The following is a 72089-nucleotide window of genomic DNA, read 5'->3' as shown; positions in this document are numbered from 1 at the left end:
GAGTAGAGCAAAATGAAGACTCACATGCGTCTCTGACTTCCAAACCTGCACTCTAACCATCACACCCTACTGTCACAGCAGCCAGCTCCTTCCAATTCATTCTGCAGGTTGCTTTTTTTTAAACTGCTGTTTCAATTAATGTTTCTCATTCTCAAGAAACATAATTTTGAAAAGCAATAAAAGGTTTGTATTTGGTAGGCATGACAAATTAGCTGGGTGAGAGAGAACTGGAAGGCAACCACCCTACAATGCCAATCACATGGGTATATGTGTATAATTAATTGTTCTGTAACACACAAAATAGAGAAAAAACAGTGACCATGTACATAGTGCACTGGAATGAGCACTACAACGAGAATCAGAAACTTGGATTTTAGTCCATTTTCTGAAATACCTTCTTAAATATTGAATAGATGGAAAGAGACATTTATAAATATTTGTAGCGTAAAGAGCCACAGTAAAATTAAGACCTATCTATCCAGTTACAGAAATAGAGCATTACCATTCCCAGTGTAGCCTCCCTTTCTACTCCCTGCACAGGTAACCACACTCTGCTCCTGAATTCTTATTTATCATTCCCTTTCTTTCTTCGTATTTTATCACACAATTTGCATACCTAAACAATGTATTGCTGGGTTGTGCAGATTTGGGAACATGACTTTTTCTGTATGCATCTGCAATCTATGTAACTTGCTCTTTTTCACTATACATTTCTGAGATACAGTCATGTTGCTTATAGTTGTAGCCATTCTGTGTAAATGTATATGGACACATTTGTCAAGTGTATGATTATATCATAATGTATTTATCCATGTTAATTGTAATGGGCATTTGCATTCCTTCCAATTTTTTGCTAATATAAAAATTACCACCCTAAAGATTTTTTTTTATCTTTCCTCTTTTTTTTCCCCCTCAGGTGCAAGAATTTCTCAAGAATATATGTCTACAAGTAGACATGATGGCTTATAATATAGGCAGATGGACAAGGACAAGATAATGTCCAATGATGTTTCAGTGTTCCTACAAATGAAGCCTCTTCATGCAGTGTGCAAATGTTACACTTGCCCCACAGACTTACCAGTAATTGTTTTGTTAGCCTCCTAATGTTACCTATTTGCTGAGTGTGAAATGGTATCCCATTGTGGTTTCAATTTGTAGTTCCCTGAAAACTAATGAGATTGAACGTCTTTTCATTTGTTTATGACCAAGTTTCTTCTGTGAAGTACCTGTTCAAGATTTGTGTCCATTTTTATACCAGGCTGTTTGCTTTTTCCATTTCTAATTTGTATAATATTCCTTTATATTAAAAAATGAATCTATTTTTAGCTCTATGTGCTAAATACCTTTTCCCAGTCAGAGGCTTATATTTTCATATTCTGTAGCAGGTCTTTTTATAAACTTAAGTTCCAAATTTTACTGAAGCCATTTTTTTTATGGTTTGTGCTCTTGCTTCTTTTTAAGGCAATCTGTTCCTGCACTAAGATTGTCAAGATCAGCTTCGACATTATCTTCTACACATTTCACAGTTTTGTCTTACACACTTAGGTCTTTAACCAGCTTGAAATAGATATCTTTATATGGTGTAAAATAGAGGCCTAATTTCATTATATTATTATATCGATATGGTTCTACTGCCATTTGTGGAAAATCTGTTTTTCTTGTTGTCCTGCAATGGCTAACCAGGTCGTAAATCAAATTTTCATACACATTAGGCCTCTGTTCAATTCCACTATTTTCTTTATTGGGCAATTTGCCAGCATCATATTGTCTTAATTATTCTGTTCATGTTAATTCTTAGTATCTGGCAAGAAGGTTTCTTCATCTAAGTTTTGTGTTATTAACCAGTAGGTAGCCAGGTTCAACTTAGCTTTTGATTTTTCCATATAAACTTTAGAATCAGCTTGCAAGACAACACAAAGAAAATTATGTTATGATTTTTATTGAAATTGTTTTTAACCTCTACAGAAATTTTGGTATTTAATATTATAGTCTAAAAATATTATATAGTCTTCTATCTATTTAGGGCTTTTTCAATGTGCTTCCATAAAGTTTTAACATTTTCTCTGTAAAATGTTTATAGATATTTTCCCCAAATGCTTAATATTTTTGAGGCTATTATAAATTGTATTCCATTCTTAAATATTTTCTAATACTTTAAAATTATAAATAGATAAATACTGATTTTGTACATTGATTTTATATCTATCTAGCCACCATGTAAATCATCTTGCTAATTCAAATAAAATATCTATATATTGTTTTCCATATAAATTATTATATGCAGATAATAACTATATTTACACATCTTATTTAATTTTTCTTATGTGTCAGCTACAACTTTTAGTACTATATAAAAAAAGAAATAATATAGTATGCAAATCTGTCATATTATTAATCTTAAGGGAGTTAATTCTAATATTTTTCCATGAACTGGATTATTGCACTATAATGATGTATTTTTCTTTTTTTATAATGATGTATATATTTTTTTAAGATTTTATTTATTTACTCATGACAGACACAGAGAGAGAGAGAGAGAGAGAGGGGCAGAGACACAGGCAGAGGGAGAAGCAGACTCCATGCAGGGAGCCCAACATGAGGACTCGATCCCAGGTCACCAGGATCACACCCCGGCTGCAGGCGGCGCTAAACCGCTGCGCCACTGGGGCTTCCCTAATGATAAACTATCTACCTTTAGTTCACTATAAGTTATATAATAGATAAATTCTATATTTCATCAAAAGCTTTTTCTCCATACATTGAGATGATAATATATACTTCTCTTAATTACTAATATGATAAATTAAAGTTAATTTATGTAAAACCAGCCTTGCATTCCTTATAGTTAGAGGAATGCCAGCTTTGTTATGTATTATCTTATTTATGCATTGTGTGATTTATTTTATTTATATTTTGTTTAGGAGAGAGTCATCTCTATCAGCAAGGTGAGATTTTCTTTTTTATTCCCTAGATTAGTTTGTGTGAAATTAGAATAATTTATTACTTGAATATGACATAAAACCTCGTTGACTAAATCATCTGCATTAACATTTTGTTTTTCATTTTGTTTTGTTTTGTTTGTATGTGCGTATGTATGGAGAGGAGAGGTTTTTAATTGATGAATCAATTTCCTTCGTGGTTATAGAATTATTATGATTATCTATTCTTACTCTGTTAATTGTGGTAAATTATATTTTGGGAAATTTTTCTGAATCTAATAAGACTTCAACACGAACAGAATGTTGTTCATTGTTCTTTGAATGTATGCAGACTCTGCAGTACTGTTCTCTTTTATTTCTAAATTATTATTTTTGTGTTCTCTTTTTTCTTAATCAATTTGGCTAGTGGATTCTTTTCAAAGAACAAACTTCTGGCATTATGGATTGTGTTAAGCATTTGCTTTCCATTTCATTGTAATTTCCATTTGATCTACATTTTTATGTGATTTTTTTTTTCTTGTGGTATTATAAGTTAAATCATTAGCTCATTAATGTTCTTTTTTTTGTAATGTAATCATTTAAACTTTCCTCTATCAATTTTGCTATAGGCCATAAGTTATGATAATAAGGTCTTTGGTTTCTTTCTGTTCTAAATATTTTCTACTTTTATTATAATTTTTTGTTTGGCACATGCTTTACATATAAATATGTTTCTTACTCTTCAAATGTTTATTGGTTGTATTTTGTTCTTAATATCTAACTCAACTATTTTGTGTTCAAAAAATCACCTGAATGAACTCAATTCTTTGGAATCTGTTCACTTTTTAATTCTTTTCTTTACATCTGAAATTTCTAACTTTACTGATTTCTTGATTTGCTTGATTAGACAATTACAAAGAAGTTAAGTTTTATTTTTTTTTAAGATTTTTATTTATTTATTCATGAGAGATACAGAGAGAGACAGAGAGAGAGAGAGAGAGAGAGCGACACGGGCAGAGACACAGGCAGAGGGAGAACCAGGCTCCATGCAGGGAGCCCAACGTGGTCCTCGATCCCGGGTCTCCAGGATTACGCCCTGGGCTGAAGACGGCGCTAAACTGCTGAGTCACCCGGGCTAGTTAACTATTTCACTTAATGTCCATTTTATCTGATAGTAATATAACCATCTCACCTTTTTTTTTTTTTTTTTTTTACTCTTACTGGTCTGGCCACTTCTTTATATATGTTCAGTCTTTTTCTACTTTTAGAATTTTCTTTTTGTCTTTGGTGTCATGATTTTGCACTGTAAAGTGTCTAGAGCTACAACTATTTTAAGCATCCTGTGGCATTTGCTTTGGTCTCTGACTCTGAAAACTGTTGACCTTAAACTTCTGGAAAATTCTCAGCCATTATTTTTGTAATGATTGCCTCCCTTTGTTTTCTCTCTCCTTTCCTTAAAAGCCCCAATTCTTTTTAATCTCTTTTTATTTTATATCTGTTTTTCCTTTTCCTAGATTATAAATACTCTTCAAATACATCATGTCAACATATCCTAATGTGTAGAGATGTAATCTTCTGTATCATGTTAAATATTTAATTTTAAATATTGCATTTTTTTCTTTTTTTTCTTTTTTTTTCTTTTTTATTTTTTTTAATTAATTTTTATTGGTGTTCAATTTACCAACATACAGAAAAACACCCAGTGCTCATCCTGTCAAGTGTCCACCTCAGTGCCCGTCACCCATTCCCCTCCACCCCCCGCCCTCCTCCCCTTCCACCACCCCTAGTTCGTTTCCCCGAGTTAGGAGTCTTTATGTTCTGTCTCCCTTCCTGATATTTCCCAACATTTCTTCTCCCTTCCTTTATATTCCCTTTCACTATTATTTATATTCCCCAAATGAATGAGAACATACACTGTTTGTCCTTCTCCGATTGACTTATTTCACTCAGCATAATACCCTCCAGTTCCATCCACGTTGAAGCAAATGGTGGGTATTTGTCGTTTCTAATTGCTGAGTAATATTCCATTGTATACATAAACCACGGGGCTCCAGGAGCATTTTTTTCATTTCAAAAAATTATAGTTGAATTTTTAAAAATTTACTTGACTATTGTTAAGACTCTTGCTCATATTCAATCTCCTTTTTATCTCTTTAAGCCTATTGATAGTATAGATTTTATATTTCCTAATAATTCTAATATTTGAAGTCTTTGGGATTCGGTCGTTGTTTCTGCTCTCATTCATAGTGCCATTTTCCTTGTATGTTGTGCTATGTTTGTAAGCTTATTTTCCTTAGATATTTAGCATATGGGAATTCTTTAAGACCTGGACTCAATGTGAGATTTTTCCCAGGGAATTTGCCTTTGCTTCTCTCAAATGCCTGGTCACATTGTTAACTAAGGTTCACTTTATGTTAAATTAGTGATTTGAGTTTATTGAAACTCAACATATAATTCAGATATGAACTCTTGGGGTGGACTTCCTCCCTTTCCCTCAGCTAACACTAAGGTCTGATATAGGAAATTTGTATTGCTATCAATGCTACTCTCTTCCACATATACAATCCAGAATAGGGGCAAAGTTTAATTCTAGTTACCTAAACAGTGAGGATGTAGCTTTCTGGATTCCAACTCTTATTCAATGGATCTCCTATTAAATTTTCTCTCTCTTCTCTCCTGTGGGAATGGAAAAGTCAAAGGCCAAGGTCATCTGGATTCAGCAAGTATTTTCATTGTGAAATCAGCTTTAGTTCTAGTTTACTTGTCTGGATTCCTGCTTCCACTTAGTTTTTAGCCTCTGAGTAGCTTGTCAGATTTGGCAAATAAAAATACAGGATGCCCAACTAAATTTGAATTTTAGACAAACAGTAAATAATTTTAGCATAAGTCTATCCTATCGATATTTGGCTTATACTCCTACTGAAAAGTTATTTATGGTTTATCTGAAATTCAAAGATAACTAGATTTCCTGTATTTTTATCTTGCAACACTACCAATGGAATTCTCATTTTCTTGCCAGTTCACTGATGCATCTACAGAGCCTTTTAAAAAAACTAAGCAGTGTTCTTCATTGTTTTCTTCAGGAAGATCAGTCAAGTTACCAAGTTTGCCATGTTGCTGGAAGTAAAACTAGTTCCTGTCCTTCTCCTTAACCTTAACCACCCACAATTTTTCTTCTTCATATCTTGGAATTTGTAAAGGATCTGAGAAATCATCTCTTATAATCCCCTTATGTGAAGATAAAGAAAACTGAGACTCAGATAAATAAAACAATAAGGCCAGCATTATACCCAATTTCAAAGTAAAAACCCTGTCTCCTCACCCCTTCAGCCTTCTTGCCACTCCACCATGTTGACTCTAAGGACCAAGTGAACTAATGCCATGAAGGTACTCACTGGGGGAATATAAAGCATTGAAGGTACATCAAGTAGTAGAAGAAAAGTAGATAAAGTATTAAAAAATGATCACAATTACAGAGTCTAATAAATAATTGGGCAGCTTAAAATGTAAGATTGATTGTGGAACAATATTTCCGGAAGGAATCTCATAGCAATATAATAGCATACTTACACTTTCTTTTCTTCCAGCAATCTTAAACATAACAATGAGAAATTTTCTATGAATATTTAAAAAAACAAATAAATTAATATTAAAATAAAATATCTGGCCAGAAATATATTTCATCAAACAAGAATTTCTGACCTAGAATATAATATATTCTCCATAACAAATAAGACAAAAAAACAGAACTTAATTAACAAAAGCACTCTCTTCTTTTTTCCTTCCTCTTTTCTTACAAAGAAATGCTTTCAGAATGCTTAAGACGCTCACCATGCTACTTTCTTTGCTACAATCAGTGCATGATTGCCACTCAAATTGCTATACTGGTCCTTTTTCCTCTAGCTCTGCATAAAAAGAAGATGCAGATGAATGGATTTTCTGTGGGTTAATTTATTAGGAGTGCAAAGCAATTATCAGCAAGGTAAATCATGGAACATGAAGTACACTGTTACACGCTGGTTGCTGTATAATGTAGGTCCCTTGGCCACAAATGCAATTAAAGTGTTATATTTTATTCCTTTTAATTTTATCTCCCACTCTATCCTTTGCTTAACCTCGACAAGTCTGACTGTACATCAATATGTGATCAATAAGTAGAAATGTATAATAACTACCACAAACAATTTTGTATTTTTGATGCTATGAAATACATTTTCATGATACAATAGCATAAATCTTCAAAATGAGGGCTGGGAAATTTAAGTGTAGGACTCCATTCCCAGGGCATCAGGCTGTCAGTTTCTCGTGTGGCTGTGATCGGGTGAAATTATATTACTGTCATGTGACCAGAGACTGATGTGAAGTGAATTAAGCAGTGCTTGCAAATGCCTGTCACATTAATAGTATCTAAATCTTCTGTTTTTAATTTTAAAGGGCAGGTCCTAAGAAAGTCATGTTTACTAGGCTTTCAAGACTCATAAAAGAAATCCTTGACAACAAAAGCAAGCCTTCTCCCTACGTAGACCAGTACAAATGTGGATAATATGGAAGTGATAGAGAGGCAGGGTTTTAACAAAGAGAGCGAGACTAAAATCCCTGCTCCTGCCACTTGCTAGCTAAATTTGGTCAAGTTTCCTAACCCCTGTTTGCCTTGGTTTTCTCTTTGACAATGCAGGGATAATGATAAACTGCCTGGTGCAATTATTAATAATGTATGAAAGATATGTAGCTTGTAGTAAGGGCTCTATGAAAGGAAGCTATCCCAATGATGTTGGCGATTCCTTGTTTACGAAGAACTGCAAAGTAATCACAATATTAAATTTTACACATTGGCAGCAACATATCAGGAAATACCTGGCAATAAGCCATACCATTTAAGAAAGCTATGACACTGTACAGAAATGGTGGGTGATCCAAACGGGCAGATTTAGAAAGAAATGATGGTTGAGAAGAGTGGGTCTGTACTCTGAAACACCAGACACGGATCAGAGGATTGGTGGTGATACGCATGAGAATTTAGGGGACCTGGGGGTAAGTGTCGCTTGGATGGTATAGAGACATGAGGTACCAGAAGGGCTATTCAGAGTAGCTGAAGAAGAATCTTCAACCATCACTAGCTTGAAACATTCAGATTTGTCCTAATGGGCAATTTGAAGCCTCCTGAAGATTTTGGAAGAACAAAGTGGGTAATAATTTGAAAATTCTTCTGACACATGTGCTTGTGGAATTTTTTTAGCCTAACTAGGTCCTGTTTGTTGTAAGGAAAGGCTTGAAAAATGAAATGAGCAACCAGAGGGCTGTTGTCACAGGATAGGTAAGAAGTGAGGAAGGCGATAGGCACAGCAGGTGACTCTGTCCGTGATGTGAGCTCAGGGGTGAAGGAAAGATCAGCATCTGCTAAGATTGCTACTTCCCTGAATGGCTGGAGCCTGGACATCCAAGCCAACCATTTTCCTTTAGCAAAAGGCTCTCGTCTAGTGATAATGTGAATGGTCTGCACAGAGGGACCTAAAACTAAACATGTCACATTTTAGCACCTCAGTGTGAATTGATTTGTTTGTCTTTCCTAGAGCAGGTGTCCAGGAGGGATTGTCAGGGAGGTGGTAACAGCTCTGAGCCCCACGGGGGTGGGCAACCATGACCAAAGCAGAGAAGGATTTGAGAGGAGAGCCTTGGGCTGAGAGCATTGGTCTACTGCAGAGTTTGGCCTGGGGCTGCCCTTGAGGATGGTAATGAGGATGGAGCTAATAATGTTTTAAATAATTAAATGTGGTAGTGGGAGATTATATCAGTTACCTTGGGAATTAAAAACTAATGTTATAAAGTATGCTATAAAAAACAATGGCATTAAAATGTTCCCCAAAGTCACCCCTTTTGCTTTGTTTTGAGAATCCAGTCCTTGTGTGTGTCACACACAAACACACCCAACCCCAGCCCCCTGGAATCCTGTTCTTTTGTGTGAACAAGTTTGGGTTTCAGTCCTGTATTGCACTGCACTCTGTGGCACAAATGTCTTTTTAGCTTCATCTCCCTTCCTTCACTTGAGATAACCCATAATTATTGTCTCAGCTTATCTATGAAACATGTGTTTTGTGTTTAACTTACATGTACAAATTGAAATGAGTTGTCAACATCACTGTGGACAAATACATTCTAAACTAAATACGGGCAGTGATAATCGGCTCAGTGTTGGAAGCACCCTCCTTACATCTGCAACCGTCCCAGCTAATGCACAATTGTGTTTTTTGAATAATCTAATGCTTTTGTTATTTAAAAATGGGATGCATTCACACTTTGATAGTCCAGCTCCAGTGCAAGCTCTTGGAGGCCTTATTCACCTGTGCATCCTTCCCTGTGTGCACCCTACCTACCCCTTTGCCCAGGAGAAGACCGGGATTTTCTGGGTTTAACCATCAACTCCTCACATGGGTGGGATGGCTTGCTCTTTTTTGGAAATGATCACTTTACATTGTGTGACACTTCAAGTAATTATGTTCACAGACAATTAATGGGGAAGGGTGATGAGGGGCGTTTCAAAACCACTTTTGAGAGCATAGTGAAACGTGATTACATCGGATGCCATAACTCTGAAGTTGGTATAAATCTGAACGTGATTCACGTGTGTAGCTGGTGAGTTCCTACCCACCAACTTGTGGTACAAAGCAAGGTCTCATATTCAAAATAAAATTGTTTGGAACACTCGTGCCCTCCCCATCATACTCAAAGCTGAATTCTCTTCTGCCCTTCAGATGCAAGTCTGTAAGGAATCTTGGGGGACCTCGAGGAATTCAGTCACCATTCCTGATTCTGTCCTCTCCACTGCTTATCTTTCGTCTGCTGTCACCATTTCTAGCATGTCCTACTCGTGTGACTGCATGGACCATGACATCAGTAGGTCCTGGTAACACCACCTCTGGTCTTGTCAATGGCTGCAACTACCTCCTCTATTTCTTCTCCCATCACTTCTTACTTCAGGCTTGATGCAGCTTCACATGCCTGCCATGGCATTCAGACATCCACCACTTCATCTAAAGCTGTACCCTCTGCCTAGTGTGTCCCTTATCCTTGGTGGCTCCCTTGTTCACAGGAGCAAACATTTAAATCTCAGCTAAACTACTTTCTCTACCATCACTTATCCCTGAGCCACATCCCCTCCTTTCTACAGTCCTCACAGCGCACCTCCAATATCATATGTATCACACCAGATTATAATTTTTTTTCCTCCTGTTTTTCTTCTTGCTGTATAGATCATGAGAACCATGGTGGCAGTGGATGAAGAGCAGCTCTGTAGAAATAAAATATGTGCTCAGCTAGGCAAACTCATTTAGATATTTTACCAGTTCACCAATAACCAAACCTTTTGTTCATTAGTAAGACAGGTAGGTAGGTAGGTAGGTAGGTAGATTGATAGAACAATAGATAGATAAGAAAGAAAAAAGTGGGAGCACTTGGGTGGCTCAGTGGTCTAGTGTCTGCCTTTGGCTCAGATTGTGGTCCCTGGGTCCTGGGATTGAGTTCCACATCAGGCTTCCTGTAGGGAGCGTGCTTCTCCCTCTGCCTATGTCTCTGCCTCTCTCTGTGTGTCTTTCATGACTAAATAAATAAAAGCTTTTTTAAAAAAAGAAAAAAATTTCTTAAGAGAGAAAAAATTTAGTTCTCAATTAGAATAAGCTTTAAACCATAATTTAGAATTTGACCTTGATTCAGTCCAAACCACATTCTGAGAAAATCTGCTTAAAGTGAAATACTATGTGGCTACTAAATTAGTATATTTGAGAATAGCAGAGAGAATAAGACTCTATGTGTTTAAAGTCAGTTGTATGAAGGATAGGAGAGCTGGATAAAATTAACTTACCTATTTAAATGTTCCAGAAAATTTGAAAAACTGAACTGTCAGAAAAAAAAAAAAAGCAAAGAACCCACACATTGCTACTCAGCATAATTTTGCTTAGAAAATAACATTATTTCTGCTTGATTTGATTTTGTGTGGTTAAGTTTGGAGGAAATGTTATTTATTATATACACAGCTAAGCTTATGTAATTACCCTCAAATGTTCTAGCGTAGTACATACAGCCAAGAACACAATTGCTTGTTGCATCAATTTGGAAAAGAGAGGGAAAAATTAGCCATGTAATAGTTAATTCAATTTATAAAATTAAATGTGTATTGAAAATATGCCTGGTAAATATTATGCCATCTGCACATGCTCAAACAGCAAGCCTGGTTAATATTTTATAGTTTATCTGATAAAGTTAACAAAAGAATTTAGAGTGGAGACATACACTGAATATTTCATCGCCTTCTTAATTGCAGAATACAGACAAGACATTTTTTTCCCTTTGGGAAAAATAAATGTTAAAAGTTATTACAGATGGAATCAGTTTGGCAATTAAGTTGAAATCCAACTGAACCAAGCAGAAATTGACGGCTACAAACATCACAATACCAAAGTATTTTCAGCCAACTCCATCAATTTACATGATGAAGCAGAAATGTTGATAGCAATGCTGTATAACTCAGCTAGCAGAGGTTATATTAACACAGAAGAAAAACTGGCTTTGTGCCTTTTTTTCCCAATAGTTAATTCACAGCCATCAAGAGCTGTCATTCTTATGCACAGCAGACAATATGATATACCTAAGCCTTTTCATTCTGACTTCTGATTTAAAGGTCTTCAGCTTGTGCTGTGGACCTTAACCTTGAAGCCAAGTGCAAATTAGCTTTAAATCAATGAAGCTGATTAAAGCTCCATTGTGGTAGAGCCCTTAATAGAAGAAGGGAGGGGAAGGAACCACTTGAAAACAGCAAAAGATTGGCCTCTCTTAACTTGGAACATATGTAATGCTTTTCAGCTCTTCTCTACCCTGACAGAACCATGAATGGTTTTAAGGCTATTTACCTGCTAAGAGAATGGAACCAAATTTTCCAATTCAGTGGAAAAGGCCAAGTGAGAATCAAAGGTATTTTTTTTTTGCAAGTACTAGAATATAAAAGGTTATTTTAAAAAGAAGTAAAGAGGGGAACATCAAAACATCTCCCCAGTAGAGGCCAAGAGAATCAAGTTTATATCATGTAAAAAAGAAATTCCCATATTTAAAAATACTTTGGGTTTCTATTTATTTTTGTTTTGTTTTGTACTTTATAATATACGTTTCTCAAAAACAAGAGGTTGCGGCCAATTTCTGACCATTGAAAGAAAAATCTTTTCCTCCGTCACAAGTGAATATATCTGCCAACAACATGTCTCAGAAGTTCTTTGCTTTGAAAGTGGCCAGAATGAACTGCAGCCAATAGGCAGGACCATTTGTTTCTCTGCACCCCCTCCACCAGCACCACCCACCTATCACCACAGAAACTGTCTGACAGATTTACCAGTTCTTCCCAATATCCTTGTGGCTGTCAGACTCAGGACAATTTTTTTTTTTTTACCAAAGAATGATTTTTATAGCATTTTCATAAACACTGAAAGTGATAGACTAGAAAGAATATTTTAAATAGAGAAAGACTTATTTCTACGTAATTAAATTCTTTAATGCAGCCATTCAGTTATTCTTCATGGGAACACCATCCCACTGTCACAGTGACCTTCTCCACCAACATGTAGATGAATTCTTATTCTTATAGTTCAGGCATGATGAGTTTGAAATTATGGGAAGGAAATTTCTACCAGGAACCTCAGGGAAAATAAAGCAAATGTAGAAAGGAAGATCACATCAACTTCCTACATTAGTTAATATTTATAAAATACTTTCAACAGTGCTTGGCATACAGTGCTCAACGAAGATGGGGAACTGGCTATTATTCTACTGGGTTTGGATGAACACACTGTCCACAGCCTTCAATCTTTCCTCTTACCTCCCTCTTAAATCATGCACCCCAAAAGCTCTACCTTGAAATCCTCAAGATTTCCTCTCCTACTCCAATTTCTGTAGAATCTTAATGGAGAAAGAACAAGGGAGCTGACCTAGAAAATAAATCTGTCACTCTTGGGTAACAAAAGTGGCTAAAAACATGCTAATAGTCAACCAAAGGTGGATGAATAGAATTTAAAAAAAATTAAGACACAAAACATGTATACTAAAAACATAGCAGAGCACATTCTTCCCTACTTTTGAAAGTTAAAAAGCTGGGGCACCTGGGTGGCTCAGCCGGTTAAGCATCTGCCTTTGGCTCAGGCCCTAATCCCAGGGTCCTGGGATGGAGCCCTGTATCAGGCTCCCTGCTGAGCAGAGCCTGCTTCTCCCTCTTCTTCTGTCTACCACTCCTGCTAATGCTCTCTCTCTCCTGTGCTCTCTCTCTCTTTCAAATAAATTATCTTAAGAAAGAAAAAAATGTTAAAGAGTTGTTCCCTACATGCATCGCTAGGTCTCTAGTTTATCTTGTATAAACTTCCAAGGAAAGGCAGACTAAGGGACAGGAGAGATCTGAACTGACCAGTGGTAGTAGAAAAGGAGCAGAGAATGGAGGTGGGAGAGGCAGTAGAATGCTAGGAAGGAGAGAGAAAGAGAAGACAGATAGCTGAGGGAAAAAAGGACAAGATGGCAGAGAATGAGCTGAGATCTACCATAATGTTCCCCAAGGTGGGAGTGAGCGACAAGCGATGGAGGACTCCAAGTCAGGAGGAAAGGCAAGGAGAGAAGGTTGGGGCATCATCGTGACTAGACAGCCAGAATCCAGAGAGTGATAACCAGGACTTCTAAAACCACAACTGCCCTCTGTCATCAACAGGATGTTGTGAAAGCAATCAGCTGACATCTCTGGAAAAAGGTACCATTGAAATGTAAACTGTTATTATTGATGGTGATGGTGGTGGTGAGAGAACACAATGCTTGCTTTCATTTAGGATCTCCTTAGCTAGAACTGTCTGCCTGGATGGGGCCTAGACTGTTTTCAAATCTCATTAAAGCTTACCTGTAATTAATGGTCATTTAAAATAACCCCTGTAAAGTATTTTAGAGGTTGCTGATAAAATGAAAAGCATAATTAAATGATTAGGAGCAACTCTCATCTGGCCGCAGGATTTTGATCACCTTATTCTGTTTACTAACAACACCATTCATTGGAAGACACTGCATCTATGACTTAGACTAACCTTTTTTTTTTATATAGCCCCCCCCCCCAGATTAACCTTATAAGCAGATAAAAACAGTGGTATAATCCAGTGCCAAAGTGGTATAATCCAGGAAACTTTCCTTCCCTCAAACTATCTCCTTTGCCTCGATATCAAAAATGCCCAAAAATCTGTCCTTAAAGGTCTATTCCTCTGGATTTCTGAGCAACCAGATCTCCTTCCTTCAAATGCAAACGCTTCTGAATTTTATCAAGAAATTCAGCTATCTTTGCACCCCAAAAATAGCTGTGGTTTTGTTGGCTCAGGTTTTCATCTTCTTTGAGGAGGGATCCCTGGCTACATGGAATGATCAGTCATCTGAAAAATTGGGGTGGCACCAAACAAAGTAAAAGATATTTTAAAAATTAAAACATAAATAAAAGGAAGCAGCATGCCCCTAAAACAAAGTCATTCATTTCAAGAGTTTGCTTAGTTTCACCGTGGGTTGTTCTAAAGATCCAGCACGAGAATAGGCAAAACTGCAGATTCAAAGAGGACTCAAAATAAAACCTCTTCTGTAGCTCTAAGAAAAACAGCATCCAGTGAGCGCTGGTAGTCAGGCTCAGCTTTGTCCTGCTACAATTCAAAGCAGAGGGATGAGTGATTTGTCTCCTCCCATTATTTCTGGCTCTCAGCTTTGCAGCAAAGGGAGGAGGGAAACAGTTCTGGAACTGCCAGCAGGGAGACCAGGACCCACGGCAGAGGGACCAGGACACATACCCTGCATCTAGTCATTGCACCCTCATTGCCAAAATGCTCCTCAGCAGGACTGGGGTCCTCATACCTCACAGAGGGCACAGACAGGATGAGCATCTTTCAGAGGACTTACTGTACTTCCTTCCCAACGAAGGTGCCAAGAGGCTTTCAGAAAATTTTTTTTAGCCCTCTATGCATCATAGAAAGCAGAGAGAAACTTGTTTGAGACTTGAACTCCTGGAGGGGAAATAGGCTAGCCTTCCCCAGACTTGGATAGAGTTCAACACTTGGTTAGGAGAAAATTAGTTATTAATCAGGTGCACAGGCTGAGATGGCTCACCAGTCAACCTCAGCTTGTCGCCTCAGACAGATCCTCCAAAGTTCATTTTTTAGGTGTAGAGGCATGCTGCCACAGACAACTATGACAAATAGGATGTGTACTCTGCTCACTTTTCATTAGCATCTTGAAAGTCCCTATGTGTCACCACCAAGGGGCTGCTGAGTGTGTGTATGTGCGTATGCCTGCACACGTGTGTGTGTGCATGCTTGGTATGTAACTAAATGTAAATATGTTTCCCAACAAGTTGATTTCCTGCATTACAAGGAATGTACCCATCTCATGAGCACTGTGAGGTTGTGTGTGTTCCTGTATAAGAGGCTCTATCACCCACACCAGTGGACACACACTGTCAGGAGAAATCCGACTGAATCATAGCACAAGATCCATCATTTCAAGCATCCTTAAACTCTTTATGTTAGCAGGGTTAGATCATGCCCTTCGGAGTCTATTTCTCATCTCCCTAGATTGTCTACATCCCCAACACTCACCACTGTCCCTGGCCCACAGATATCTCAACATCTCCCAGGGTCTGTTGTTAACTCAATTCAAGGCTTATGTTCTCATAGGTTTCAGAAATAGTTCAACGGATGTTGAAAGCAAAGTGAATCCTCCCAGATCTTGCCTCCTTCCTCAGATGTCTCAGAATTTACTATGAGTGGTCCGCATTTTATCCTCCATGTTTTCGCTGAGGTCACAGTGTCAGTAAGCACTGAGCTTCTGACTTTGAAACATCTTGATGAATCCAGGATGAACTATAGCCCGATGCTGATGGCAGACCACCTGTCTTCCCTCCACAGTCAGACATGTTTACAGATGACAAAGGCCAACATCTAAGCAGGCAGCTTTTTTACAACAACAGCAGGACCACGGGAAGTTGGTCACTCTGTGTCCTCTTCGACCAGATGGCAAAAGTGTGGATTGCTCTTGGCAGCCACTGTCAGGTTTCATAGCATTTTACTCAGACTCCCCAGCTACATGAAGAATGTACCTACTCCTACCTATTCTCCAAATAAGAATCTCAACAAATCCCTTGTGAGATAGTTTTTTTCCCTGGTACCAACGTGCCACCATTCTGCTCACAAGACTGTTTTCACTCAGTATGGGTTCTTATCTATATGATTCTTCGGGAACAAGGACCCATTTTTCAATGTAGGATGACTGACTCAATCTCTTTCCAAGTAGCTTATGAAAAGAAAAGAAACCAAGAGGATATTGTTTTTGTAAGTTGGCCTTAGGGAAAACAAAACAAAACAAAAACTATTTTCTAAGATAAAGTTTCTCCTGGAACAAACTCAGTATGTAGCTATTGGGATAGTGTGCTCTGTGGCATGCTCTTAAAATAAAAATACAGATGAAACATTGGAACAGGAAACCTTCCTTCTCAGATGCTACTTAAGAACCTTGAACCCCAGAATTAAAATTTAAACATTTTAATGCCTTTTTACATCACTTCTGCCCCATTCCAGTCTTCAAAAACAGATGTTGCCCTAAGACAGAAAAATATACCATCTCACAACAAAATGTTTCATAATTTACTACGAGGGATATATTATTGTTCATTAGTTGATTAGATTTGGTAAAAGACTTCTTGTATGTATTTGGCTTTTGTGTTGACGTTCATTACCACCGAGTAGGAACTTTCCAATACCCTTTAAGTATCTTCCAAATATTTAATATAAGTTCAAATCAACTACAAATGTAAAGGTTGTTTATATGATCAAACAGCATACATGATGGAAAATAAAATTACTTACATCTTAGCCTACATAAAATACAGAGGAACTTCAGAAAACATAAAGAGCAATGTAATCACTTGCCCCTGATTTAGGAAACTATTATTTGCTCTCCCCACAGTCCATCTCCAACCCCCACATCCCTGACTCAAAATACCATTTAAAATAAAGCAAACCTCCTGGAAATGTGACACAGTGTGGAAAATTGTTTTGGATAACTTTTTTTTTCTAAGAGATTCTTCAAAGCGCGGGTCAGATTTGATCACCACTCCATTTCATTGTCTTAAAAATTATAAGTAATTTAAGAATTTCACGAGATCCTAAACCTACTCGGTTGCAATTTGATAGTTTTAATGAGAAAAATCATCGTGTTCGTGTACAAGTCAACCCATAGGAAACATTCATTATGGGAAAAAAAAAAAAACTAAGACAAGAAAAATCTATTTTTAGGAAACGTATGACCACTAAATTTTAAAATTAAGAAAAATAAAATATCCCTCCCGCTACCTGGAATTAGTGAACCATCTCTATACAAAGTGTCTCAAAAGTTTCCTTTATTTTCTAGAGTGGACATTCTTAGGACTTAATTAAATACAAGTCAGTCAAGGAATTGTGTGCCAACAGTAAGAGAAATGTGAAGAAATTAACCTTTCTGTTAGTAGAAAGTCCCACCTCCATGGAGGGAAAATAAAAGTGCTGGGGGGGAGGAAGAGGGAAGAAAGCCCCAGTGTGTTTAATAAGTGCCATTATTGCTGAGAAATCTAAAAGGGTGATAATATGAATCACAAGAGAAGTGCAATAGGGCAGCTATTTGAAATTTGTTTTTCACACATTTCGTGCAAAAATGACTCTTGTAAGAAAGGTCAATCTACCCACACGTTAATCTCCAATCAAGCAGCACTTTGAGAATCCAAATGTGATTGCAAATCTCTCACATGCCAAGATAAAGAGATTTTTCATTTCAACCTATTACTACCAGCATTTTACATTCATTATGGTCAGAGGTTGAAGTGCACACTGGGTATTTGGCTGGTGCTGAATTCCAGCACTCCCCTCATTATATGAGAATAGAATTAACATATGAACACATACACACACACACACACACACACACACAACTACGAGATAGGAGCGTAGAAGCATATGACTTACCCTCACCCAAGTAATGAGATTCAGACTGAGGTTTCCTCTTCAACCTTATTTCACCCCCCCTGAAATTAGGGCAGGGGCTCTCCTCAGCGTGCCCCAGCCTGCTGCATGTGCCGTAATAACAAGGCGCAGCAGGATGAGTGAAGAGCAACATGCAATTAGCAGAGGCTGTTCTTGTTTTTGTGAATTCAAGTCAGACCCTGAAACTTTCTTTATATCAACACCTGTGATCGGGCCTTAATTTCCTTTTTAAAAATAGTTCAAGAACTTTATTTTAAAATATCAAATACAGGGGTGCCCGGGTGGCTCAATCAGTTGAGCATCTGTCTTCGTTTCAGGTCATGGTCCCAGGGTCTTGGGATGGAGCCCAGCATCGGGCTCCCTGCTCTCGGGAAGCCTGCTCCTCCCTCTGCCCCCACCACCGCTCATGTGCATGTGCTCTCTCTCTTGCTCTCTCTGTTGAATAAATAAAATATTTTAAAAAATAAAATGTCAAACACAATACACAGACAAAAGTGCAGGAAACAAATGTACACCTAACATAACCCACACTCATGGCAAGACAGAACAGACTCCCAGGCTTGTCCCTTCTTGAGTATAAATACCTCTCTCTCTGAAGCTCTAACCAGTATTCCTGAAATGCATTATATTTACTTCCTTGACTTTCTTTGAGGTTATATTATATAATTTTATATGCCTAAGATACAAATTGCTCCTGTTTTTAATGATGTAATTCAATTCATATAGGATATATGCCATCATGTCTGCCTTATTTTGTTCAGTATCATACCTTTAAGATTGATCTACCTTCTTTTGTGTATTTGTAGTTCCTTTTCTATTTTTGCATACTATTCCAATGTATGGATATGTCATTAAAAACTTACTTGTTTATGAATGGGTATTTAGACTCATATATATTCAATGTAGCTTTGAAAAGTCCCCTATATCAGACATATTCCAGTACCCATTTGCAGGAATTTATGGGGGATGTATGCATGCGAGTGAAATTACTGAATCACAGGGTATATGTATGTTTAACTATTAGACAGAGGCAAAAATTTTCCAAAGTTTCCATCCCACCAGCAAAGCATAGAGTTCTTGTTGCTTTACCTTCCCAACAACACTTAGTTGCATTTTGTTTTTTGTTTTCTTGCTTGTCTGAAGGGTAGTCCTTACTTTTTTAAGTAGAATTTTGAGGAAGAAGCCTTCATTGGACTTTCTGAGACTCTTACAATTCTCAATCATTGACCCACTCCAAAGGTCATCAAAACATCCTGGATCTTGTCAGCATCCACTATGGGAAAGCCCCTTAATTTAGAACTTCTTCAGATGATATACTGTATTAGTTCTAAAAGAGCTATTGCATTTTATAAAATCTGGAGAAAAGTCCAGAGAAAAGTCTAGATCAAAGATCCAGTAGATCTGTAACTAAAATGAGAGTGGAACAGTTCTGGGCTATCTGTAAATCAAATAAATAAAGACCAGATTCTGTAGGAAAAAAAAAATCAGATCTTATTAATGCATCTGAGAAAGTTCATCACAAAAAAATAAATAAATAAATCTGGGAAAAGCAGTGTGGGAACATGGGAATTAAATAAAGAAAAAGCCTGCTCTTTCTTAATTTCTGTCTCCTCCTACACTCTCACACAACACACACACACACACACACACACACACACATTATTTCACTCACCACCTCCAGCACTAATTAGTGAGTGACTTCTTTCCCTTGAAATGCTGACAAGTTCCAGTTGAATACATTAAAAAGAGAAGATTGAAAATTATTTGCATATGAGTATTTTTCCAAGAACGTATTTCTCTCATGACTGAGTTCCATATATACAGAGCTCTACCCAAATTGGTCTCTTTCTTCACACGGCTCCTACTGAAGATCCCAAATATGCTTCCTAAATAGCTTTTTTTTTATTTTCCACTTAGAAAACTGACAAGAACAATAAATGTTCATGTGAAGTTGTAGAAACTTGATACAGTCAATGAGTACCTCTTAATCCTCGATGAAGAATTTGCTTTCCAAGTTTCCAAAATCAGAACTATGATTTTTCCTACCTAGATGTATTTAGACACCAGAATTCATCAAAGAGTCAATGTAGTCTGTATTTGGAAGATTACTTATTATTGTATATTTCATCATTCCGGCAAGATCCTACAATGTGTAGACCAGATCAATAGTTCACTGGGAGATACAATACTGATAACTGATTGCCCTTCTGAGATGAACTCATTTCCAAACACAAGCAAAAGATTTGAGGTGGTATTATCAGAAGGGATAGTGGTTCACTCACCACATTTATCACATTTTTCTAAGGGAGTTTTGAAAATTCAGATATCGTAAAAATTCTGATTTAAAGGTACGGAGGTATCATATTTTTTTTTATATTTTTTAAGGATTTTATTCATTTACTCATGAGAGAGAGAGAGAGAGAGAAGCAGAGACACAGGCAGAGGGAGAAGCAGGCTCCATGCAGGGAGCCCGATGTGGGACTCAATCCTGGGTCTCCAAAGTCAGGCCCTGGGCTGAAGGTGGTGCCAAACCGCTGAGCCACCTGGGCTGCCCTCATATTTATTTTTTTTTAATTACCCTGGTTCCTTTGAAACCTATTCAATGTTAAAAAATCAATGAAATAAGGTGGGAGAAGAAGCCTAGGAAAATCAAATGCCAAAGGACCAATCCCTTAACTTTGAGACTTTTTAACATTCGAGTTAGTAGATCAAATTTATGGTGACATAGGCTCATTATACTCCTCCCACTATCTTCCATCCCCTCTCAGCCACCATAATAAAGAAATATGACCATGAGTTTGTCAGTCTGAACTCTATTTCTATTCACAAGGCCTATATATCAGTTGAGTTCATTTCCCCCTTTTTCCACAATGTGCAAAGACCGCATTTCCAAGGGATCATTGTACTTTACCATGTTCTGGGTTATGATAACTTTCTTCTGCATACCCCCAATACATGCAGACATTTGCGCTTTTTTCAAATGTGAAAGAACTAAGGAGCCAAATAGGTCAAATGTTAGTTTCTTTTAAAGTCACAACAGGGATCCCTGGGTGGCGCAGCGGTTTGGCGCCTGCCTTTGGCCCAGGGCGTGATCCTGGAGATCCGGGATCGAATCCCACGTCGGGCTCCCGGTGCATGGAGCCTGCTTCTCCCTCTGCCTGTGTCTCTGCCTCTCTCTCACACTGTGTGCCTATCATAAATAAATAAAAATTAAAAAAAAATAAATAAATAAAGTCACAACAATGTTGATGTACCACTTTCTTTGAAGAAAATATGACTGTGTGTGCTCTTAAAAATGGGACAGTTTGCAAAAGAAACAAAGAATAACTGAGATTAAAAACCTGTGTATGGGCAGCCCTGGTGACCCAGTGGTTTAGCGCTGCTTGCAGCCCAGGGTGTGATCCTGGAAACCCAGAATCAAGTCCCACGCTGGATTCCCTGCATGGAGCCTGCTTCTCCCTCTGCCTGTGTCTCTGCCTCTCTCTCTCTCTCTCTCTCTCTCTCTCTCTCTCTCTGTGTGTCTCATGAATAAATAAATAAAATATTTTAAAAATAAATAAAAAATAAAATAAAAACCTGTGTATTTTATCAGTCTTGCAGATTTTCAAAATTTTACTAGGATAATATGTATATTTACCAAGGGAAGTAAACCCAATATCCAAGTTATACTTTATTCGAAACAACCAAAACTCCATGACTCCTCAGACATATACACTGGCCAAGCTGCAACCAAGACCAAAAGCAATGCATCTGGCCACTCCTATCAACCCCAGCCAACCCTCTCTAAGAGAAACTGATGTTTCCAATGTCAAAATTATAGTAACAAGAAAAAATAAGCCACTAAACTCAAGCTATAAGATAATTCATTATTATTTTGCATTTTACCTTTTAAAATAATAAATAATAGTATTTTGTCTTCTGGACCAAATCTCATAGTTTCTTTTAAACTAATACAAGCTACAAATATCATCAATCTAAAAGACTACAAAGAACAAAGCCCTAAATGATTCCCATATAGCCAAACTAGAATTTTATGATGGGTTCTATAAAGATAATAATTAATCTTCTGAGTTCTAAATGGCAGACACTAGTCAGAATAAGAGAAAACAAGGACCGCAATGATAACAGAGCATTAAGAGGCAATATGCTTTTCTTGAATAATAACAAAATGTTGTTTTCTTCTCGCTAAAAACAACAAAACTATTAGCTAAAGCATTATCTGAATGGCCTATTAAAGCCAAGGAATAAAAACTATTAGATTATCTTCAATGATTAAAAATCACCACCCATTATAAACATATCTAGTCATCTGAAATTGCTTAAAATGAAAATCAGAAATACACCCCATTTTACTAGGATGAAGGCAGAGTTCTTCTTCTTCACTATGAAAGTACTTTCTCTTTCACAAGCAATCGTTTCCCCCCACAAATAAAGAAATAAACTCATTCATAATACTTAGAGGCCAGTGCAATGATAACCAGTCTTCATTGTAAACAGTGTCAATTTTAAAGAAACAAGATGTTCAAGTTTACCAGGTAAAGTCATTCTCATCCCCTTTCTGTGTTCTATACACTAAATATACCAAAGTGAAGACACTTTAAGTGAAATATGGTCAAGAAACACTCAAGATAAAAATTTGATTCTCAGAATTAAAATATGGACTTTGTTTCCCCGGCCAGATAATAGTGCAGGGGGCATTGCTCTCCTTGTGGTCAGCAAATGGGATAAAGTTTAGTATAGCTTTTCCCCCCAGCTACATGTGAGATTCTAAAGAGCCCTCTCTATAACACTTGAAAACAAAGTATTCCCTTATAGCCCTAAATGGAAGCAACAGCTATATGTTGAGAAAATAGAATGCTGAAGTTATTTTTTTAAAACGTTTTTGTTATCATAAATGTGACTATATAAACCAGGAGCTAAGAGCTAGTGAATTTCTCTGAACCATATAAGATAAATTCAAGTCTTAGTATTGGCTTTTCACTTTGTGACTTTTTCTTTTTTTAAAAAAAAGTGTATCATAAAACTATATAGCATGAAAAAAATCATTTCAGATGCAGAAGTATAATATATGCTTCACATTATTTTATTTTTAAGATTTTTTATCTTTAGGTAATCTCTACACCTAACATGGGGCTCAAACTTAGAATTCTAAGATCAAGAGTTGTATGTTCCATTGATTGAGCTAACCAGGCACCCCAGAAGTATAATATATGTTTTAAATATTTAAATACGTAATTGAACTTACAAAAAAAAATAAATAACCCATAGGTATTGCCAAAGGCTGAAAACATCTAGAATCTTGAATCTGTAGTTAACTAAGCACTGAAATTAGCCATAACCTTAGGACCATCTACCAAATCATGATGTCATGTAGCTCTACTCCTTCATGGAAAGTAAGAGACCAAGCTACAGTTATCCCAAAATAGAATCTAAATCAGATTCTCCTGTGAACAGATAGCCAAGAGTAAACTAGAAGACCACAACAAAAACAAACAAACAAAAAAACAACCCACAAAGGAAGACGGTGTGGAACTTTGCTTATCAGTTTCTGGACTTGGGATAAAGAGGGCCAAGTCTCCATTAAGATTTCATAATCATAAACCAGACTTCATGTGGTATTTGGGCTAGAATTCATACTATTTGCATAAGTCTAAAAACCTCAAGTTGAAAATTATTTTTAAGTCATGCTTAATTGGTAGGGATTCCAAGAGGTCAGCATAAACAAAGGTAAATTCTCAGAGGAACCATTTTCAGCCTAGGCCTCTTAGAACACCCATGCTCAAGTTAAATTCCCACGATTAAAAAGAAAATACACATTGTATGAGCCATGAACTAGCCCTCAGAGAAAGAGAAATAACAAATAACAATTCAGGCCTACAAACACTACAGATATTGCAGATATAGAATATAATGTAAATAAATTATTTTTAACATGTTTCAATAATAAGAAGCTATTGGGATTCTTTCACAAGAACATGAGACTATCAAAGTGAGACATATTTGAAAAATAAACCACTTAAAGGAATGAAATATATAGTAACCAAAATTAAAAACTTAATAAACAAGTTAAACAACTGAAAAGAGGGCAGCCCAGGGGGCTTAGCGGTTTAGCGCCTGCCTTCTGCCCAGGACGTGATCCTGGAGACCCAGGATCGAGTCCCATGTCGGGCTCCCTGCATGGAACCTGCTTCTCCCTCTGCCTGTGTCTCTGCCTCTTTCTCTCTCTCTCTCCCTCTCTCTGTCTCTCATGAATAAATAAAAAATAACATCTTTAAAAAAATTTTAAAGAAACAACTGAAAAGAGAAAGCTAAAGACAAAATCAATGCACTGTGAGATAAATCTGGAGAAATTATGCAGAATAAAGTCCTAAAGGTAAAGAGAGAGAAAATAGAAGAGGTTAAAGGAATGGGTAATAAAAAGATAATCTAATATTTATTGATTGACATACTAAAAAGAAATAGCAGAAGAATGTGGGTGAGACAATATTTAAAGAAATATTGTATAAAGTTTGTTTCAGAATTTTAAACAAATGTAAATTCTCAGATTCCCAGTATATCCAAAGCAGAATAAATAAAAAGAAATCCATTCTGGACATATTGCAAAAGACTAAATATCTTAAAACAAACCGAGGGTTAAAGGTGAATTAACAAAAATAAGAATCAGACAGGTGGCTGACTTTTCAATAGCAATAATAGGGCATCTGGGTGGCTCAGTGGTTGAGCATCTGCCTTTGGTTCAGGTCATGATCCTGGGGTGCTGGGATCAAGTCCTCCATCGGGCTCTCTGCAAGGAGCCTGCTTTTCCCTCTGCCTATGTCTCTGCCTCTCTCTGCGTGTCTCTCATGAATGAATGGGTAAAATCTTTTTAAAAATTGTAATAACAAAGTCAGAAAATAACAAAATGATATCCACACATAAGGGAAAATAAATGCCAAGACAGAATTCTATATTCTCTAAAATTATAATTTAAAAGCATGAATAGAACAAACGCATCAAACAAACTCTGAGTATGTACTATTAACAGAGCTTTACTAAAGACATACCAATAAGATTTAACTTAGGAAAGATAAAACTGAATTAAAAAGAAAGTATGAAAGACAGAAAAGAATGGTCAGAAATCCAAGATGAGAAATGTAAGTATAAACCTGGGTTAACCTAAAGAAAAAAGAAAAGACATTACATACATAAAACTGTAGTATCTATTTTGTGGTATTTGGGGGGAAAGCCACTGGAAAATAATAGCAAATAAGATAGTAAAAAAGTAATGAGACTTCACGTATTCTAAAATCACTACATTGTTGAGTGAGAGAGTGATTAAGATTCTTAAGTTAGAAGAAATGGATAATTTCCTAGAAACATGTAATCTACCAAAACTGAAGCAGGAAGAAATAGAAAATTTGAACAGACTGATTACCAGCAATGAAATTGAATCAGTAATCAAAAACTACCAACAAACAAAAGTCCAGGACCAGATGGCTTCACAGGTGAACTTTACCAAACAAAGAAGACTTAAGACCTATTCTTCTCAAACTGTTCCAAAAAATAGAGGAGGAAGGAAACCTTCCAAGTTCATTCTATGAAGCCAGCTTTACCCTGATACCAAAACCAGATAAAGAGACCAAAAGAGAGAGAGAGAGCGAGAGCGAGAGAGAGAGAGAGAGAACTACGCCAATATCGCTGATGAGCATAGAAACAAAAATCCTCAACAAAATATTCCAAACAGAATCTAATAATACATTTTTTAAAAATCATTCAACACAATCAAGTCAGATTTATTCCTGGAAAGGAAGGGTGGTTCAATATTCTCAAATCAGTCAACAAGAGAAAAGATAAAAATCATATGTTCATTTCAATAGATACAGAAAAAGCATTCTACAAAGTTCAACACCCATTCCTGATAAACCCTCAACAAAACAGGTTTAAAGCGAACATACCTCAACATAGTAAAGGTCACATATGAAAAACTCATAGCAAACATCACACTCAATGGGGAAAAACTGAGAGCTTTTTACCTAAGATCAGGAACAAGACAAGGATGCCCACTCTTACCATTTTTATTCAACATAGTACCAGCAGTGCTAGCCATGGCATTCAGATAACAAAAAGAAATAAAAGGATTCCAAACTGATAAGAAAGAAGTAAAACTTACACTACTTACAGGTGACATGATACTATATATAGAAAACACAAAAACAGAAACAGAAAACTACTAGAACTACTAAATGAATTCAGTAAAGTTGCAGGATTCAATATCAATGTACAGAAATCTATTGCATTTCTATACACTAATGATGAAGCATCAGAAAGAGAATTTACAATTTACAATTGCACCAAAAATAATAAAATATCTAGTAATAAATTCAACCAAAGAGGCGAGAGACTTGTAATCTGTAAATAAAACACTGATCAAAGAAATTAAAGATGACACAAAGAAATGGAAAGACATACCATGTTCATAAATTAGAAGAACAATTATTGTTAAAATGTCTATACTACCCAAAGCACTCTATGCATTTAATGTGATCTTTATCAAAATATCAATAGCAGTTTTCACAGAACTAGAGCAAACAATCCTAAATTTATATGGAACCACAAAAAGACCCCAAATAGCTAAAGCAATCCTGAAAAAGAAAAACAAAGCTGGAGGCATCACAATTCCAGACTTCAAGTTACATTACAGAGTTGTAGTGATTAGAAAAGTATGGTACTGGCACAAAAATAGACATGTAGATCAATAGAGCAGAAGTGAAAACTCAGAAATGAACCCACAATTAAATGGTTAATTAATCTGAAACAAAGAAGGAAAGAATATACAATGGGAAAAAGTCTCTTCAACAAATAGTGCTGGGAAAACTGGACAGCAACATGCAAAAGAATGAAAGTGGACCACTTTTTTACACCATCCACAAAAATAAATTCAAAATGGATGAAACATTTAAATGTGAGACCTAAAGCTATAAAAATCCTTGAAAAATGCACAGGCTAGTAATTTCTCTGACATCAGTCATTGCAACATTCTTATAGATATGTCTCCTGATGCAAGGAAAATAAATTATATGGATAACATCAAAAAACTTCTGTACAGGAAAGGAAACAGTCAACAACACTAAAGGGCAACCTACTGAATAGAAGAAGATATTTGCAAATGACATATCTGATAAAGGGTTAGTATCCAAAATATATAAAGAACTGATATAACTCAACACCCCAAAACCAAATAATTCAATTAAAAATGGACAGAAGACATGAACAGACATTTTTGCAAAGAAGAGATACACATGGCCAACAGGCACATGAAAGACGCTGAACATCACTCATTATCAGGGAAATGCAAATCAAAACCACAATGACATATCACCTCCCACCTGTAATAATGGCTAAAATCAAAACTAAAAGAAACAACAAGTGTTGGAGAGGATGTAGAGAAAGGGGGACCCTCTTGCACTATTGGTGGAAATGCAAACTAATGCAGCCACTGTGGAAAACAATGTGGAGTTTTCTCAAAAAGTTAAAAACGTAACTACCCTACTATCCAGTAATCACACTACAGGGTATTTACCCCCAAATTATAAAAATACTAATTCAAAGGGATACATGCATCCCTGTGTTTATTGCAGCATTATTTACAATAGCCAAATTATGGAAGTAGCTCAGGAGGTCATGGATAGAAGAATGGATAAAGAAGATGTAGTAAATATACTCGATGGAATATTGCTCAGCCATACAAAAGAGTGAACAATCTTGCCATATTTTAGACAGTAAATATATGCTCTAAGTAACTCAGGAATATTGGTAAAATGAAATGTAGAAAGAAAATTAATGCACTAACTGTCTATATCAAAATGAAGGAAAGACTAAAAAATACTGGGCTTAGCAGATAACTTAAGTTTTAAAAAATAGAATGGGAAGTATATGGGATGAAAAATACAAATAAGTCAGCAATTAATAAAATAAGGGGAAAAAACAAACAGTAGATGATCACAGACGTAAGTTGAGCTTTCAGAGAAGACCAATTAAATTGACAAAGCTCAGGAAGGCCTGATTAATAAAAGAGAGCAGACAAATAAACAGTATACGAATAGAAAGGTGTATAACTACTGGTGTTGCAAACATCAAAAAAAAAGTTAAAAAAATATTATTAACTTTCTGCTACCAAATATGTTGAAATCGATTCTTATGGGGGAAAGATATATATATTTATATACCTTGCCAAATGGACTCAAGAAGAAATAGACCACATGAATAGTTTTAAAACCATTAAATAAATTTAATCAGCAGTTTAAAACATTCCCACAAAGGAAACACCAGGCCCAGACAAGTACTATTCATTATTCACAGACAGATAATTCCAGTCTTACACATAATATTTCAGAAAATATAAAAGGAAGGAGCATTCCTCAACTCATTTTATGTGGCAAGGATAACTTTGATACAAAACCAGGAAAGGAAAGTATAAAAAAAGGAAAGTTAGTTACCAGCCAATTTCACTCATGAATACAGATACACAATATCCCTTAACAAAATATTAACAAAACAAATCCAGCACTTTAAAAAATACCAATTTTACATCAAAAGCATAGTCAAGAAAGTAAATATAGCCAAACTGGACAACATCAAAGTAAAAACTTCTTTATCAAAGAAAACAATCAACAGAGTAAAAAAGGTACCCTACAAAATGAAAAAAAAAATTTGCAGATCATATATCTGATAAGAAGTGAATGTCCAGATTATATAAAGAATTCCTCCAACTAAACAACAATAAAAATAAAACAAATAACTTGATTTAAAAATGTGGGAAAACCTCAAATAAATGATACATAAATGTCCAAAAGCATATGAAAAGATGCTTAACGTCACTAATCATTAGAGACATAGAAGTCAAAAACAAGATATTATCTCATACACCTTAGAATTGCAACTATCGATAAACCAGAAAATAACAAATGTTGGCAAGGATGGAGATAAAAAGGAACCCTTATGAACTGTTGGCAGAAATGTAAAATGGTACAGCTGCTATGGAAAACAGTATAGTTGTTCCTCAAAAATTAAAAATAGAATTACCATATGATCCAGCAATTCTACTTCTGGTTATATATCCAAAAGATTTGAAAGCAGGATCTCAAGAGATGTGTGCACAACCATATTCACAGCAGTACTATTCACAATGGCCAAGAGGTGGATGCAGTCCAAGGATAGATGAATGCATAAACAAAATGTGATTTATGCATACAATGGAATATTATTCCATCTTTAAAAGGAAGGAAATTTTGACACATGCTACAACATGGGTGAACCTTAACGACATTATGCTGAGTGAAATAAACTAGTCACAAAAGACAAGCACTGTGGTTCCATCTCTTTGGGGTATCTAAAGTAGACAAATTCGTGGAAACAGAAAGTAAAATGGTAGTCGCCAACTGCTTGGAGATGGGGAACATGGGGACTTGTTTGATGGGAACAGAACTTCAGTTTTGTAAGATGAAAAAGTTCTGGAGATCTGTTTCACAATAATGTGGAACATACTTTTCACTACTGAATTGTACATTTAAAAATGGTTAAGAAAGCAAATTTTATAGGTTTTTGAACACAATTTAAAATGTCTAAATGCCAATATAATTTAACCCAGGAATATATAGTTGGTTCAATTTTAGAAATTCTATTAATATAATTTGCCACATTAACAAATTAAAGGAAATGGTATTATCTCAAAAGATGAAAAAGTTGATAAAATCAAAACTCATTTTTTTAAAAGATTTTATTTATTTATTCATGAGAGAGAAGCAGAGACAAAGCAGAGGGAGAAGCAAGCTCCCCGTGAGGAGCCTGATGTGGCACTCGATCCCAGGAGCCCAGTATCATGACCTGAGCCAAAGGTAGACACTCAACCACTGAGCCACCCAGGTGTCCCAAAATTCATTCGTCATTCACTCTGCAAAAAGGCCTAATGATCCTCTTTTCAAAGGCTATCTCCTACACATGCACACACTTGAAGCTTACAACTAACATATTTAGTGATGATATTCAAAATGATTCCTGTTGTAATCACAGATAAGGCATATTTACCTGTTGTCAGTACTTCTCTATGATGCCATTCCCGAGCTCCTCACTGGTGCAATAAAAATGGTGGGATGGAGTATGGGAGGCACGGGAAGGATAGGGGAGAGGAAGGAAAGAATGAAGGGTGAAAGAAAGGGAGAGATAGATGCACACAGGGAGTGAAGAAGAAAAGCAAAAGGAAAGAAAGAGAAAGAAGAAAGAAAAAAAGAAAGAAAGAGAAAGAAGAAAGAAAGAAAGATGTTATAGCTATAAGGAAAGGAGGGAAAAACTATTATTTTCTCATAACAATGATTTTTGTATGGCATGTAAATAACCAAAATGAGTCTACAAATAAATTAACAACTTTAGTAAGGCAGTTCTGCAAAGTAGCTAGATGTAGTTGTTACATAAAAGTCAACTGCATTTCTGTACAATAGCAACAATTAGAGCCTTTTGTTATTTCAAATATACTATTTTTAAAAGATTTGATTGATTTTAGAGATAGAGAGTGCACGCACACACAAGAGGCAGGGGGAGGGACTCTTTCACAGAGTAAAAGTGTTTAATTGTAATGAGATGGGAGAAGGAGAGAGAATCCCAAGCAGGCTCCCCACTGAGAGCAGAACCCAACTTGGGGCTTAATCTCACAACCTTGGGATCCTGACCTGAACCAAAATCAAGAACCAGAAAGATGTTCAACCTACTGAGCCACCCAAGTGCCCCTCAAATATGCCACTTTTAATAGCATTGAACATTAAGTATCCAGAACAAAAGTCATGTGAGACCTTTTAGAAAAAAGTATCAACTCTCATCTACAGACATTAAGGAAGGCACAGATACATGGAGATTTCTCATATTCACAGATTAGAAAATTCAATAGTGTAACACTGTGAGCATGTCAATTTTCCTGAAGCTGAGCTATAGAGTCAAGGAAAATTTCAAACAAAATTCAGAAGAAACTTTATATAGAAAATAACACATGAATTCTAATGTGTACTTGAAAGAGCAAAAGACCAAACAAGGTCAAGTCTTTTCCTGAAGAAAAGTCTAGTGAGAATTCATCCTTTGTCTGATGTGAAGACTAAAAAGCCATTTTTAATTAAAATAGTGTAGACTGAGGGCATATATAGTCAAATAAACTAACAGAATACAAGTGGGAGTCATGAAAGAGATCCAGGTGAACATGCAGGCTGAAAATATAAAAGTGACGTCACACCAATAGAAAAACAGGCACTATTTAATAAACTGTGCTGGGATAGCCCCTGTAGGGAAAAAAATGGAACTGGATCTCTTCTTCACACCTTATAAAAAAACGATTTCAGGTTGATAGAGGGCTTAATACTTTTATAAAAAGAACGTGATGATGTCTTTTTGATAAAAAGGATTTCTTCAACAAAACAAAAAGTAAAACATAAAGAAAATGATCAGTAAGTTATTTAAACCTAAGAAATTGTTTATCAAAAGATACCTAAAAAAAGAGAATGAAAAATCTCGGCTACAAAGTAAGAATAAGCATTTGCAATGCATATAATCATCACAGGATTAGTATGAGAAAGTTCCTAATAACTTAGAGAATAGAAGGGTAGGAAATTATATGGGAAATAAAACAAAACATGAATGGACAACAAACATGGAAAAGGATCAGCCCCATTAATAATTAAGGAGAAAAAAATTGAAAACCAAAATAAGGTGAAATTTCACGTCCTGAAGGTTGATAAAATTTATAATTTTGATAGTGCAGTGCATTAGGAAAGATACAGAGCAACAGGAACTCTTATACACTGTGGTAGGAGTATGTACTATTTGGAAAACAGTTTTGCTTGCGAAATTGAAGAGCTACACATCCCTCAATTAACAATTCTATTGTGCAAATACATGGTACCAGTTTAGGGATTACTAATTTGTTAATAAAAAATACAGGTTAGACAGATAATGCATCACAAAAGGAAGATATCCTAGAGAGAATACGGCATCTTTGCACCAGGAAACAAGCATAATAATGATTATTGCAGCATTATTTATAATAGCAAAAATAAATGAAAACAACCAAGATGTCTGCCATCAGGAAAACTGGTAAATAAAACAGACATACAATGAAATAAATGCATTCAAGTCTTACCATTCTTATCTAATGGAGTACCCCTGTTCCAGAGGCTTCTGCTGTGGTCAATTCTCTCTTTCCTTCTGGAGATTAAAATCTGCTATTTCTGGAGCCACCTGGGTGGCTCAGTGGTTGAGCATCTGCCTTTGGCTCAGGTCATGATCCCAGGGCCCTGAGATCAAGTCCCACATCAGGCTCCCAGCAGGGAACCTGCTTCTCCCTCTCCCTATGTCTCTACTTTTCTCTGTGTGTCTCTCATGAATAAATAAATAAAATATTTTTTAAAAATCTGTTTTTTCTGGATATCTGCCCTCTATACTATATTTATATATAATTGGCCCATTGGATTTAAACCATGGTTTTATTTCAAAACAAGAAAATATTCTAGAGCCCTATTTATACTATCATTTCTCACTTTGTCTCATCTGATTTCCCACTTCCATTTCATTGCCACACAATACAGACACACACACACCTTATTTGTCACACTCTGCATTTGACCTCCCCAAAATTCAAGTCTCTTAGATACCTTAGAAATACCCACTGCCTCTCTGTGATGACATCTTAAACATTTTAAAATCCTAACTCTACATTTAAGACCAAGAAAACAATTTTTCAACACCTGAACCAAGCAAGAGCACAGGATGATTAAGATACAAATTTTATATGCCAGTTTATTTTATTTCTAATTATATTCTTAGTAAATGATGTTAATATTTAATAGGAATGACTTTGCCACTCAGTGCTTTGCCCAGTAAAAACCAGAGCCCTTAGCATTTTATTGGCACTAAAGCAGTCAGCTGTAACACAGGATAACGACAAGGGTAAAGAAATTCTGCTCCGACCCTAAATGAAATGTCTCCTCAATGACTTGAATGCTTAGGTCGAAATAGCAGTTGCTCAAAGAAATTGGCTCCTTTACAATGAAAAACAATCAACATGGCATTTTCTCCAAATCCAAGGAGACTGTAACATATGTAGAGGAGGTGACAATAATTTTAAAAGGTGTCGACAATATTGTTTAAACCAGTGCTCGCCCTCTTGTTATGTGGTTTAAGTAAACCCAAGCAGACCCTATACATGTAATCCAGAAAGAACCACCAGGATCATCCATCCCTCATGACTGTCATTGAAAGAAAGTGAACATTACTTACTCAACAAAGCATACTCAACATCGTCATCCTCCATCCTGAACACACAACGTCGCAGAACTAGTTACCGGTGAAGCTCTCCAGTCTCCTAGAACAGTTTTCCTCAGCATGTTAAGATGCCTCTTCAACCAAAGATTAATTTTAGGTGTTTATTTCACAAAATTATTTACATATGATTTCTTGGGCTACATATTTCCTTAATGCATATAAAAATATAATTTGAGAAAAATCCCTCCTGGATTTAAGTTTACTATTTGTCTTACAATTACCATAGCATGTGTCCATAGTCAACTGGCTGATACAATTATGATTTTACACAGAAGGTATATTTTCATCCATATATTTTAGTAGCATGCAAACAGAACCTAACTTAATGTCATGTCACTTAATGAGACAGGATCATCATCACCATCGAAAGATTTTGCTTTTCTGTGTCTTTTTCCATGTGATTCTATACCAGCTATTATGGAAAGTCAGAATTAAAAAGTCTCTCTCTCATAGGATATGCAATTTAAAGTAAAACGAGAAAATGTACATATTAAAGACGCTAAGATGAAATACAGACACCACACAGAAGCCTATAAGTATGTTTAATTACATTAAGTGGCTAGATGAATAAGGGAGTTTTAGTATTTTTTTTTCTTAATGGTTAAGGTTTCATAAAAATCTCTACCTTTCTGTCTTGAAGCAACCGAGTTTGAAGAGAGATCTTAACAAAGGAGAAAGAGCCTGTGGAGGATTTCAGGGAAAGAGAAGAACCAAAATGTAGGCTAACAAAAGAAGCACAAACGCTAAGATGGCCAAGGGGCAAGTTCAGTGCAGGGGACCTTGAGTGTCTCAATATCAGAAAATAAATATATTTCATTAATATACCAACCATCTCTTGAGAACCCCTTCATCCAGCTAGCAGGCCTGAATAGTATTTTTCTAATGCTCATTTTTCCTTGGAAAGACATTACTTACTTTGAGTTCCTAAATAAGTCCAGCCAACAATCTTTAAAAACTTATATTAGAGAAATATTTAAATTTAATAATAGTTCTTCAATCTTAATTCCTAGTGTGGATAGTTCATCAGTTGCTGATGAACCGTTTTTCTCTAAGCTATTCTTGTAAAAAAGGAAACTCTTTTATTATATTGAGTTCTCTCAAAAGTATACACTTCTATGATTCTCTTAGGCTGGTGCTTCTCCAAGTCTGGTCCTGGAAAGAGGGCATCACAGCATCACCTGGCAGTTTGTGAGAAATGGAAATTCTCAGGCTTCACATTAGACCTGCCGGATCAGAGACTCTGGAGGGGAAGCTCCACCATCTATATTTTTAACAAGACTTTCAGGCAATTCCAGGATCACACTTAGGTTGCAAACCGCTGCTTTGTACCTGTCAGATAATAGCACATACATGCTTGCCTGGGTCCCACTGTTAGGGCAGGTATTTCAGTTCCCCTGTAGAAATACTGTAGGGAAAAAAAAAAAAGATTTTTTTTTTAGCTTAATCTTAACATTTAAAATGGCACATTTTTGTCAGTCAAGAAATGCTCCTTGAATGGCATAATATTGTTAAATACCAGGCACTCATGAACTCCCAGAGTTATAGGCATTGTAGATTGTACTGTCACAAAACATGTGCCAATCCATCGTCCATGAATCCGATAGATTCAATGAGCTCTCAGGGGTCTCCATTCTCTCATGGGTCTCAAGTGAGCAGGACCCTAACAGGCTGAGACCTCACAGCATCTTATGTGAGAACTCTCCCTTCTGTGTGTGACAGGTGGAGGATGGCCCCAGGAGGAAGGTCTGGAGAAGTCTCCGGGAACATCTAAGGGTAAAAAAGACAAAGAAAGAAAGAGAAAGAAAGAAAGAAAGAAAGAAAGAAAGAAAGAAAGAAAGAAAGAAAGAAAAAAGAAAAAAGAGAGAGAGAGAGGAGGGAGGGAGGGAGGGAGGGAGGAAGGAAGGAAGGAAGGAAGGAAGGAAGGAAGGAAGAGAGAGAGAGGGAGAGAGAGAGAGGGAGAGAGAAAGAAAGAAAGACCTGAGATTTCCTTCTTGCTCATCAGCAGGCCTTCCCTCCTGGTAGATCTGGGTCACCTCTAATGGGCCCAGGCTCATCCTCACTGTCAATGTCTGGAAATTAATGGATTTATAGTGAGAGAATGTCATCCCCCTAAATCTTAGTCTGGTACCCAGACTAATCAATGGTGTTTAACACCCAGAACTCCTTATTGAAATACCAAAGAGTAGGGATCCCTGGGTGGCGCAGCGGTTTGGCGCCTGCCTTTGGCCCGGGGCGCGATCCTGGAGACCGGGGATCGAATCCCATGTCGGGCTCCCGGTGCATGGAGCCTGCTTCTCCCTCTGCCTATGTCTCTGCTTCTCTCCCTCTCTCACTGTGTGCCTATCATAAATAAATAAAATTTTAAAAAAAAATGAAATACCAAAAAGTAAATAAATACAAAAGAAAAAAGAAAAAAAGGAAAGTAAAACAAGAGGTCTAGGCCGAGTCCAAAAAAGAAAAACCTAAAAAAAAAAAAAAAAAAAGAAAAACCTTTTTATTTATTTATTTTTTTTTTTAAAGAAAATGAACTTCTAAACGAAAGCAAACTAAAGGATATTTTCATGCATGCCAGGCCCACACCTCACCGCGCCCCTGGAAAGGCCTGTACCTGCAGCAACCCCACCCCCGTTCCCATCGTCCGCGTGATAAAGACCTTCCTCCCCATCACCAACATCAATTACCTCACCCAAACTTCACGATGAAAAAGGGGGGGGGGGGGATCACTATGTTAGCGGCGGTCATTTAAGAAAGAAAGAAAAAGTAGGGGAAAAAAGAAAGGAGAAAGAAAAAAAGAAAGGAAAGAAAGAAAGAAGAAAGAAAGAAAAGAAAGAAAGAAAAAAAGAAAGAAAGAAAGAAGAAGAAAGAAAGAAAGAAAGAAAGAAAGAAAGAAAGAAAGAAAGAAAGAAGAAAGAAAGAGAGAGAGAGAGAAAGAAAGAAAGAGAGAGAGAGAAAGGAAGGAAGGAAGGAAGGAAGGAAGGAAGGAAGGAAGGAAGGAAGGAAGGAAGAAAGAAAGAGAGAGAGAGAGAAAGAAAGAAAAAGAAAGGGAGAGAAAGGAAGGAAGGAAGAGAAACCCCGCGCACCGGCCGCAGGGTCGAACTCCCTCCAAAATCAGCCCACGCCGTCACATAAATTGGTTTTCTTTGTGATCTCAAATTGACTTGCAGCTCACTAGTGAGAAAATAGTCGCTGAGAAGCGGGGGCCTCCAGCTCCCGGATCCTGCCCGCCTTTCATCGTGTAAACAAACGCATCAGATTTAAAGCTTTCCCATAATTGTTATGCTAACCTTGGAGCGAAACCTCTCCATTTGCATTTGAAGGAGCTAAATATTAGGCAGGAAAGAAAGTGCCCTTTTTGAAAGCCTGAGAAAGTGTCCCCGCGCGGGGCTGGCCGGCCATCTGGGCCGCAGGCCGGGCGCGCACCCCCGCCCCGCACCCCGCACCCCGCCCCGCACCCCGCCCCGCACCCCGCCCCGCACCCCGCCCCGCCCCGCGGCCGCCCAGGCCCGCGCCCCACCGGCCGGGCCCCCCGCGCGGACACCGGGCCCGGGGCGTCGGAGCACCGCGGAGCGCCCGCTGCGGCCCGTCCGGGCAAGGGGAGCAGCGCGAGCCCACGGATGCACGTTCATTGCGGAGTAATTAAAAATAAAAACACTGCACCGTGGGGGTTGTTTCAAGAGAGGAAGGCGGGCTCCGACTTCCCATCAGCCTATTCTGGGCGAATAAAGAAAAGCCAGGCATCCCTCCACCTCTTCGTGCAACCTGAACACAAAGCATGTCTACACGGACTCACGGGGAAATCAGTCCTGGGGGAGTTATCTAGGGCGTCGTAAACCCGATGAACAGAGCTGGGGGTGGGAGGCTGGGCGGCTGGGGGTGCAGTGGGGGTGGCGGGGTTAAGATGCTGAGAGAATCCAAGAACGTAATTATTTCCTTACGACGCTTCTCATTTTTAATTTCATTTCTGATATAATTCAAAGGTGCTTTGGTTTTTAGATGATTTTACTGCTGTCAGAATTAGCATTTTTTCCCCACTAGTCCTAGGAGACATTCCAGAGGAGAACGGTATTTTTATTTTCCTTCTCCCCCTGCCTAGGGTTTGACAAAGGCTTCTCATGCATCGCTGGGCTGTGTTACAAAGTTAGGGGATTTTTCCCTCTCTCAAAAGAAGATCATTGAGGCTGCAAGTAACCCTGGTAGCTGCTAGGAGATGGAATTCTTTAGGCTAGAACTGCATGTTGCACAAATAACTAGCAAAAAGAGGAATGTGGGACAGCACTGGAGTCCCCCACTGGGCAAAAAAGGAGGCAGCAGTGACCCCACGGGTATCACGATGGAACACGAAGGTTTTTGTTTTCCCTGGTCACAAACTAAATATCAGTGTTTGACAACTTCCCAACATGTGCCAGTTACCATGTGTTCTATTTACTTCATAAGTATTTATTAAATGGCTGCAAGTTTGTTTGTTTGTGTGTTTGTTTGTGGAGTCAGGACCTTGGCCTCAGACAGACCCAGGTTCCAGTTCTGTATTTCCACACTTACTACCTTGATGGTCCTAATCGAGTTAGTTTTTTTGAAATCCCAATGTTCTTATCTGTAAAATGGGTGTATTATCTCCACCTCAGAGGGCTATTGTCAGGATTGAATAAGCACAGCCTGGCACATAGTAAGCTCTCTATAAATTAGAGCCGTTCCTAGGTACAGTATCATCATATTCATCATCATCGTAGCTCTCATTGTCTTTTCTCTGAAGACCCTAAAATGGATCTTTAAAAATATGCATTAAATGAGGCAAATGCAGGGGACACTCAAAAACCTTAATTCGTTGCCAGGTTCTGTTCTAAGTGCCAGAGGTAACAGGTAAAAGACAGTAAAGTTCCTTGCTCTCATGGAGCTTGTGTTCTAGTTATGGAGATAGACAACAGATCAGGGAAGTAATAAATACGATCACTGTAGACAGCAATACATTCCATCAAGACAAGAAGCCAGGGAATTGGGAAGGAGAGTGATTGGGACAGGTGCTGGCGGAAGAGCAAAGGGCCCGCTATCATGAAGTGGACAGAGCACATCTCAGAGGAAATAACAATGGGGGTCAGCCCGACAAAAGCAGGCTGGAGAAACAAGCAGGGCCAGATTTCGTAGGGTCTGGAGCTTCCAGTTCTTCTCAGAGCAATGAGAAACCATGAGAAAGTTTCAAGTGAGGGAACGACATGATCTGATTTATTGTTTAGAAAGGTCACTCTGGCTCTTCTGTGCAAGAATGGACAATGGAAAGTGGTGGAGGAGGATGGGGTGAAAGTGGAGCCTTAGCCTGGCTGCACCTGCGAAGCTTTAACAAAGCCAAGCCCCACCTGTGGGCATGGAGTAGCGCCCAGGCATTTTTTTTCCCTTGCTTTGTTCTGATCTTAAACTCCCACATGATTCTAATGCAGAGTAAGACTTGAAAAACATTAATTTTGAAGATATTTTAATTGTCCAGCAAAGAATGATATGATAAAAGTAGAGATGCTAAGAGGTGGTCATAGTCAGGATAGGTCTTGGAGGAGAAGCAGATTAACCTGTTAATGGATTGAAAGTGACAGAGTTGGTGGGGAGAGAAAGATAGGAATGGGGAATGACCTCAAAGTGGGGACAGTAGTATAGAAGGTGATTCCATTTACTTGGAGGACAATAATGAAGTCAGAACAGGCTGGGATAAATGGGAAGCCAGGTTGCTGAAGACTGGACTCGAGAACACTCACCGTGTTTTGTATACAACACTTACTTGGTATATATTAATAAAATAATAATCCAGTTTTTCTGTGGAGGCATCTAGCAGGCAGTTGATTTGAGAGACTAGTAGGACAGAACTCTAAATGTGTCAGTGTGGCCCAATAAAACTTTCTGCAACTATGGAAATGGTCTGTGTGGGCACTGTCCAAAGCAGTAGCCGCTCAGCACCTGTGGATATCAAGCACTTGAAATAAGGCTAAGCTAGTGCAACTGGGGCATCAATTTCTTATTTTGTTTTAATTAATTTAAATTTAAATAGCTCTAGGTGGCAAGTGGCTGCTCCCCTAATGGAAAAATGTAGGTATGTGTGGATGATTCCCGTATCTGTCCATCTGGCCTGAACCTCTTCTTTCAGGCTCAGATACCTTCTCATCCCTAGCCCTGGAAAAGATCAAAGCCTGTCATCTTCAGCTTGGGTTATTCAACATTAGATTACCGGCCACATTGTTTCTCTCCGATCTTCTACCATATATTCTCAAAACAGCAGCCAAAACCATCTTCACAATTTGAGCCATATCCTGTATTCTTCGGTTTAAAGCCTTCTAGTGGCTCCCTATCTCAACATAGTAGAGCCAAGCTCATTTGACTAGTACACCAACACCCCTGCATCATTGGGCCCCTTCTCTGCTTCTCCAACTCCACCTCCCATCTTTTTGCACTCCTCTTCTGTGCCCCAGCACTTCTACCTCCTATTGGGCAATGAAATTAACACAGCTATTTTGTTTATTGTCTGCTCTCTCTTTCTCAGAAACAGGCTCTATTAGGTGGGGATTTATGACAGCTTTGTACACTATTGGAAACTTTAGTCAAAGAATACAGTAGCTTATCAGATATTAGGTACCCAATAAATACTTACTAATGATTAAATCAGAATAGAGATAATATATGCTCACCTGGGTCACCTAGAAGAACTGACACAGAGGACAGAAATGCCTCCAGGACTGAGCCCTGGGCTTCTCCAACACATATACTGTTGCCTTGGCCAATATGGTAGCTATATGTGGCTTTTGAGCCTAGTCCATATTTTTTTTAAGATTTTATTTATTTATTCATTAGAGACATAGAGAGATAGAGAGAGAAAGAGAGAGAGAGAGAGGCAGAGACACAGGCAAAGGGAGAAGCAGGCTCCATGCAGGGAGCCCGACATGGAACTCGATTCGGGTCTCCAGGATCACACCCTGGGCTGAAGGTGGCACTAAACTGCTGAGCCACCCGGGCTGCCCAAGACTAGTCCATATTAAGTATAAAATACCAAATTGTGAAGAATGCAAAGCATCTCATTAATTATTTATATAGATTATTTACTGAAATAATATTTTGGGTATACTAGGTTAAACAAAATATATTCTTAAAATTGATTTCACCTGTTTATTTTTACTTTCTTTAATGGGAAAATTAAATATTAGGAACTTTAAAATCATCTGTGTGGCTCCTGTTGTATTTCTCTTAGACACATTACTTCAGAGACTGAGAGGAGAACAAAAACCAGCAGGGGATGTGTCCAGCAAGCAAGGGAAGATATTAAGCAAGTATGGTGCATGGGAGATTAGATAAATAGTTGTGTTCAGAAGGAGAGAACAGTTAACTAGATCACATGAGTAATGTGAAGATGGAGAATTGGCCAAAGGATTTGGCAAGGTGAAGAGTACCGCTGACCTTAAGAAGGGTGAATTCAGAGAAACGTGTGGACAGATGCTCAAGTGGAGAGAGTCAGAATATAAAATGATGAGGTAGAGACAACCCTCTCAAGAATGATTGCTTTGGGAAATGGGATGATTGCTGATCACAGAGAGAAAAAAATTAATGATGGAAGATATTTTGATAGCTGAAGGAAATACTCAAAGATAGCCCCAAACTGGAAAATATAGGCTCAACACAAAAAGTATACAAGCAGGGCAGCCTGGGTGGCTCAGCGGTTTAGCACCACCTTCAGCCTGGGGTGTGATCCTGGAGACCTGGATCAAGTCCACATCGGGCTCCCTGCATGGAGCCTATGTCTCTGCCTCTCTCTCTCTCTCTCTCTCTCTCTCTCTCTCTCTCTCTGTGTGTGTGTGTGTGTGTGTGTGTGTGTGCCTCTCATGAATAAATAAATAAAATCTTTTTTTTAAAGTACACAAGTATAGCATTTCAAATCTGAAAGTGCCCTTAAAGTTCATCATAGATATTATAGGTAAGAACTTTGAGGTCCAACCAGATTAAGGACTTGTCAACATCATACAACAGGTAGGAAACCAGAACGAGAAACACGGTCTATGAACGATAACTTGCAAAATTCCATTTCCACAGAGAAAAACATATCCAAATTCTAATATATTTGACCCAAAATATTATTCCTCTTGTAAATCAGAAAGTTTTTGTGATTGTGAATGGTCCATTGAGAGCTAACTCAACACCCCAAAAACAAATAATCTAGTCAAGAAATGGGCCAAAGACATGAACAGACATTTCCTCAAAGAAGATATACAAATGGCCAACAGACACATGAAAAAGAATGCTCCATATCCCTTGGCATCAGGGAGATACAAATCAAAATCACAATGAGATACCACCTTACACCAGTCAGAATGGCCAAAATTAACAAGACAGAAAACAACAAATATCCCCGAAGATGCAGAGAAAGGTGAACCCACCTACACTGTTGGTGGCAATGCAAACTGGTACAGCCACTGTGGAATGAGTATGGAGGTTCCTCAAGAGTTAAAAATAGAGCTACCCTACAATCCAGCAATTGTGCTACTAGGTATTTACCCTAAAGATACAAATGTAGTTAAATGAAGGGGCACCTGCACCCCAATGTTCATAGCAACAATGTCCACAATAGCCAAACTGTGAAAAGAACCAAGATATCCATTGACAGATGAATGGATAAAGAAAATGTGATATATATAATATAATATAATATTTAATATTTCATTATATATATGTAATATAACTCAGCAATCAGAAAGGATGAAAACTTACCATTTACATCAACATGGTTGGAACTGGAGGGTATTATGCTGAGTGAAATAAGTCAATCAGAGAAATACAATTATCATATGGTTTCACTCATATGTGGAATACAAGAAACAGTACAGAGGATCACAGGGTAAGGTAGGGAAAACTGAATGTAAGTCATCAGGGAGGGAGAAAAACCATGAGAGACTCTTAACTATAGGAAACAAACAGGGTTGATAGTGGGGAGGTGGGGGGGGGAGGGTAATTGGTTGATGGGCATTAAGGAGGGCATGTGACGTGATGAGCACTGGGTGTTATATGCAACTGATAGGTCGTTGCACACTATATCTGAAATGAAGTATGTACTTTATGTTGGCTAACTGAATTTAAATTGTTAAAAAAGAGCTAACATATAAAAATAATATCTAACATTTATTAAATATTGTGTGCTATGTGGCTGGTATTTTACATATAATTAATAGCAATCCATGGAATAATCCCATGATGTAGATAACGTATTATACCAGTTTTACAAATTAGGAAGACAAAATTTCAAGAGGTTTAGCTACTCGTACACATAACTGCTTGGAGCCAAAGCTTACAGTCTTTTCAATATATTATATGGCCTCAAGATCATACATTTTTTTTAACCTGGAAATCATCCCCCAATAGAGCAAAATACCCAAATTTGCCAACTGATATAAGTGAAAAGTAATATCCAAATTAATAAAATAATACTCACTTGCAAGTTGAGTATTTTTTCTCCAAATTATTTGTTTGCCACGATGCATCCAAGGTCTGAACTTAAAATTTTCAACCAGACCAATCTTACAACTCTGAGCAAAAACAGTGGCACAATCATGGCAGGATTTGCTTTCTGGAATTAAGCACACTGGTTTCCTAAGGAAAAGTCCCATCAGGTGAAAATGACGTATGTGCCACTGGTATAGAATGACTGAATGCCTCCACTGGAATAGCTTCAATAATTCTCTGTAAATTGGATAAGACAAAAAGATTCATGTTCAGGAATGAAAACTCATCTGCACTTTATACTTAAGACATTTCTTACCAGTGACCATGTATAACTCCTCTATAATAGAATAGTAGAATAAAAAACAACTCTGGGGACACCTGGGTGGCTCAGCTGGTTAAGCGCTGCCTTCAGCTCAGGTCATGATCTCAAGGTCCTGGGATCGAGCCCCATGTCAGGATCTCTGCTCAGCAGGGAGTCTGCTTCTCCCTCTCTCTCTGCCTCCTCCCCTCTGCTCATGTTCTCTCTCAAATAAATAAATAAGATTAAATTTTAAAACTCTGGGTAATCACTGTTTCCATGTACAAAATTTAAATTAACTGGAGTGCTCAGAGAAGGGGAGAAATGAGAGGTTCTGGTAAATTTTATTTTCTGCTTAACCTGAGGTCAACAAAATAAATATTTTTGTATTCCAGCTTTGCAGAAAATCTTTAAATGCCTACGTCTTCTTTCCTTACTATGTAGGAAATTAAACACAATTTGATCTTTTCTTAATGATTCAGTATTTTTCAGTGCTTCAGGAAATGTTCAATAACATCTCACAATATCTTTCTATAGGACTTATGTATACAGAGTGGGAATGTAGGAAAGGAAATTTTACAAGGTATATTTCCATGAACTTGGTAGGAGCATGTTTATTTATGATTTCCTTCTTTTCGCTAAAATTTGGGTAGAATAAGCTACAAGTAATGAGGTTATCTGCTGATTCAACTTTTACCACCCAGTTTTTATCTCTTGTACACTAAGATGATACAATACTGCTAACTCACAATATGGTATACATTAAAGGATTTTGGTTTTGGATTTGTTATTGTTGTTATTGCCGGTGGGTTTGTACTAATCTTGCCATTGTCCTCACTTAGGAATTGTTATGAACAATGATGATATAGATGATTAGTCTGGGGTGATAAGTCTGTGGCCACAAAGACTTTCACATATAAGCGGATTGAACTAACAACCAACTTTCATATATAAGCAGATTGAATGACTAGCCTGGTCTCACAGAGAGGAAAGATACGTTCCATGTGTGAACCCCATCAGGTACCTCCTCTCCACTTTACCTCCACATCAGGACCTATCCTTCTCCAACTCCAAGGTCAATGCCTATATTACACATTCTCTGCACTCGTTGCTCTTTATCAGTATACAAACTAGCTCAGTTCTTGCCACTTACGAACTTTGCTCACCTCGATTCTACCTCTTACCACCCTTTTGCCTACCAATCCACTTTCTCTGGTTCCTCTCAAACGCTCGTCTTGAGGACTTTCCATCTTTACTTTTCTTTACTTCCTATGGGCCTCTGACATAGTGGGATCCTTCCATCTGGAAACTCTCTTCCCCAGTCTACCACTTTACCTTTTCTTCCTCTCTCTCTTCCTCCTGCTCTGACCACAGCTTAGTCTCCCTCCCTAGTTCTTCCCCTTGTGCCCTAGAGATTAGTGTTCCCAGAGCTTCATCCTCAGCTCTCTTGTTTTTTTTTGTCTATTTCTTCCTTCAGTTATTTCTCTCATTCCCCAAACATTAACTGCCACAGATCCACTGATAACTCAGAAGTTCAGTAGCATTCCTGAGCTCCAAAGGCATATATCTGAGCAGCCTCCTGAGCAAGTTCAGCTGGATATTCTGGAAGTGATCTTGAAAGTAATCCAGCCAAAGGACATCCATGAGCCCAAGATTTTCCTTTATCAGTTAACGAGGCCAATTAATTATGTAGTTACTCAGGTCAGTCCCCTGGAATCCCATTTTTCCCTGACACACTCAACTGATTTTAGTTCAGACATATAGCAAATCTGTCTGCCTCAAAGCTGGTATATAACCTTAGTTCAGATTTGCAAACTTCCCCTCTGCTTTTCCTCTTTCCACCTGTTCATTGTTTCCGTCCATCCTATACATGGGGTCACAGGAGCATCTCTCCAAAACTCAAATTTGATTTACTACTGCTCTTCCTTTTTGGACCACCTCCCTCATCTTTGGGGACCACTTCTTCAATCCAACCCATGGAATAAAGTCCAGAATATTTTTCAGAGCATGTCATATCCTTCACATCTGGCTTTAACCTGTCACCCCACCACCACCTCCCAGTGCCTTTGCACACACACCTATCAAGCACCACCTTCTGCTCAACACACTCCTGACTGTCTCATCCCCCTGGAACTCCTGTTCAACCTTCAAGACACCTTGTCAATATCTCTTTTATAGCACTTGTAATATTGCATTGTAATTATTAATTTACACAACGCTCCTTATGTTGTGTTGTAATTATTAAAATATACACACTGCTTAATGATAGGGATGATGGTGTTTTCCCCATTGTATCCATTATCTATCATGGTACTTGATAGTACTTAGTAGGTACTTGATAGTACTTGGTAGGTACTCAACAAATATATTGGAATTAAATGGCTTGGTGGTGAACTCAGTCTAAATGATGTAAGTCTGGTCCAATGAGCTAATCGTCATCGTCTACTCCTTCATTGTTTATGACAGGTATTTTCCTGGACATAAGGGAAAGGTGTTTTCTAATTTCAGACACTGTGTGTCTTCCCGACTTGTGAGAAAAAAAAAAAAAAAGCCCCTGTTTGCTTCACTTTCTTGGGGGAATAAATTGCATTATGTAACTGTGTAGCCAACCTGCTTTTTAGGGGCATACTTTGTTGACCTGTTCAAATCTTTCTTGTCTCTCCTGTTATTCTTTCTGTGAGCCTATCTGCCCTTTTTCAAAAAAGAAAACATCACAGAGCATTTCTGTAATAATATGGTGTATATTATCACGTTAGCCACAGTTATAATAAAAGTAGCTACATAATCAGATTATACTTTGCCTCATAGCCATAGAAATAATGGGGCTTTATCAGGAAATTTTTATAACCAAATGGAAATTCACTAATGCAATAGGAAGTTATCAAATGTAATATAATTCAGGAGTCCCAAACTGCTAATGTCTCGGTAGGTGAAGGGGAAAAAGAAAGTTACTTTATTATAATGAATCTCTTAACAGAGACATGCTTATTATTTTTGTAAAAATGCTCAGCATATGTCTTTTTTTTCTCTTATATAATCATTTCTGGTCTTGTTTCATTTTGTTTTCATTTGGATGCTTTTTTATGAAGAGTTTTTTTTTGAGTATCAAAAGCAAATTAAAGTGATCAGTGTTCAGGGTATTATTAAGTAGAAGAAATCATACCAATTTTGAAAATATGGACATGTGCTTTCAAACTGCTGAGAGCTTTATTTTTTAATTTTTTTAAAAAAAGACTTTATGTATTTATTCATGAGAGACACAAAGAGAGAGGCAGATACACAGGCAGAGGGAGAAGCAGGCTCCATGCAGGGAGCCCAATGTGGGACTCGATCCTGGGTCTCCAGGATCACGCCCTGGGCCGAAGGCAGGCACTGAACCGCTGAGCCACCCGGACTGCCCTGCTGAGAGTTTTAAAAAGGCTTCCACAAGTGTAATATACACAATGGAATATCAGTGTGACCACATGTTGTGGAAAGTGACTAGCTTTCTATTCACATGCATGAACTAATGAGCAAGAAAACACAGTATGTTGAATAGCCAATGTTCAAATCCCATTCAAACTTCTACCTCAGTTTCCATCTAAAGACAATGAACAAATATGCAAAATCAAAGTAGGTAGAATTTTTGCATTTACTAAACAGTGGCTTCATGACAATCATATCAAATTCAAAGAAAAATATTAAATGGCTTTCCTGCTTCATATTAAATCAAATTCTTGCTGGAATTCAAAGGAATTTTTCTTTGAATTCCTTTTCCTTTCTCTAAAAACATTTCTTCCTGAGTCCAGGACTGGAAAAAGAGGGTAAGTGATTACACATAATACACGCATACGCATACATATATATACATACATAATAGATAGCTGGTGATCTGTTATTCTGGAAATTTTGAAAGGGAATATAGTTACTTCTAACCTGAAATCCAACCACTTCGGAACACACAAAAATTAGATAACAGTTGTAAGCCATGAAAATATACTTAAGATAGACTAGAAATACACATTTGTAATTTTGTCATTTTGATCAATGTTTTCTCTCCAATTTTGGGTCCAACCAGAATATTCCTACTGCTCAGGTTCAGGATCTGATTTGTGCTAGGGGTCTACAGCTGTACATATCAGCTCTTCCTCTCTAGATGACACACATTCTCCCCTCCAACATCTAAGTGTCACACAAAAGGAGGATGTGACCTGGTAACAACACAATCAGATGTAATTAAAATTTTTAGGATAATGCTTTCCAAATAGAGCACAAACCTATTTTTAGTATGTCATTCTACATGGTGGGATATATTGGTGGAGGTGTTTAGAGGATCCAGGGAAAAACGGAAACCAATTTGGGGTGGGGACAGGTGGTGTTAATTCAAAATTACATATCTAAGAAAAAAATCATCTTCACCTGCAAATTGAGGAGAAAGTGAAAGGAGTAAACACACTCTTCAGGAAGTGTCTTTGTATATGCAGAATCAAAAAGAAAGCCAGTTTTCTGTTCTTCAAAACAATCCCTTCCTCCAAGCAAATAGGAATTTTAAGATTCCAGAATGTGTTCAATGTCTCCAAACATATTCTCACTTCTCAGGTTCTTTTCCTTTGCCACCTGATATTGTTGCTTTAGTCACCTACGTGTACTTCTGCCCTGGTTTGGATTCCCTGCCCTCTTCTACATATACATTTCATGATCTGCTTCTCAGAGCACTATGGCCCAGTGTGGGGCGGAGTGATCACGTGGCAGTTCATGTAAATGACATTATATTCTCATTCAAGTGACACTGTACTTAAATATCCCGATATGATGAGGAGTGAAGATTTGTTGTTGTTGTTTTTTAACATTTTATTTATTCATGAGAGACACAGAGGCAGAAACACAGGCAGAGGGAGAAGCAAGCTCCATGCAGGAAGCCCGATGCGGGACTAGATCCCAGGTCTCCAGGATCACGCCCTGAGCCAAAGGCAGGCACTAAACCGCTGAGCCACCCAAGGATCCCCAGGAGTAGAGATTTGTAATGAATCATTCCTTCAGTAATATGGACTTCTCAACCCCAGAGTTCTGAAACTCCTGTATGAGTAAAAGAAAATTGAAAACCATAAAATTCCTATAAGAACAGATAGGTGGTAAGCTCCTTGGAGATGACTTTGTGGATTTGACACCCAAAGCAAAAGATGACAAAAGTAAAAATAAACAAGAGGGACTACATCAAACTAAAAAGCTTCTGCACGGCAAAGGAAATCGTCAACAAGATGAAAAGGAAATCTACCAGATGAAAGCAAATATTTGCAAATCATGTAACTGATAAGGTGTAGGGAGTTAATATTCAAAATATATAAAGAATTCATACAACTCCATAGTAAAAAAAAATCTATTAAAACATGGGATGGGTATCTAAATAGACATTTTTTCCAAAGAAGACATACTTTTTTTTTTTCAAAGAAGACATCCTAATACCCAACAGATACATGAAAATGGGCTCACATCCTAATTATCAAGGGAATACAAATCAAAATCACCGAGAGATATCACTTCACACCTGTTAGAACGGCCATTATCAAAATATAAGTGATAATAAGTATTGGCAAGGATGTGGATAAAAGGGAACAATTGTGCACGTTGGTGTAATGTAAATTGGTGCAGCCGCTCTGAAAAACAGTATGGAATTTCCTCAAAAAAAAAAACTAAAATTAGAAATACCATATGATCCACCAATTCCTCTTCTAGGAATACACCCAAAGGAGATGAAATCACTCTTTCAAAGAGATATCTGCATCACCATGTTCATTTCAACATCATTTACAATAGCCGAAACATGGAAATAGTAGGTTTCAATTGATGGATAAATGAATAAAGAAAATGTGATATACATATACTATATACTCATATATACATATGTATATAAATACCACTTATTCTCATATATATAAGAATATTACTCAGCTATAGAAGAAAATGCTGAAAATGGTACTATTTGGGACAACATGTGGTCATTATGCTAAGTGAGATAAGTCTGAGAAAGACAAATACTGTAATATCTTATTTATATGTGAAATCTAAGAAAACTAAATTCATAGAAACAGAGGGTAAATTGGTGGTTGCCAGAGGTGGAGGTTTTGGGGTGGGGGAAAGCGGTGAAGATAGTCAGAAAGTACAAGCTTTCAGTTGTAAGATAAATAAGTTCTAGACTTATTAATTACAGCTTAATTAATGTACAGCATGGACTATAGTTACAATGCTGTTTAGTGTATTTGAAAGCTGCTAAAAGAGTAGGACTTCAAATTTCTTATCACAAGAAAAAAAATGCAATGGTGTGAGATGATAGATATGAATCAAACTTATCGTGGTAGTCATTTTGCAATGTATACTTTATTTCACAATAATCATTGTGCATATGTCAAATCATGATGTTGTACACATGTTATATGTCAACTATATCTCAGTAAAACCATGGGAGGAAAGATTATAGGCACACGAGTCACAAAGGCATAGACTTCCTTTTTCCCATCTCTCTGTATTTTGTGTGGTATAAATTTCTTTATTTTTTTAAAGATTTTATTTATTTACTTATTCATGAGAGACACAGAGAGAGAGAGAGAGAGGCAGAGACACAGAGGGAGGGAGAAGCAGGCTCCATGCAGGGAGCCCGACATGGGACTCGATCCTGGATCTTCAGGATCAGGCTCTGGGCTGAAGGCAGGCACTAAACTGCTGAGACACCCGAGCTGCCCTATAAATTTCCTTAGTACAGAAATCACTCTTTTGGAATTGCTGCCTGCTTATCAGTCACCCAGAGATTCAGAGGACAGTCTCTGGAATTGTAATGCCTCAATTTGGTACCCTGCTCGTGAACTTTCATGGGGGCAAGATCTTGGTCATTTTGTTTAAACTGTATACACTTCGGTTTCCTAATCTGGAAAAGAAAGATGTAAAAATAATAGCCACAAGGGCTTATTATGAATATTAAATGAGTTACTGTGTGTGATGTTCTTACTACAGTACAAGGCAAGCAAGTGGCAAATGTTAATTATTATAAGAAATTAAAAGATGTATTGCTAGTTAATAGTGAGTCCTGTTGTTAGTTAATTGATATTAAGAATACATTTATTATATTTATTTTTTAAAATTTTAGTATTATCGCTAAAATATGTAGCAGTTTCATGTTATTTCAGCTATCTCAAAAGATATACTTTGCATAATCATTCAAAGGAAATGAAAAGATCAATAATTACCAGGCATAAAGCTCAGGATGCCAAACAACTTCACAGAATCACAAACTGCCGTAATGATTCCCCATCATTTCTCTTGTGGCTGCTACCTTATAAAAATCTTGCCAATGGGGACGCCTGGGTGGCTCAGCAGTTTGGCGCTTGCCTTCAGCCCAGGGTGCCATCTTGGAGACCCGAGATCGAGACCCACGTCAGGCTCCCTGCATGGAGCCTGCCTCTCTCTCTCTTTGCCTGTGTCTCTGCCTCTCTCTCTGTATCTCTCATTAATAAATACATAAAATCTAAAAAAAAAATCTTGCCAATGGACTCATGTCATACCCAGATGCAGGTTTTCCCTGGCCTCCCAAGAACTTCAATCACTTGGCTTCTAGTAGATGTAGGCCTCTGGGGTAGAGGAGGGAATACCAGCATTTTCAAAATTGGAAGTATGTTTCTCTGCACCCAAAGAGAAATAGACCCAAGTCTAGCAGGAGGACCATGCACTTGCTGCAAGAATATAGAGAGGTTTCCCCTAGAAGAAGACAAACTAGCCATGAGAATGGGAGGCTGGAACATAGGAAGTATCCTAAAGTCAGAGGCTCTCAGTAGGACCTGTCCTTGGCTGATGAGGCCATATAAGGCAGACAGGTTAAGAAACTAGAGAAGATCTTATGCAGAATTTGAAATAGGAAAAGAAATAAAAAAGAAAGAAAGAAAAGACATTCTTAGACATTAGACACTTCGGCTGAGAAGATTCTACAATTGACAGAGGCTCTGATGAAAAAAATAAACAGATCAGGGCATTCATTGGGTAGTTAAGCTAGTTTTAAAAGGTGATCAAATAGAGACAGTTAGTACTTGGATCCTGGCTTCAAAGTTGGGACACTATGCCCTATAGGTCCTCTGACTTCCCTTTAGGGTACTCTGTTCTTCCCTAAGTGAGTATGGAAGCAACGGCCTGTACAACTGTTTTAATCACACACCATTGATCATTCTGAGAAGAATGCTAACCATTCACTGAGAGTAAGTTTTGGTTCTATTTAAAGATGGTGAGAATGATTGCGGTATCATAATGCTAGAAGATTCCACTTGGAATCAAATGCTCTGCATTGATGGTTCTCCTTTTCTCCATTAATCTGACTACCTTAATGACCTATCCAAAACTCAAACCAAGGTCTATAGTGTTCAGATCACAGCAGGCATCATATATTCCCATTATTCTTCTACTGCAGTTTTTACTAAGGACAATTGTGGTTCTCTATTGAAGGGATTCCTGAGATTTTACAAGTATTTTGTTTGGAGAAGGGAAAATAGAAGCCAAAGGTCAGAGAAGCTTTATGAAGTCAGTTGGGCAATGGGGCATATATGAGCATGCATGCTTTTCACATAACCTTCACATCTCATTCTCTATTCCACACTTTCTACCCACAAAGTGAGCTCTACCACTGTGATTCCACTTTTGTCTCTTTATGCTTCATATGAAAATTTGGAGAAAATGTGTTGATTACTTTGCAAAAGACTTTGATGGATTTACCTCCACCAGTTTCCATGAATTTTAAGAATGAGCTCTCCAAAACTCTAAAGCGGGGATTCCTGTTTTACAAGACCAATCTTGAGACAGTCCTAAGTCTTATGAAATTTATGGAATCTCCAAATTTGTACCCTCTTTCTTGAATGGTGTTAGAAGGACCATGCTTTTAGAGGAAGGATTTGGTGCTTATTGAATGGTGGATGGTGAGTCCAGTGCTGGGATTATGTAAACAAACTTGAGCTTAGCCTACGTCAGATGTTTATTTCAGATGGCGCTGCAGTCAATGCCATTGAGTGTGGGTGTTTTGTTTTCCTCACGACCAACACTTACTTGGCATTTTCAGAGTTCTCACTGCTGCTTCTTAGTTTTCCAGTCCCAAGAGACACAGTGGCTTTCTCCTCCATGTCTGCTTCACTGGTGCCAGGCTTGTTGAAGTCTTCAGTAAAAACTAGATTGTCAAATCTAGAGTGTCCATGGAGTCAGTAAAGCTAGAAGCCATGGTGCAGTCAAAGAGCAACAGCAAACGTCTTACCATGGTAGTCCTTTCTTAACTAAGAGATGAATACTATCATTGTACAGATGGGGATCACTAGAAGTCACCACCACTCTTTGATTTAACAAACATTTATGGAGTTTCCGCATGATTGAGGTGCTGAGGAAGATAGAAATATGATGCTGCTTTCAAGAAAAAGTTGATATTATTAAATGACAAAGGTACTATATTTTACACACTTTATTCCAACTAATTCTTACAACAGCATTTTGAGTCTGGGAATATTATTTCTGTTTCACAGATAAAGAAACAGGCTCAAGGTATTTAAGTAATTTGCTCAAGATCCTTCAGCTGGCAAGTAATAGAGACAGAACTGTCTGACTCCATAATATAAAGTCAGTTTAATGTAGATGAAAAGGCAGTTGCTTAGACAACTAGAATTTAAGGAAATGTGTGATAAGTGTAGTAAGAAGGGAACATTTTAAAATGCCATGAGAGGGATGCCTGGCTGGCTCAGTTGGAAGAACATGCAAGTCTTTATCTTGGGGTCATGAGTTTGAGCCCCTCACTGGCTGTCAAGATTATTTAAATAAACTTTTAAAAATGCCATAAGAATTTTCAGTTAAGAGATAAGAACTTTATTCGCCCCCCCCCCCACACACACACAAATGAGCCCCTTCATACATACCAGTTGGCATAGAGCAGAACAACCTAGAAATACATTAGAATACAGTGTTGAGTCTACTTAGGTTAAAAGTTTAGGGATAAGATTGTTCACTTTCTATGCATGGATGCTGTCACATACTGGGGTATCCATTTCTCAAGTTGCCCTGATCAGAAGACCAGTTGGGGCTTAATGGGGTCAGGCCAATAAGAGCACTTCTTACCCCCAGATGGTTTTCTGTTCTCAGGAGCCAATTCTGTTTTCCTCTTATGGAAAGTAAACATCTACAAATCTGAAGGATATTAATTTTCCATCCTAGATGAAGCAATTATTGGTAACTAGGTATGGAACAATCTGTAAGCTATGTGAGAAAAAAAATGCAAATCAGGGACACCTGGGTGGCTCGGTGGCTGAGCGTCTGCCTTCAGCTCAGGGTGTGATCCTGGAGTCCCGGGATCGAGACCCATATCGGACTCCCTGCATGGAGTCTGCTTCTCTCTCTCTGCCTATGTCTCTGCCTTTCTCTGTGTGTGTGTCTCTCATGAATGAATAAATAAAATATTTTTTAAAATATGCAAATCTATAAAATATACTGGAATAAAATCATTTTTCCATATTTGATAGCAAACATTAATTACCTTGCACCTTTTGGTACCTACTTCTCATGTTTGAATCCAAAATCATATAGTAATGGTAATACATTTTATACAGTACATCATAGTACAATATGGCACATTTATTCCCCCAATCCCTTTGAGATAAATAGGATTTTCCCCAAGTGAGAGATGGGGAAAATAAAGGATAGCACTTCAAATAAAGTATATTTCCAAGGTTCAAAAAGTATCTTTCCAGGATTACAGAGCCAGTGAGTGCAAAGCTATAACTGTAGGCCAGAGCACTCTATTGCAAGTTACATGGTCTTTTCTACACAAGGTGTGGTTTTGCAGTAGGTATGATATTATCTCTTTACTACTCTCTACCATCAAAAGGGATGCTCTAAGAAGGTGATAGCCTTTGCCAACTTTGCCCGTGGCAAAACTCACATTAATTCACATATACCTCAGCATGTCTTCTTTGAATATGGAAACCTTCCATTATAACTGACTCTATCTATATTGCTGAATTTCCGTTATTATGACTTTTCATTGTTTTCTAGAATCTGTTACTCTGAATTTGTTAATTCCCAGCTTTTTCTTCTGTCTACACCAAATAATCATACATAGAAAATGACGCTGGAAGAACTGGATCCACATCTAGACACAGGAATGGGTTATTATTTCAGTAGTAATCTTAGAAAGCTAATCCAAAAAAAATCACTTAAGCAAAACTTAGCTCATTTGGGTAAAACATGAATTAAGTGGTGAGTTTTCCAAACAAACATTTGAAATATTAATATCTCCACAGTTCTTAGAGGAAGCAAATGGGCAGATAGAGACCATGTTTATATATTTGCATCTGCAAATAAGGACAACTGGGTACAGAAAATCTCAGAGTTTTAAAAGATTTCTTGTATCTGACCAGTTTTCAAATAAAAATTGTATTTTTGGACAATTGTATTTATTGGACATCTATGATGTCCAGCATGATGATTTGATATACATGGTGAAGCTTTTACTAGAGTTAAGCTAATTACCATATCTTCTCCTCACATAGTTACCTTATTGTGAGTGTAATGAGAGTACATGAAATCTACATTGAAATTTTATGGAATTCTCTCCTCTGACCCCCACCATGCCATGCTTTGGGAAAGTATTTTTCTTCTAAAGATATTGGGTATATATTCACATCTTCTGATGATATCTATTGGGTTTGTAATGTCTTACCAGGCCAAGAATGTATCAACTGGAGACAGTCTAGAGAGGCAATTAAAATGGCCAGTTTACGCCAAGCTGCAGAAAAGAGAAATGGAGTTAAGGGGAAAGAAATTCAAAGAAATGGTCTTTCCAATCCCACTCCTATTGACTACAGGATTCGTCAAGGGTGGCTAGAATTCTGCTCTCAGTTTTCCAATCCTGGGCCTTAGCAGATTCAGAATGGAAAGAGAATCCGAAATTGTGCTAGTAAGACACATGAAGACCATATTTAACACTTCCTATTCATCAGGCACAGTGTGATCTCTTCACATACAGCCTCTCATATAGCAAATAACATAAAAATCAGTTTGTGAGGGCATATCCAAGGAACAGTGATATTTCCTAGAAATTAGTATAGACAGAACTCCTGCTGAATGTAATTCATCAGTACTGCCCACAAAGTGACCATTCATGAGACATTTAGCACCTGTGAGATACAACATACAATATGAATGTATTGGGTTATTCAAACCCAAACATCTGTTGGCTTTTAATAACTAATAACGTGACTATTTACTCTAAAGATTTTTGACTTGTCACTCTTCCTACCATCTTGTCACAATTTTTTAAATGGAAAATCTAAAACCAGATATGTAAAAATAACCTAGTTTTCCCCTTAATTCATGGAAAAAACTCTGAAAAAAAAATTGTTGTTTAAGAAACCAACTAAAATAATTATGAGGACCTAAAATATTGGATGCAACTTCCTAACTTCTGTACCTCAGTCTACCTATCCCTAAAATAGGATTAACAATATCGCACTACACCTGCAAAGGAATATAAATTTAATAAGCCTTTTAAACTTCCACTTTGTAATCCTCAGAGGAAAAGGCACTATGTAAATATCAAGTAATCTTATCTTTGTGCCTCATTATCTGAGCTAACATTAACTGTAGAAAAGTTATGTCAAATAACATAAAATGGATATTAGAATAAAACTGCAGTTTGATTTTGTTGTTTTACCATTCATATTGGCAAGTGAGGATAAAATATGCACAAAGGAGGACTAAATGGCAAACACTCATTATATTATCTCACCAAAATTCCAACAGAGAAATAATATCTAATAATAACATAGCACAGTTCCTGGTTCTGCCAACTTCTAAAATAAAAACCAACTTGGATTAAGCATGCCAGCTGAAAATAAAGTAATACCTTAAAAAAAAACTCACACCTACTTCTAAAAATCAGAAGGCAATCCTGATAATTGGCCAGTAGCATCATTTCCCACTATTTAATGGCACATCATTAGCAAAAAATAAAATTATCAAGAATCTCATATTGATACTGTTTTCACTTTTATGATTTGGCCAAGTGATCCTCATGCCGGGACAGCTTACTCTGTATTTCAGATCTGTGGTCTTTATGATGCAGCAGGAAGGTTCCATGACTGACCCAAAACATTAGGCAGCTCAGGAATGGCGCCCATGTCTCATGACCTTCTTGTTAACATTGCAATCCTTGCACGTTCATTTTGGACAAGCTTCAAGTCTCTTAGTCCATGGATGAGTGTCAGAGTATTTGCAAGATGATCTGCAAAATCCAATCTGAAGCTCATCCTAATACAAAACGAGGAGCTAATCCTCTGTGTTGGTACAGTGCTGTGCAATTTTTACTGCTTTACGAACCTTCATTTACCTCCCTCAGAGTAGGGAGGACTAACTTATTTATCTTATTTATCTCTATTTTTCTTGTGGTAATGCAGTGGCTAGGAATCAGCAATTATTACTGTTATTTAGTTGGGACCCTAATTCATTAATCTTATTATAACCAGATTTTACCTCAGCTTTGCATTACTATTTTCCTAGTTCAACTTGTCTTTTTCTTTCTCTTTTCCTTTCTTTCTTTCTTTCTTTCTTTCTTGGCATTTTTCCCCCATTTGTATCTTATCCATAGTTACATAATTCCCTTGGCAGCTTCCAAAGTTGTCCAAACTCCTGCAGCTTTTTTCTTCATTGGGGATTTAACAGCCCAGGCAAGGGTGTTTACCCCTGGGACTGCTTTCTGCTAACTCAGCAAAGACTTTAGATCAAATTTCCCAGGGCTCTTGATTGTTCACAGAGCACCAAGGTTATTTTCATTTCTACAGCCAGAAGTAGGGAAGATAAAGTAATAATGGTCATTTGCAGGGTGTACTTCCCAGTAGGGTAGCTTCCAAACTTTCCTTTTGCAATTATAACATTTTCCTCCTTAACCACCCTACCTGTTAGTTCCTTAGCCATTGAAACCAAAGGTCCTATTATTTATATACTGCATTGAATCTTTAAGGGTTGTTGTTGTTGTTGTTTATTTTTTTTTAATGAATCACTAATGCTCAGGTGCCCTTAATAATAACCTCTAACCACTTTCTAGCTTAAAATCCTGTTTTGGAGTCTAAAGGAATACAGTAAGTAAAACTGTTTATAAGGCATTTTTTTTCTTACCATCGTCATAAAGAATTTATTAGAGATTGTGTGAAACTGTGCTAAGTATTTTAAGATGATATCAGAATCATAGATGGCCAACGTGACCAAAGACCAGACTGTCTTCAAGAGTAAGGGCAATGCAGGGGTACGAGACCAAACGCCAGGAGATCTGGTTTTAAGTGTAACACATTCTCAAAGCTTGGTTTCCTCACTTTTCTGCCTTTAAGGATTGGTGTGAAGAGGTGGGTGAAATTAATTTATAAATGGTAACACTCATGTAAGATTTTTATACCTTCCCATCCATATATGTTTACATTGAACAAGAGAAATTGAAGTAAGATTTTCAAAGGGAAGTTGAGGAATGTTACAGGTATGCCAATAAATCTCTACAAGATTTCCTTTGACATAGTTCTTTAGCAATATATTCTACTGTCTAACAAACATTTCTTTCAGGAAAATTCTATCTCTAACCAAAAGCCCTCATCATGAAATAATGCCCAAACATCATAAATAATTTGTTTAGACCACTACATAGGCTACTTCATGGTTCCTACAATAAGCCCCAAATTATATTACAACCCTAATTAATACTTGCAGTGATGGGCAGACTCTACCTTGGTATATGATGATCAAGCATTCCAACCCTTAATTGGCAATTTTGCTATACTCACCAGTATTTGTTGCCCTCCGTCATCCAAATTACTTTGCTCAAACGCTGTCATCCCATTTGGCTTTAATGCCTATAGAGTCAGAACAATCCAGCCTAATGCTTTCTTGGTGACTAGCTGAGGTTCAAAGGTCAGCATATCCCCCAGGACATAGAGGACCTCAGCTCTACCAAAAAGGCACCACCACGTACTACATAGTTTATAAGAGAAACTGATTGGTGACTTAAATATGAAGTTCTTTTTCTCAGGGATGGGGGTGTAGCAAGGAGCACCCAGCTTTTCTGAAGCAAGTTCACAGCCTCAAAGCTTTGGCCTTATAAACAATCTATCTTTTGACTTGCTTTTTTTTTCCCCTCAAAGGTGTTCTGAAAAGCAGAACATGTGGGAGCATAATAAAAATGAGTCATATGGGGGTGGAGGACACCCCCCCCCAGGGGACTGACATTTAGAGATAAATACAGCATGAGAAGGTTACTGAAATTGCATTTCCACTGACCAAGTCCTTTTTCCGTGGAGTAGAAATGTAAAATAAAAATGCAACACAATGACCACGCAGGATTGTTTGCAGGGATAAACAGGACAGGAGACAGACTCCCCTGTGCTGCATTTTTCCCACTGCAGATGAATGAAAGAGGCAATTATCTAATAAAAAATTTACTGTTAATTGCTACCAGTTAAGCAGTACTACTGTCAGCACTATTAAGTACTATTTGGACTGAAGAGATTTATTTCACCTTCTTCTGCTTGGAAATTTGACATCATTCCTGGCTTCTACCTCACCCCCCAATTATAATCCACTGGAAATGGGAAAGCGACAAGAGCCATTTAATGTGTCACAACAAGAGTGAGGGGGAAGAAGTGCTGGAAGTGGAGGCTTTTCAAAGAGACTGGGGGAAATAGTATGGCATGATGATTACAGAATCTGGGTTGGTTTTTGTTTTTTTTTTTCTTCTTCTTCTTCTTTCTCCCTCCTTTTCTGTATGGACTTTTGTTTTTGTTTTTGTTTTTGTTTTCTCATTTATGCCCAAAGCCTTATTCCCAAAGGGTGTGTTCTTTCAGGTTTATGGCTCTGACTAATGGAATTGCTCTAAATAACATTTTGATCTCGCAAGGTCACCCAGAGTGCTATACCTTTCCTTTAATGATTCAGGTCTGGACCAGGCATTTCCCAGAATTGAGATGGTAATGAAGTCATTAGTTTCTTCCTACTTGAAGCCCTGGCTAGAAAGCAGAATTCTATGGGCAAAGTCTGAGTGGGCTTTTTTCATAAATCTCACACCCAGCTGAGCTGTAACACCTGTTACATTTTCCCAGGAGCCTGAGCCATAAGACCATTTCCAATCTATTTGCTCTTCTTCTTCTACAGGACACTGACAAAGGCAGGGGTCCCTGCTTTCTAAGGCACTGCTAATTGAAAATCTCTGGCTGGTGCAAATGTGAACTCAAACCCACAAGAGTTCCAAATAAGGCTCCAATGATTATTTCCTCCTCTTTTTAAAAATAGCCTTTATAATGCAGGTTATGCAAGATTAATTTGTTGGAGAGAAAAATTGTCATTGAGCCTCTTGCCCCCAATAAACTTTTACTTTCCATGCATTTTTTTTTAGAGAAAGAAAAGAAAGGGGAAAATAATAAAACCCAGAGATCAGCTAACCCTACAGGACCTGTACTTGTGAGAATTGGAGGGTGGGGGTAGGTTAGCATTAAAGTGTATTTGCTTTTGTTGGTGTGCTTTTAAAATCTTCTCTATGTACTAATTTTGAACATAAAAATGGAGAACAAAGTTGAGTCAGATGATTGAGCAAATGTAAAGTGATTACAACGGCAGAGCAGGTTTAAAAAACTGTGCTCGAAAACTGAATAATTAAAAGAAGAGGAAATTTTCTTGTAGGATTCTTGAAAGGAAAAAGAAAATGCATTCATTCTATAGAAAAGATGGGCATTTCTGGCCCTCATCACAGTCTGTGGGGAAAAAAAAAAACAACCTAAATAACAAGGAGAGGCTTAGGAGATGCAGCTATCAGGCTTCAGGTGGCATTTGACAGAAAAATAAATGTTCGAAATAAAGTAGTTGTAAACAAATGAACACTTATGTATTCCTCTGGGAGTCTGAACACCCTAAGAATTCGAGTCTTAAAGACAAAACATAGGAGACCTTAGCCCACAAATGACAACAGAGCCAGTGATCAGGCTGTTCCTTGTGATCCCACCATCTGTATTCTACCCCCAAATCCACTAAAGAAATGGACTATCTGTGAATTCTGTACTGTGCTTTTTTGGTGTTCTGTAGTTTGTTGGTTTGGGGTTTGTGGAGTGCATTGCTTGTAGCCATTGTCATTGTTGGAGCTAGGTATCTCTGCATGCCTCATTCTTAAGGTGCATTCTCCCTAGGGCTACTCCTCCCATGCCAGCAGTTGAGAAGATGGTCTATTACAAGCTTGCAGTCATGAAGGGGTATGTGTACCAGTAGGAAGATGGCTATTATTTCATTGCAAGAGGGAAAAAATAATGAATGAGTTTTTAAGTAAAAGTCTAATGAGCTGTATTCCTATAGCATAAATTATTTGAACTCTACTGTGAAATCTGCATGTGGTTCTAAATACAATTTCGAGAAGAGCTGAGACACTCAGAACCTCTAGAGAACATTTATTCACATAGGTCCTAAACGTATTTGAATCCATTAAAAAATAAATTTGGTAGCCTATTTGTTGAAAAAGAATGAGGTTCTCCACATATCCTTGAGTGAAAAGCTTTTAAATTGCCAACATTTTTGGTAGGTCAAAAATAGTCAAGTATCTGCAATTTCATATTTCAACTTAAATACTGTGTAAGATAATATAAACATGATCTTATTTTGTCACTGTTTTATATACTCTGAAAAGTTTCTAGCAGTTTTCCCTAAAAGTGGGATTAAGGGTAACATGTACTTCATTTCTTCTGGCTTACCTTTATTTTTTACTTTTTCTAGAATAATCTCTGGGTTCTCCCTCAGAATTCCAGGCTGAAGCTAAAACACTTGAGAAAATGTTAGCCATTCCCATTGGACTGTTATTAATCTTTTTCCCAATTCTTCAATTCTTACTCCATTTATACTACTCATAGCAGGTGGGGACGGAGGGGGTGGTGTTCTCACCTATATTTCACCAATTCTGACTTTGTCCATATAAGCTATAGAGTCAAACAATTTAATAATAAATTTGGATTGGTGATTTTTTGTCCCACTTCAGTCTACCATAAAAACAATGTGTCACATTCTGTTCAGAGAATTTTATGTTCCCTTTCACTATCCTAAAAATTAAAGATATGGAGGAAAAGTCAAGCAACACAAACATTCTCAACAGACTGATCCTAAATTTCTAGAAAAAAATATATGGTTAAGGTGGTGACCGCTCATTTGTTAGGAAACACCAGCGACACTGATTCTATCAGACATACCTTCTCTGACTTCCAGAGTTTGGGTTATTTCTAGATTCTTGCATCTCCTTTCCAGCATCCACTCCTTTGACTCCCTGCTTGTCAAGGAAAGGATTTTTTGACTCTGTATTGATCATTGTCAATTCTTACCTTTCCTGCTTCCTCCTTTAATTCAGTTATTTATGTCCAGGAGAAATGGTCTTTACCACCCTGTTTCACCAATAGGTGCTGCCACCTATTGCAATATTTTCTGACTTACAGTAATACCTTGCTTGATCAATTTTCTATTTTGTATGTGCTAGTGATAAATATTGGTATTCATAATCTTTCTAAGAGCTCAGAATTTATTTTAAAAGGGACCATTGTATTATTTAGGTGGTGATATTGATCTATATTTTAATTAGGGAAGCTGAGCAAAAATAATTTTAAACCCCCCACCACTGGGGAGGCAGCATGAAGTAGTAGGAAAAAAGATCATCAGTAAGTTAAGGTTGTAGTCCAGGTTCTATGACTATGTGACTTTGAGCATGTCACTTAAGCCCCATGAGACTTAAGTCATCATCTGTAAGATAAAAGATTTTCAAGAGATGGAACGTAGCTCCTGAAACCAATATTGCACTATACATTAACTAACTAGAATCTATTTATTTAAAGATTATTTATTTATTTATTAGACACACACACACAGAGGCAGAGACACAGGCAGAGGGAGAAGCAGGCTCCATGCAGGGAGCCCGATGTGGGACTCGATCCCGGGACTCCAGGATCATGCTCTGGGCCAAAGGCAGGTGCTCAACCACTGAGCCACCCAGGCATCCCAACTAACTAGAATTTAAATAAAAACTTGAAACAAAAGAGAGAGAACATAGGTGTCTCTATTCGTACTTTTGTTTGGCTCTCAATCCATTAATCCATAAATTCCCTTTGAATTCCCATGTGGCTCTGGTGCAACACCAATTTTCTACAATGACCAACAGCCAAGAGTAGTTGAGCCACCAGCCCTGCGATTTCCAAAGCTCTGGGACTAGGATGAATCTTGAGCTGCTAGGCATAGAGATCTTTTCATTCCTTTGCTGCTCTTGAGTCATTCAAGGCACAGAGTGAACTCTACTTCTGGCAGGTGCCTTGGTGGGTATAGGTAACCGTGCTTGAATAAACTCGCAGAAACACTTGATAGCTCCGAGTTTCACTGCGTCCACTGATGTCCTATATCCTATGCAGGAATTTCCCAGACTCATTCCTCCATAAATTCCCACCCAAGCTAATGGAATAGGAATGGAAATCAACTATGAATGGCATTCAAAATCAAATGGGAAAATTTTCTCAGCTTCAGGTAATAAAAGTAAAAAGGCAGGGTGATCTTTGAATTCTCCTGGAGAAAAATTAAAATGTTCTTTATTAGTTGCTCCAGGGCCCCAGGAAGGCATCCCCCTCCCCACCCCTTTTAAAATAAGAGCTTGCCCTTCCCTACACAGCCCTTTTAATACAAGTGAAAAAATTCCAAATTCCTCATTTGTTTAGCCTGAAAATCCCCTGCACATTCCCACAAACTACTTCCTTTTCTCTCTTTTTAGCAAGACTCCCCTCTCTCTCTTTAATGAAGAGAAGTTCAGAGGGTTTTTCCCATGAATAGATGGCAGGCACCTGGGAGTTATGAATTTTAAAGTGATCATTTTCTTTCAGCCATGCCGGACAATGGGCATCTCCTTTTGACTCACTTTCACAGCTTTGAGAGGCTCTCAGATCAGCCACATTCCAATCGGACTGGAGTCAGCTCAGAGCTGTGCTGGACCGCATCAAGGTCTCGCACAGAAAGACAAGGAGCAGATGGCCGGCACCGAGCTCTCCTCCCCCTTTCAGTGCGCAAAGGCAGGCAATGTGGGAAAGCGTTCGCCCGGCATTGCCTATTGATCCCTGAATAGAACCACCGCATGCCACCAGCCTGTAGGTATGAACCTCTGTTAACAGATGGTGAGATCATTATGAGCAATTAATTCCTTTAATGTATCAGTGGGAACATGTTGGAAAGGATGACGCAAACACTCAGTGAATAGTGTGAACTCCTCGCTCCTGGGGGAGCAAGCTGATGCTACCTTGGGGGGCGGCTGGGAATATCTCCCCAGGCTGCCTGCAGCCTTATGGCTCAGGACAGGGTCTGGGAACGGACTGCCCAGAACTGAGGTGTGGTTTTCATTAACTAATTGCGAATCTTTCCCTTCCTTTCATGATTAATGCCAGATTTGTCTCTAGGTCATTTTGATACACAAGAACCATCCAAAAATATAGAGACAAACAAAAACAAGACTTGTCAGTAAATCCGAGATGCATAGGGAATTATTTCACAGAAATCAGCAGAGGATCGGGTCATGGGGTCACTTTTGCTAAACACAACTATGGCTGTGACAGTTCTCAATTGAAAATAAATGTTTCTTTCAATAAAGATAAAGCAGTGGTAAAACTATGCACATTCCAGGGTTTGAGTCTGGAAACTGAATGGGTGCCGTATAAATGGGTAGATTTAAAAGAGGATGTTTTTAAAAATATGAATTCACAAATAGAGTGAATTTAAGCAAATGACACATTAGCAAATTATCTCTCCTTGTATCAGTGAAATAATTCTTACATTTCAATGACAATGTAAAAATGATGATCGGGGCCAACTGGGAAAAATGGGCACCTCCTTCTTCAGATATTGCTCTGATTTATAATCAAGAGATAATGATATTTTTACATGTTTTTCCTACTTTTAAAAATAATATTTAGTAGTAAGGGCTTTTTTGTCCTACAGGAAAAAAAGATAATCTTAGGATGCACTATAGATCCTTGGATAGCCCTTAGATTTTAAGAAGATAGAAAATACAGGAACAGGAAATACTGGCAACTATTCACTTAATTCATATTTAAATGACACTTTTTGCTTGTAATTAAGACACTCAGGCAGTGTCTCTGTTCATGAAATTTACATAACTGTACAATAGCTTGCCTAAATGAACAGCAAATGGCAGTTAACCTTGAAGTGTATTATCTTAATTGAATAAATCTGGCTTTAATTCAATAAATTAAAAACAGAAATAATATCGCAAAAGACTTTTAAAAACAGACTTGCCATCACCCCCTAAATACAGAATGGTACTGTTTATAGTTGTGTTGGAATGCTCGGACATTTTCCAGTATGATTTTAGAACTCTAAAAGCATTCTGGTACACATTCGCTATTTTTCCATCATTGTTTCCAAAGCAAATCAATGTCACTTTTTGGATATCATTGATAACAATATCTGAACACTGAATCAAAATTCATAAGCGTGCTTATTTAAAGATGATTCTTCATCTGGGTTTCCAATTCCTCTACCTCCATGGGAAATTTGGTCTTCCTTTTTTTTTTTTCTATTCTTTCTGAGTGTCCTACGACACACAGAAAAAGACTAAATAGGGGAAAATAGACTTCTTACATAGAAAAGAGGCATTCCCACTACTTTTTCATTTAAATCAGATTTACATGGACTGCAAATCCCTTCACCATAAGGGAACTGACAAAAAATGCTGAATTCTTCCCTCTCAAAGTTTGTTGCATTAATCAGCACAATCATGTTTCAGTGATTATATAGTTAAGGAGAAGAAATCATGCAATATGTTTTTATTTGCATGAAATAAGTTAATGAGGCACCACCTGTGCCTTGTATCAGTTTATGGGGGGAGAAAGCAGGAGAACACAGGTGTTCTAAGAGCATCATGGTAGACTTTATACATTCCTTTAAAAACCCTAAAGCCTAAAAGCATTTATCAGAATCTACAGTGCATATTGCCAAGGAATAACCTATACACACAGAGACATACATAAAAATTATTGTGAAGAAATTCCTGGTTTCTTGGCTAGCAAGGGAAAAAAAGCCGTAATTCATTCTTTCCTCGTTCTCACAGAGTTTGCTATTGTACCATCTGCAATATACAATGTACATGCTCAGCCATAACCCGTACGGCTGGAAAAGAAGCATTCACACTGTGAATTACCATTTTTCCCAGCATCTAGCTCTAGTCAAAGACAGCACAATAATAAACTAGAAGCTCCTTTGTCTGTTAAACATTGTTCTTCATTACTACATGAAAAGCAAATTGTCTTTGTATAGAGGAAGAGTGGCACATACAGCCATGGGAGTGGGGGGAAGGGATTTGCCTCTCTCACTGACCACCTCACAGACACAGAGGCCACTCATCTATCTTTCCCCACTGGCCCACCCAACTCTGCTTTCCAAATCATTTCGTCAACCAGCTCGTTGGAGAGAGATCCCTTGTTCAGCTGAGTGAGATGCTAGTCAGAGGCTCACAGGAAGCTTTTACACTGAATATCCTAACACGTCCACAGATTTCTTTTTTTTTAAATCACTTCGGTGTGTCCCTTTAGGATGTTTGGGAGAAATGAAGCTTATCTGAGATGCTCTTTTTTCCTGACTCTAAATATACTCCACAAGTTATTGAGCGTTTTGGGGGGCTCTTAAGAGCCAAATGAAAAGAAAGCAAACAAAACATTTAGAGCAGCAGATTAGATGATAGATAGATAGATAGACAGATAGATAGATAGATATAAACATACACCAAGTACACAGTAACAGTTACCATCAAAGTTAAGAAAATGTTAGAAGAACTAACCATTCAAGGAAAGGGTCCTCATAATGGAAATTAGTTATCTACAAGAAATGAATAGTTTTCTGAGGGCTTTTTAAATCTTTTGAATATAATAACTTCCAACAAATCTTACAGCATAAGGGTGCTTGCAAAAGCCTGACTAAATTAAAAAATCATAAATCTCTCCTCATAGGGAAGGCAATGGGCAAACCCAAATTCTCATTTTAAATGTCAAAGAAAATTACCTCTTAGTGACATCTGATATGACCCTCAGTGGATCATTTCCTTAGTGTGTCGCTGGAGAGGACTGCCAGGAAAGGTTGTAGAGCACTCTGCTAGACATGATGTGAGGAGTCAAAATCACATCTGTAAACTTCCCTGGACAGAGACTGGCTGGATGAAATAAATTTCCTGCATATCAATCCAAAAGTAGTTCAGTTTATGTATTTATTGTTAAAAAGAGGTTGAGATCTCATCAGAGAGTGGTAAAAATCACTGAGGGAAGAATGTCCAAAGATCTGCTTTGGACATAAAACATTGTTTCCATATTGTTGGGTTTTGCAGTATAATTATGTGGGCGATTGCTCGTTTTTCTCTCTGGCATATGAGAATAATACCTAGCTCACCGAACTGTCATGAAGCTTTAGGGAAATCACATCATAAAATAACCACATTAGTTTGCTGTATAGTAGGCTCTCAATAGATGCCAAGTTGTCTTTTCAGGTATAGATTGACATTTGATTTTAATATAGGGGGGAAATCCATAATTGCCAAGTAGTATATTCACATTTGTTCTCTGCTTAGGAGAAACACAACTTTTATTTTTAATGCGCGATACCTGATGGCAACTTTCAAGTCATGAAATGTAATTGTGACAATCCCTCTCAACTCTGAAATTGTTATTCTAGCACATTCTCAAATATCTAAAGTTCATATTTGCAACCCAGAAATCAAGTCTTATCTGAGAGCTTGCAACCATATTCTATCTAAAAAGAAACCCGCCTATGTATTTTTACCATGCATCACGTGATGGGTTAGTTTTGACTTAGGCAGGCTCATTCTGTGTAAACAAGACACTGACATCACCAAGATACAGAGAGGAATAAACTCAGTCCATGCCCATGAGAAAGTGGTAAAAATACATGAGTCATATCAGAAACATCTGTCTTCAATCCCAAGTTAAGCACTTCCCAGGCTAAGGGGCAATTTGTGAATCATATGATCTACTATCCAATTCAAACACTTGCATTTGTCTTAATTCTACTAACATGTAAAAGGATAACTGATGGTTTATCTTTTTTTAATAATACTGCTTTTCCTTGAAAGTTTGCATATATGGATTTCCAAATTGTTGCAATAAATACGTTTTTTTCTTTTTTCAGTTTGAACGCTTTCTCCTTAATTCAGAATGACAATATTTGTTCCTAAACTCATAAAACAAAGTCCATAAGGACTACTAAGTCCTTATGGTTGTGTTTTTTTTTTTTTTTTCACTTTCAGGGAAAACATGTTGAATTTCCCATGTGTAACTCCTCAACATTTAGACCCTTCCTTTCCGATATCTGTTCTCTTTCCTTCTCCACAGGCTCTTTCTCCATCATTTCAAACATATTCAGGCCATCTCAGTTTGGGGCAATTGTTCTCCATCGAGGGTGATTTTTTTCTCCAGGGGATACTTAGCTATATCTAGAGACAATTTTAGTTGTTGCAACTGGATGGAGGGGATGCCATTGTCATTGAGTAGGTACAGGTCAGGGATGCTATTGACTATCCTATGGTGCATAAGGCAGTCCCCTCGCCCACTCCACACAAAGAACTATCCAGCCCCAACTGTTCATTGTACCAGGTTGAGAAACCTTGATCTGGAAGGGGGAAACAAACCCAAAATCCACTTTTATATCATTTTGTGCCCAACTACTTCCTTAGCCATCCTTTCCTCTTTGCTAATTAAAAAAAAAAAATCTCCCCTCTATTTCCTCTTACTCCTTAACCATATGCAATTTATTTTCCTTCTACACAAGTCACTGCAACTATTCTCTTCAGGGTCACTAACCTGCTTAAATGCTAGATCTCACCATCCAATGAACACTTCCCTGCCCTTTACTTTGACATTACTGCTGCATTTCAGTTGTTGGCCATTTCTTCCTTCTTAAAAATCTCGCATCCCTTGGTACCATTGACAACAATGGTCTACAAGTCTTTATCATCATCATCTTCTTCTGTCTCTTCTTCAGCAATCATCATCATCATCATCATCATCATCATCATCTCATCCATCATCACCACTGCTAACACCTTGTGCCTGACTTCGTTCCATTCTCCATTTAAATATTCCCTCATCAGAGAGGTTTCCCTGTCTGCCCAACTCAGAGTAGCACCATGTGATCTTCCTATCTCTTTAACTTGCTTTGGTTTTTATGACTATATAATATTATATATTTTAGTTTGTGTCTTGTCCTTCACCCTACTCCCTCTTCCCTAAGAATATAAACTTGAGGATAGAGGAGGGTCAGTGCTTGTTTTGTTCACTTCTATGTGATTACTACGTGGCACCTGGCTACACGTGTATATTTCTAGAATGGATGAATGAATGAAATAATTAATGTGTTTGGGAGGAAATCCCTAAATCTTTGAAGTGCTTTCTACCTGCTAGTGCTGTGCTTAGTGCAGTATCTGTTTCTCAAAACTCTTTTTTTTTTTTTTTTTTTTTGGTTCTTTGTTTTTGTTTCTTGTCTTCTGAGACACTGCCTTGGGCAGATACTCCTATTTCCGTCGTCATTTCTCTGTCTCCTATAATGCCTCCCCTCTCTGCTTGACTGTTATTAAGACTCTGTCCTCAAAGGCATGCCACCCCCTTGTTCTGCTCCCTCCTTGACAGCATGTTCCAAGGTCTCACTTGACTGACCCTGATGAGATTCTCTGTGTCACACCCCACATCTGTAGAACCAGTTGTATCATGGGTTGTTCTGACGACCAAACATATTCTAGGTCAATGCGTATTGCTGGTGAATGCTTCCACAGGTATGACATTTACAAAGATCTTGAGGGAAGAAGAGACCTTGCATATTTGGGAAAGTGAAAAAAAAAAAGGCTGTGTGCTGGAATGAAGTGATTAAAGGGCATAATGCTAATAACATATGATTGCAAAGAAATTTTCACTGGAGGTCTCTTCAGGTACACCTATCTACATATAATTGTCCAAGACATGTGGACAAAGAAATTAAAGATGAAATGAGATCCCCTTCATAGCTAAAGTTATGTGATGTAGTAATCACAAACACTCTGTTTAAATAAGGCACACTCCGTTTTATTTCACCGCATTTTATTGCACTTCATAAATATGTGGTTTTTTTTTTTTACAAATTGGATGTTTGTGGCAACCCTGCTTCGAGCAAGTCTATTAGTGCCATTTTTCCAACAGCATTTGTTGACTTCATGTCTGAGTCACATTTTGAAATAATTTTAAAAATATTTCAATTGTTTTTATTATTATTACATTTGTTATGGTGATCTGTGATCACAGATCTTTGACTTTACATTCTGATTGTCTTGGGATGCCATGAACTGTACCAATATGAGCCAGAGAACTTAATAAATGTTCTGTGTTCCAACTGTTCCACTGACCAGTCATTCCCCCATCTCTCTGTCTCCTCAGGCCCCTCTATTCCCTGAGACACAGTAATAAAGAAATGAGGACAGTTCATTACCTTACAATGGGCTATAAGTGTTCAAGTGAAAGAAAGAGTCACATGTCTCTCACTTTAAATCAAAAGCTAGAAATGATTAAGCTCAGTGTCAGGAAGTCATGTCAAAAGCCAAGACAGGCTAGGTAGACATCCTGTGGCAAAGAGAGAGCTCGGATATGCAAAGGAGTTAGTTCTTGAAGGAAATTAAAAGTGCTACTCCAGTGAACACATTGAGTGTCTTGTGTGGTCTGGACAGAAGATCAAACCAGCCACAACATTCCCTTAAGCCACAATCTAATCCAGAGCAAGGCTCTAACTTTCTCTTCAATTCTATGAAGGCTGAAAGTGGTGAGGAGGCTGCAGAGGGAAAGTCTGAAGCTGCCAGTGGTTGGTTCATGAGGTTTAAGGAAAGAAACCATCACTAAAACACACAGTGCAAGGTGATGCAACAAGTGCTGCTGTAGAAACTTCAGCAAGTTCTCTAAAAGATCTAGCTGAGATAGTTCATGAAGGTGATTACACTAAACAACAGATTTTCAATGTAGATTAAATAGCCTTCTACTGGAAGATGCCATCAAAGACTTTCATAGCTAGAGAGGAAAAGTCAATGTCTGGCTTCAAAGGACAGGTGACTCTCTTGTTGGGCACTAAAGCAGCCCCTGACTTTAAGTTGAATCCAGTGCTCATTTACCACTCTGAAAATCCTAGGAATTTAAGAATGATGCTATATCTACCCTTGCCTGTGTTCTATAAATGGAACAACAAAGCCAGCGTGACAGCACATCTGCTTACAACATGGTTTGCTGAATATTTTAAGCCCACTGTTGGGACCTACTGTGCAGGAAAAAAAAAACAAAACAAAACTTTCAAAATATTATTGTTCTTTGACAATGCACTTTGTCACCCAAGAGCTGGTAGAGATGGACAACAAAATATATGTTGTTTTCATGCCTGCTGACCCAACATCCATTCTGCAGTATGTGGATTGAGACGTCTTTTGGACTTCCAAGTTTTATTTAGGAAATACATTTCATAATGCTGGGAGCTTCCATAGATAGTGATTTATCTGATGTATCTGGGCAAAGAAAACTGAAAACTTAAAAGGATTCACCATTCTAGATTCTATTAAGAACATTCATGATTTATGGGAAAAGATCAAAAAGCAACAGGAACAGGAGTTTGGAAGAAGTTGATTCCCATCCTCAAGGATGACTTTAGGGGGTTCAAGACTTCCATAGAGGAAGTAACTGCAGATGTGGTGGAAACCACAAAGGAATGAAAAGTAGAGTCTGAAGATGGGAATGCATTGCTGCAATTTCATTATCATTCATTATCTATTCATCATTGAATAGATGAGGGGGTGCTTCTGATGGATGAGCAAAGAAAATGGTTTCTTGAGATGGAATCTACTTCTGGTGAAGATGCTGTGAGGATTGTTGGAATGACAACAAAGGATAGAATACTACATAAACTTAATTGATAAAGCGGGTGGCAGGATTGAAAAGGATTGACTTCAATTCTGAAAGAAGTTCTACTCTGGGTAAAATGCTATCAAATAGCATCACATGCTATAGAAAAATCACTCAAAAAAGGAAGAGTCAATCAATATGGCAAACTTCATTACTGTCTTATTTTTAAAAATAGCAGGGGCACCTGGGTGGCTCAGTCAGTCAAGGGTCCAACTCTTGATTTCAGCTTAGGTCATGATCTTAGGGTCATGAGATTGAGCCCCACGTTGGGTTCCATGCTCAGCACAGAGTCTGCTTGAGATTCCCTCTCTCCTTCTCCTTCTGCTCCTCCCCCTGCTCATGTGCTCTCTCAAATACATAAACAAATAAAATCTGTAAAAAAGAAAAATAAATGGCCACAGCCACCTCAACCTACAGCAACTTCCACCCTGACCAGGCACCAGCCTTTAACATGGAGACAAGGTCTTCCACCACTAAAAGATTATGATCTGGCTGAAAGCTCAAATGATGGTTAGCAGTTTTTAGTAATAAAGCATTTTACTAAGGGTGTACATTTTTTAGCCATAATGCTATTGCACACTTAATATAGACAGACTTATACAGTATTATGTAAACATAATTTTTTTCAAAGATTTTATTTATTTATTCATGAGAGACAGATTGAGAGAGAGGCAGAGACACAGGCAGAGGGAGAAGCAGGCTCCACAAAGGGAGCCTGATGTGGGACTTGATCCCGGGTCTCCAGGATCACGCCCTGGACCAAAGGCAGGCGCTAAACCGCTGAGCCACCCAGGGATCCCCTAAACATAATTTTTATATGCATTGGGAAACCAAAAAATGCTTTTGATTTATTTTATTGCAATATTCACTTTATTGTGGTGGTCTGGTACTGAATCTGCAATATCTCTGAAGTTGTCTGCGTTAAATAAATAGATGTGAATGAAAGCAATAAAACACATACTCTTTGATGGAATAGACTTGAGAATGGTGCTGGTCATTCTCTAAATCAGTTCTGTGCCCTTTCCTGGCC

At 37.7% G+C, this 72089-nt stretch overlaps 1 long non-coding RNA gene across 2 annotated transcripts; it reads right to left on the bottom strand.

Annotated features, from left to right (window-relative positions):
- Positions 1-15459: 15459 nt before the first annotated feature.
- Positions 15460-35177, bottom strand: LOC112920510 (uncharacterized). 2 transcript variants are annotated; one of them, XR_003235082.2, is made up of 3 exons: positions 33260-35177; positions 30032-30074; positions 15460-21158 (listed from the first exon to the last, which is right to left on the bottom strand). It is a non-coding gene; the product is annotated as an uncharacterized lncRNA (long non-coding RNA). The 2 variants fall into 2 exon arrangements; XR_011995674.1 differs by having other exon boundaries at positions 30032-35177.
- Positions 35178-72089: the final 36912 nt, after the last annotated feature.

Source organism: Vulpes vulpes, chromosome 12 (assembly GCF_048418805.1).
Source record: "Vulpes vulpes isolate BD-2025 chromosome 12, VulVul3, whole genome shotgun sequence".
NCBI classification, from domain to species: domain Eukaryota; kingdom Metazoa; phylum Chordata; class Mammalia; order Carnivora; family Canidae; genus Vulpes; species Vulpes vulpes.
This window is presented reverse-complemented; position numbering and strand designations above follow the sequence as displayed.